The sequence below is a fragment of the Telopea speciosissima genome, chromosome 3 (assembly GCF_018873765.1).
Source record: "Telopea speciosissima isolate NSW1024214 ecotype Mountain lineage chromosome 3, Tspe_v1, whole genome shotgun sequence".
Taxonomy (NCBI): Eukaryota; Viridiplantae; Streptophyta; class Magnoliopsida; order Proteales; family Proteaceae; genus Telopea; species Telopea speciosissima.
The window spans coordinates 38,991,379-39,063,467 of record NC_057918.1 but is presented as its reverse complement, the minus strand read 5'-3'; the positions used below and the strand labels follow the sequence as shown (position 1 = coordinate 39,063,467).

Genomic DNA, 72,089 nt, shown 5'->3' with positions numbered 1-72,089 from the left:
TTGTTTTAATTTTAATTATACCCCTGGGGGAATTGGTGTACCAACCTCCTCCATTGATGCCCATTAATACCCCCTCATTGGTTAGGACCCACTCATAGAGATCTTAGCACTTTGGGACCTCTGAACTTCCATTTGGGACTGGCAGATCATGTGACAAAAAAACTGGCGGATCATGCATGAGCCGCCAGCACATGATCCGCCAGATATTAGATTTATCTCTATGAGGCTAAGGGCAACTTGGTTCGACCTTGCCTTGGCCCAGGGCTTACCCAATGTTTAATTTAGGTTATTTGGGACCCAAGGGACCCAATTAGGCTACAAGCCCTATGGACCATTTGGGCTATACCTTAAAGTAAACCCATTTTTGGACCTTAAGTCCATCTCCAAGCTAAACAAGACCTAGTCCACTTATAAAACCTAACCAAAACCCTATCCCTTCTCATTTCACTCATCTCACAACCCTTGAGAGAGATAAAAACGTGGGCAAGCCAAGGAGGAAGAAAAAGGACGAAGGGAGAAGAAGGAGTGAGAGAGGAAGGACTCCACCTCCATTTGAGCTAGCTTTGAGCTCACATCTCTTCCCCAACCAGCCCTTCACTCACCAATGGAGTAGGAGTCTATGGAAAGGGTGTCTTGGAGCATTAGCTCAGCTTAGGAACTCCTTCTCTTGCTACTCTTGGCTAGAACTCATTGTAAGCCATCACTTTCACCTAGTTCTTATGCTAATCTATGTAGATTTCATGTATTGATGTCCAATCCATGCTCCAACCAAGGGGCTTTTCATTTCTAAGGACCTAGCCCACTAATTAAGGTTTGATTGCACCAATTAATGCCCAAGAAGGGATCAATCCCTCAGTTCTTGGCTTTGGTAGCTTGGGAACCCCAATTGGAACACCATTTCTATGGGTGTTGGGTGTTTGGATCAAGTTCCAGCCCAATGTATACTAATTGGAGTCTTATCCACTGACCCAATGACTCTATTAAGAACCCTTGACACCCCCCATGCTGTCCATGATGAACCCTAGGCCATTGGCCTCAGTTTGGATGCCATTCGAGATGAATACAGCTCTCTCGGGATCTGGCGGATGATGCATGATCTGCCAGGTTATATAGGGCATCGTCCGTTAAGGCCAAATTGCTCTGTTTTGGTGGTTCCAGCCGTGGGACTTCATTTGAGCCACCTCTCACTTGTTGCACACTCAGATTATGACATGTTAGGCTGACGTATGCGTGTGGGAGGGACATACATTGCATGGGAGCCCTTATCACCTACCCGTGGATTTTTGTGAGTGGATCGAACACTTGAACTATTTTATGGCGTGTTTCTCATTAGGCATTAAGCTAGGTATGCATGATGATTGGCTATGTGTATGATACGCATGTTTGCTTTATCTTTAATATGTTTTACTTAATGGAATTAGACTATATATGAAAGGAGTCATGGTCAGCTTTGCATGTTGATAATATTGAGGAGATATGTATACTGTAGGATGTTTTATATATATAATTCTTCATATTGATTGGTTTATGGAATTGATTCGGGTGGTGACCGGCTAACCGTTATTTTGTTATCGCACCCACCGTATTGTTATTTGGGTGTGGGTGTAAGCTGGAGAGACAAGAGGGTAGTGACCTCCAGATTAGGCACTACAGACTCGGTCTCCAGATTATACTCGCATAGTGTGGGATTGTAAATATAAATATTGTATTCAATAGTTGTTTGCTGGCTAGGGGGTGATGTACCCAGTACTACGACCCTTCCGACATGGGTGTAGGTGTCAAGCAAGCCCATGGGTCCCGATCGTATTTCGGGGTAGCCCACCGCGAAGTCATCATTGTATTTTGGTGACGCTAGGACGGGGTTTGTATTGGGGCTCGCGAACAACTCGGTGAGTGAGTTCGGTCTCACGAATTTCCTTGGTAACATGGGATTGACATGGTCGGAATACTATCCGTTTCTATGGCAGCGTTATTTGTCATCCGTTTATGGCACCGTTAATTGTCATCCGTTTATGGTACTGTTTGCCAACAATGCTGCCTATGTTATTATAGTACTTTATCTGACTTAAAATCTTGTTGCTAGGTGGGAAATTGGGTAAAAGCATCCATGCATCATATGTGATGTGCATACTTTAGCATGCATTGATGGTATATCTACTGTGGTATATTGTGGATGGTATGATCGCTCGCTAGGCTTTGTAAGCTCATCCCTCGGGAACCTTATTTTTAGACGAGGATACAGGGGCAGCAAACATAGTTGAGGAAGATTCAACATTACCTTTAGGCGAGGACTTTGATGCTTGGGGCGCTCAGCCAGAGTCGAAGCCGGCGTCGGGTTATCTTTGCGATGAGTGCACCCATGAGGGTTATTAGTTTGAGTCTAGGACTTGGACTCTGGATATGATGTTTTGAACTTATAAATATTGAGAATGGTTGTAGTAATGTCGTACTACTTAAATTTGTTCCCTTTATTTTATATGGTGATTAGTACTGGTGCCACACTTGTGATTTGAGATATTTGAACTGAACTATTTAATTTACTCATATGATATCACATAGAACTCCTATTGGATGTGATCAATATGTATATGTATATTTTCGCCTTAACTCTGATTTCTTCTTATTCATTGAATGAGAAGCCGAGTAGTGTACATAGCACAGCAAATATGTCGATCCTGTCGTTCGATGTGGAATACCGGGGTATTCCCGTCACATTTCCTTGGTTTGAGGGATGGGGGTGTGACAACATTAGTATGAATTTTGTACTTGTGCTACCTCTTAGAAGAGAACGATATGATTCCATCATGGTTGTAGTCGATCGTTTCTCAAAGATATCTCACTTTTTGCCATGTTGTAAGACCTTAAATGCATTTCACATTGCAAAGTTGTTCTTCAAGGTGGTTGTACAACTACATGGGCTGCCGAATAGCATTGTCTCTAATCGTGGCTTCAAGTTCATGAGCTATTTCTGGAAGACATTGTGGATGAAAACTAACACAAAGCTACAACTTTCAACTGCATTCCATACACAAATTGATAGACAAACAGAGGTACTGAATAGAAGTTTGGGAATCTGTTGTGGTGAGTCAGAGATTATGAGAAGACATAGCCAGTCATTCTTGATATTGCTAAATTTGCCAATAGTTCAGTGAATAGGACCACAGGATGTACTCCTTTCGACATATTACTTGGAGTTCAGCCAAGACATCCTATTGACCTTGTTCCTTTACCACCCCAGGCTCAAATCAGCCTTGAAGCTGATGAATTCTTATGCCACATCACAGAGGTGCATGCAGACATTCGACGATGTATCACCCCAAGCAATGATGTCTACAAGGCTATATAGTTGATCGTCATCGTCGTTATGTGAAGTTTAAGGCGGGAGACATGGTGATGGTTCGTGTTAACCCTGAGCGATACCATCCAGGTGTCAATACCAAGCTCCATCCAAAGAAGATGGGTCCGTACAAGCGTATTAAACCTAACGCTTATGTGCTCGAGTTACCTATTGAAATGATCATAAGCAACGTCTTCAACATGGCTGATTTACATCTATATGTAGGACATCACTCAGACGATGATGACTCTAAACAAATGCTGAGGCTGCCCCAACTCAAGCCACCAACTGATGACGTTATTGACATAGATCAAGAACTCGTCTCAAGTACAGGTTTTGAACTGGCAAAAAACCGAGTTGAGTCGAGATCTCAACAAGTTGGGGTATTTTTTTCTTTTTTGAACTCGATGGCTGGTTTCGGTGGGTTTTAGACCTAGTTTGGTTATGAAAAATGGCATACAGCCTAATTTGGGCCATTTAAACACAATGGCACTATCAGATTTTGAAAACTCAAAGTCCAAATAGGAGTTTCACTTAGTGGGAACCCAGGACATACACTTACTTATGCCAGAAACCAGGACAAACACTTATTTATGCCTAATATCATTTAAGTAAATGAAATTGTATTTTATTTACTTAAGCTATAATTCATAAATAAGCAAACACCCCCTATTTGAATCCAATAATAATAGTTAAAAAATCAAAGTGCCTCTTTGGTATCACTTTTCATTTTCATTTTCTGACATATAAACATTTTTATAAGTGTTTAATACAATTTGCGGATACTACTTCTATTTACAAAACATCAAAATAATTGAAAACACCCCCAAAATGATAATTGACTCAAGAGTCCATTATGGACTATGGCAAAAACCATTTTCCTTCATTTTTTTGCTCATAAGGCAGAGTAAGTGAGGGTAAAATAGACATTTTATTTTGATTTTAGAAAAACTCTTCTTTCTCCTTCTTCTTCTTCACCTACTCCGGCTGTACGTCGGTTCTTCCCACATCACACACGTCGTCACTGTTCCATTTATACTCTCTTATTCCCCTCTAAAAGATCTCTCTCTCGCTCAGTGATTCCTATTTGATTTTGCAGGGTAACTCATACCCGATCAGATGCTGGTCTGGCTCTACAGCCCACCTTCTTACTGGGCGTGGTCGATGGGTAGGGGTAGCAACGGTTGAAATTTAGGAATTTATAGAGAAGGTTTTTGAGGTTTTGGAAACCCCACAATGATCATAAGAACATGGGAATTTACATAGAAAAGCTCAATGAAGCAGTGCTTCTACGAGGCAGATCTAAAGTTATGAGTACAGATCTGAAGTAGTGGGTGTAGATCTGAAGCTTAATCGGGGGTTTACAGTGCAAGGGCTTGCAGATGGGTTGGTTTTATTGGTCGATGGTCATTGGGCAGGGGTAGCAGCGTTTGAATAGAGTTGCAGCGATGGGGTTTGGGCGATGCTAGGCTCATTTACAATGATGGGCCGGGGGCTAGGCGACACTAGTGGTGTCACGCCCCCATCCCAATGAAGATATCTTACAATAAAGGGGGTGACTAGGACGACAGGTGTCATCCCAACACTACCAGGATCACAAATACAGTATCCCGAGCCACAGTCCACCCGGTTATCAATTTATGACAACACCAGAGGACGTATCCAATGGAATAAATCGTCCAATTACAGAGTTAGCGGAAGCAAAATTCATTTAAATCAAGTAAATATAGAGCATCGATTCTCTAGTGATAACACATAATACAATTATAATATCCCGTAACCATCCATTTATCTTTGTATTCTTACACATGAAGTTTATACATGAATGAAGATGAATACAGAAATAAATAATTAAATCACGCCACTAGGGCACCATTCTTGGGTGTACATCGACATCCAAGTCCCATCCACCGGTTCCACTTGATTCGCATCCATAAGTGCGCATCAAGAGATTACCTGCATATTAACTAAAAGGGTTTGCGCAACGGGGTTAGCTTCACAAGCTAGTGAGAGAGCAAAGGAGAATGCACATACACACCAACACGCAATTTCAAACAATTCATGATGCATGTAAATGTTAGATTTATTTTCCACCTAGCACACAAATTCTAAGTCAAGTGTATGCTACTGTGATAACTCAAAAGATACTATGGGTTACTTAACTTATCGCCACAATGAAACCTCAGTTATCACGAGGGAACCTACGCTGGTAGAAGCCATCAGACTACCCAGTTACAGACCCCGATAGCCATCACTACCCTATAAATTCACCTAGAGGGGGGGTGAATAGGTGAAGGTAGGGAATAAAAAACACTTATTGCAGAATTAAACATGTTATCAATAAAATTAAACAAATAACAAAAATAACACAAGAGATTTATAATGGTTCGGCCAATACTTGCCTACGTCCACTCCTCTCAACTTAGAGAGATTTCCACTAAAATAAATCTTGAGTATGAGCAAGATAACTCATACAAATCTTGATTGAGAACAAGAGAACTCAACTAATCTTGATTGAGAGTAAGAGGACTCAACTAATCTTGATTGAGAACAAGAGGACTCACATAACCAACTACTCTTGATTTCGAGCAAGAGGACTCAAACTATTCTTGATTCCGAGCAAGAGGACTCAAACAACCATTTAAAATAAAGGGTACTAAAGAAGGAGTTACCTCAACCTTAGTAGTGTATGCTACCTTTCAACTTGAAGGAGCTTGTGAGGGAATGTGCTTGAATGAATGATTGATGAAGAATGCACACTTCAATGCTTTGGATGATCAAGTAGTAATGCCTTTTGATGCCTTTGATTTGCTTTGATTAATTGTGTTTAGCTTAATTAAGTTTACCTATTTATAGGCAAAGGTGCTCAAGGCATCTAAGAATTAATGCTAAATTCGGACACTAATCTGTCCTAATCCGGTATGCCATTTTTTAATTCGGTATACCGGATCATGGAATATATCCGTTGACCAACGGCTAAATCCCAACAGTCAAATGTCAATTCGGTATGCTGGATCATGATTCGGCACATTCTATTTGGCCACTGTGAGCAAAACCCTGAGATTGTATTTTCCAGGAAAAATGGGATTCGACATGTCAGATCCAGATTCGGTAATGCCGGATCAGCAAATTCTACTGAACCATGTTAAAACCTTTGTTGGACTTACTCGGGTGATTCCAAATTAGTTTGGTCATATGGATTGGGTTAATTAAACCTCCTAAAGTCCATCTAAATGAATGCATACTTGTGTGTGTGCATTACATCCTTTGTGACATTAATTATGATCATACAACTTAGTACAATTCTAAGTCTTCAATCTTCTTCAGTTCTTGAACTTCACTTCTTTATATGAATGTCTTCAAAGTGAGTTCCTCTAACTTGTCTTGATCTTTGTCTTCAAAACTTTTTCTCCATTTTTCTTGATTCTTTGATGTCTTGAAAGATTGGACAAGTTCAATTTGCTTTGAGCATCAATCTCTTGAATTGAGTGCTCCCCCTCACTTGGTGTTATGCTCTTATTTAAACACCTTAAACAAGAGTTAGTACAATTCGTTTTATTTGTTATCATCAAAACATATATATCATCATGATAGATGATTGGAGTTTATGTATGAGGACTTTTCCTCAACATACCCCTAACCTGGCCTCTCTCCCCCATAGGTAACAGGTGCTTAGACTATCCAACATATAAACCCCTGTTGATAAGGGTCGTAGCATAAGGGAGTAAGAATCCTAACCACAGATATACTACTGCAAGTCCTATCGTCCCGAGAGGTATTCCGGGTACATCAACGTCCCATTCCATCCAGTACCCAGGTACCAGCACGACACGACACATACAGATCACGATGACAATTAACAAGTTTCATAATTAAATCTGGGGTTCCGGTACTAGTATACCCGGTTCCGTAACCCGATACAATAGTGAGAACATTATCACATCACATTCATAGTAGTTCACATTCGAGATAAATAATGTGATGCACAAGATGCTTATAATTCATATAATAGCATGATAATGATTGTTTAATATATATCCAAGCCCAAATAAATCACCCAAAACCCACTCACCGAACTCAGGTGTCACTCGGCGTGGTTGACATGAATCTCACCGATGCACCTTCCATCCATCGAGTTGGGTAGCCTAAGAATGCAAGGACAAACGTCAAAAGATGTATAGACGGGTCCTATGTTATCCCCCCAAAGTTAAAATTAAGTTTCAGCCAAGACAGCACGGACGAACTCACGAACGAAAGCAACAGGGTGAGTCCATCCCTGACTCCGTTCAGGCCAAAAGGTCAGAACATGAGGGATGGATCCACGGATGGAACTTCCACCTGGATCCGTTCCTACATCTGTTCAAGCCCTGAGACCTACCCGAGAGCGAACGAAACCACAGATGGAACCTCTTTATGAATCCGTCGCTGCATCCATTCGATCCCTGAGACATTCCCGAGAGGGAACGAAACCGCGGACGGAGGCAACAAAGTAAATCAGTTCCTACATCCGTTCGAATAAGTCACTGGGATACACCGGACGGACTGACGGACGGAACCACGATGGTGACTCCGTTCGTACGTCCATCAAAATTCTTTATGAGATTTCTTAAGGTTTTCTCTTCCATCTTAGAACCTAGAGCTCACATGGCACTCAGGGTCATAGAGGGGTATCCTAGGTCTCACCAGGGTCACTAGAACCTAGGCTTACCTCATGGATCCAAGATCACATAAGGGCTTCACTCCATTTGGTCCAAGGGTAGGGTTTGGTGGTTTAAAACCAAGGAATCAGCAACAATGGCTGCAAAGTGGTTGATGGGAGCCTACAATAGAGCTTAGTCTTCACTATTAGAACCCCATTTAAGGGCTAAGCCTTACCTTGAGTCCCAAATGGAACCCTAGGTTAGCTCTAACTCAATAAACTTACTCAACTCAAGAATAGAAATGGAGAAGAGGGAGGTACCATGAGATAGAACATACCTTGGTGAGTGGAGCTCCAATCCCAGCTCTAGCCAGCTTTGAAGATCCACCTTCTCCTCTCTCCTTCTCCCAATTTTCTTCTTTCTTAAATCCTTGTTCGGACAGCAAGAGGAGGGAAGGTGGGCAGCAAAACCCTTTTGGCTTGCCTTCCATCTTCCTTTCCCTTCCCATTCCTCTTCCTTACTTCTTCTTCTTCCTTTCCTCTTCTCCTCCACGGTTTAGCTTGGAGGGGGAGAGATGGGAGAATCTTGGGCTGAGCCCTATCTTTTAAAGATAAGAAGAGGCCTTAGGGCTTGTTTTCCTAGGTGCCTCTAAGACTAAGGATGGTCCTTTAGGTTTAAGTGGGCATTAGGGCCTGTTTGGCTAAGGTCACAAACCCTATTAAGTCTAATTGGTTAGGACACATTTGGCTTAGCCTAAGGTCCTATAAGGGCATATTAGTTTTAGGGCTTGTTTGGCTCAACTAAATAAACGAATCTATTATTCATTTAAGTTAAGCCTTGTGGGCCCACTTTCATGGCCCAACCAACTTAAAGAAGGTAAGGGTGGGAGGCCATCTTGTCCAAGGACCTAGTTATGGTGTTTGGGACACGAGGACATGGGTCCCACACAAAATACAAAACAAGGGCAAGAAACAGTAGGGACAGATCCACGAATGGAACCAGTCTTGTGAGTCCGCTCGTGACTCCATTGCTGCTGTCAGGGCCCAAACCTCAAGGAAAGTTGCAGGACTTTGACCCGTACTTTCAGGACTTCGAGGGGATACTTATAATAGAACTTAGGGTTCAAGGTCATAGGTGTTGACCATTGCCATCGTGGCATTACCCGTTTAGTGAAAGTCCAATTTGACCCGGGTATTAGGATGTATTTTGAGTGCGGATGTAACATTCCCCCAATCTTATAAAAATTTCATCCTCGAAATTTGACGCGTCTAAGGGTCTCAATGGGTGAGGACTATTAAATAATAACACCTCCTACTCAACCACTGTACGGACTAATTCATAGGTCCGGTCAAAGTGGGGCAGTGCCTACATAGTACGGTAGGTTAGGACTTACAATTTCTCTTCCTTACAGATTTGCATTGCCACGGGGGTGGGGTTCACAATAACCCGGGGCTCAATTGGGTTAAGAGTCGACGCTTAAAATATCCTTGGAAATATAGGGCCTCAAACACTAGGTTAAGCCACAAGGAATAGAAGGTTCCTTAGATCTCCCAGACCATCGGTATTACACTCTGGTCATCCTTGCGTTACAAGGTTAAACTTCATCTAGTCCTCAACACAGGGTTTATATTCTGAATGCTTTCACTTTGGATATTTTCATTACCTAACCCAACTTTAGAATGACTTGGAATATTGATGGAATCTCCTATTATTCACTCCCAGTACGGAGGAAACGCATTTGGTGACCCATTACCCCATTCATATCTGTTGTTGGAGAAGATCATGTTACATCCTTTAGTTTCGGCCTTCACAACCTCATAATTTATCACTCGTTCAACCCATCAGAAAGAAAGTCCACATTAGTCCTCTTTCGAGAACTAAACAATCCTTCACTAGTCTCGATCTGAGTCATCTCCCTTAGGCAGGCCCTGTCAATTAACTTACCTGTGATCTACCCAGGCCAATACCAAATTCACTGACCACAAACCCTCAATTAACCTGATTAAAGTTAGGATTCGATCTAGTTTTAACATAGTATGATCGAGGCAAGGTCATATTAGCAGTACATGAAAACCATCCTAGTTGAACCTTTAAAGATTTAGGAAGGTATTTATTCAGTTTTACATATATATATAAGTACAAAATAAATCCAATAATTATACTCACATCCCTAAGAATGTACCCGTCAACAAGGTCAAATCATAAGGGAAGGCAAATCTTAAGTACGACATACTAGGTCATTTGGAAATTCTAAATAGGATTTGGAACTCCATCTATGGATCTAATTTAAAAGCTTGGATGGACCAAGAAAAATTCCAATTAGGGTTGTCACTAGCCTGTGAGGTTTCATGAATGGCTTTCACTTGTACAAGGTCTCCATTAGTTGTTTAGACTGAGTTACCTAAAATAACAAGCTTGATATTAGGTCGTTACCCTTCTTGCTCTGTCTAGCCACAAGGTCTCAAAAAATTGGGCTCAAAATCCTAAAAAAAAATGGACGAAACCAATGTTGTGAGTCCGTTTGTGGCTCCATCGCAAAAATAGGCAGGATGGATTATGTAACATGAATCCACTCGTTCGTCCGTTCTCAGAAGGCTTGGTTTGGTAAAAATACCGAGATGAACAGAACTATGGGCGGACTCACGATAGTGGATCTGTTCGATGTTCCGTGCAGTTCAAGGAATGAAAATTTACAAATTTGTACTGGGCGGATTCACGGACGGAATCACTATAGTGGATCCGTTCATGCATCCGTTCGCAAAATTTTATAAAAATAGAGCCACGAATTTTTCAAACTCATTTTGGCTCCAAAAAGAGAAGAACACAACCGTAAGGCAAAAGCTCTCCAAGGGACTTTCGTTCGAGCATTCCTTGTCCCTCCTTAGTGATTTTGGTGAGCCAAGACCCTAAGATCGATCTCCTCCGACTCAAGGTAAGATTTTCTCACTGTTTCTCCCTTCCTTACTCTCTCTTCCCTTTTTTTTCTAGGGTTTTTGGTTGTATCTTTCCATTTTCTTTCTCTTCCCATTGATTAGGGATAATCATTTCAAGTTTGTGATTGTATTTTGATTTAAGTTGTATTTTCATAACCATGTAATCATCAAAACCATACCAAATCTCTATTGGGGCTAGGGTTTTTTATTGAATAAAGCCCTAATCGATCAATGACACTAGTTTAGTAGGTTTTTGTATGAATATTTTGTCTTTTATTGAATTTAAAATTCTTTTCAAGGCAATCTAGAGATTAATTGTCAATTTTGCCATTTTTTTATTGAACTACTTCAATTGTCTCTAGGTATTGGTTCGGATAAAATTCTCAAATCCTCACTACTTTGGAAAAAACCTCAAAGGCATGACTAATCCATTATATACCCTAAAATTTCATAGAAAATCATTCCATTGACACATCCTCAAGCATGTTTCCTTATTTGTGTGGTTGTCCATATTGAATTTAAAACTCATCCCTTACCCTTTCTCTCTCTCACATTCAATCTTTGCCTCTTGTTGGGTTCTCACTTAATCAAGTTACTCATTTGATATTTGATTGAGGGTATAGGGTAGCCAAGAGCATAGGTTGTTTCTACAAGTTACATCCCCTTATGCCCGTGCTCTATGGATTTATATATCTTATTTCTTTTTCCAAGTTAATCATATTTCCCAATGCTAATTATGCCTTGTCTAATTATTGTGTAACCTTTCTCATCCAAGAAATTTCCCACATGACACATGTATTTGCACCTATAATTGTACATGCCCATCATATCTTATTTATTCCACTTTGGCTCAATTATTGTTGTCTTCTTAGTGGTCTCTTGTGTGTAGGAAATACCCATGGCTCCTCGTAGGCGAAGTGATTTAGCCATAGTTTCAACTCCCCCTATCGCTTACAATGTGGGGAGGTTTATATCGGCGGAGATCGAGGGAATTTTCCGAGAGCACCTTCATGACAGAAAAATTTTGGTGGAGAGGGATATGATGGTGGAGGAATTGCTTGCCTTCAAGGTGGGCATTAGATTTGGCAGGCTGAAGTGGAGTAGCATGTTGACTCACCCCGACTTTTACTATCTCACATTGGTTAGGGAGTTTTATTCCAATTTGGTGCTAGTCAAAGAGGATGGAGAAGGTGTTAGGTTGACCTCTTTTGTGAAGTGGGTCACTATTGCCTTCAATGAGGTGGAGTTAGGGACACTTTTGGACATCTCTGCAGAAGGGGATAGGCTCTTTTATGCACCAGGCAGCGATCCTAACAGATGTTTGTCCCCTGCAGACAGTCAGAAGTTGTATAAGACCCTTACCAATGATAAGACAGATGAAAATGATGACCTTTCAAGGTTCGGCCCCTCTCAGCGAGTTCTCACTTTCATTGTCCAGACCAACTTGGCTCCCTCCAAAGGGCACAACACTCAACCTCCTTTAATGGCAACAACATTGGCGTACTCCCTTTACACTGGTCAGCAGACATGCCTTCCATATGTGATCATTCAGCACATGGGCCATGCGGTGGTAAATCCTCACTGCAAGAACACCTTACCATACGATAGACTACTCACCCGAATTTTCCTACACTTAAGGATAGACCTCGATCACGAACCCAAAGAAACAAGCTCTGAGGGGCCTTTTGGGTTTAATGCCATACAAAGATGGGGTTGCAATGTAACTACGATAGTTCTGGGGAGCTGGTCAGATATGGTGAGGGTGGAGGGCCCCGCAAAATTGATGAGGAGGATGATGACATAGAGTTCATGGGATCCGGACCACATGCCGCAGGGACTTCTAGTGCTCGAGAGGGAGGTGGAAGTGATGTTCTGTTGGCCATCAGGTGGATGAACCTGAGGATGATGGAGGGTTTTGAAGAGGTTAAGAAGCAGTTCTCTTCTCAAGGTCAGCGTCTCAAGAGAGTGGAGAAGGAATTAAACGGCATCAACACCTTTCTCTACTATGGTGGTAGCGAGAGGACTGATGATCGTGATGGCATGGAGGACTAGCCCGCTTCTCTCTCAAAATTGTAGTTGTCTTTTATTAGAATCTTTCTTTACTTGTCTTAAGTTGGAAGTTGTAGAAACTATTTTCTTTTAGCTTTTCTTTGTTTTCTTGCTTTTCTCTCTCTTTTTTTTTTATCAGCTAGTTCAGAATTGGTTGTGATGGAAGTATGTATTTTGATCTGGGAAGGATAAAATTACCTCTAAGGAGGGAATCGGAACAATTTGACAGTCAAATTTGGTTTCATATATCGATATATGTTTATATATTTACCTATTTCCCTCATTTGGATCATTTTTTGATTATTGTGGGTTGTTATGTTCGATTGACTATTTATCACTCACTTAGGACCTAACAAAACATTATCACGGTTATCGCTTAACAGCTAATGCTTTAATTCCTTAATTCCATACATGCCTATTATCTTCTAGGTTCTCAATTTCACCACAATCAGTCTTCTCCTATGTCTGCATACAATTACTCATACTCTTGAGGCTTTTAATTTAGAACCTAATTGTGGAGAGCAAATCAAGAGGTTACGCCAGACTGTGGTCGGTGCAGAGCATTATTGCTCTGATACCACTCTGTCACGCCCCCATCCCGATGAAAATATTTTACAATAAAGAGGGTGATTGGGACGACAAGTGTCATCCCAATACTACCAGGATCACAGATACAGTGTCCCGAGCCACAGTCCACCCAGTTATCAATTCATGATAACACCAGAGGACGTATCCAATGGAATAAATCGTCCAATTACAGAGTTAGTGGAAGCAAAATTCATTTAAATCATGTAAATATAGAGCATCAGTTCTTTAGTGATAAAACATAATACATTTACAATATTCCGTAACCATCCATTTATCTTCGTATTCTTACACATGAAGTTTATACATGAATGAAGATTAATACAGAAATAAATAATTAAATCATGCCACTAGGGCACCATTCTTGGGTGTACATCGACATCCAAGTCCCATCCACCTGCTCTACTTGATTCGCATCCATAAGTGTGCATCAAGAGATTATCTGCATATCAACTAAAAGGGTTTGCGCAATGGGGTTAGCTCCACAAGCTAGTGAGAGAGCAAAAGAGAATGCACATACACACCAACACGTAATTTCAAATAATTCATGATGCATGTAAATGTTAGATTCATTTTTCACCTAGCACACAAATTCTAAGTCAAGTGTATGCTATTATGATAACTCGGGAGACACTATGGGTCACTTAACTTAACGCTACAATCCAACCTCAGTTATCACGAGGGAGCCTACGCCGGTAGAAGCCATCAGACCACCCAATGGCAGACCTCGATAGCCATCACTACCCCTAACCTAGTCTCTCTCCCCCACAGGCAACAAATGTTCAGACTATCCAACACATAAACCCCTGTTGGTAAGGGTCGTAGCATAAGGGAGCAAGAATCCTAATCACAGATATACTACATGCAAGTCCTATCGTCCAGAGACATATTCCGGGTGTATCAACGTTCCATTCCATCTAGTACCCGGGTACCAGCACGGCACGACACATACAGATCAGGATGACAATTAATAAGTTTCAAAATTAAATCTGGGGTTCCAGTACCGGTACACCTGGCACCGTAATCCGATATAATAGTGAGAACATTATCACATCACATTCATAGCAGTTCACATTCGAGATAAATAGTGCGATGCACAAGATGCTTATAATTCATATAATAGCATGATAATGATTGTTTAATATATACCCAAGCCCAAACAAGTCACCAAAAACCCACGCACCGAACTTGAGTGTCACCCGGCGTGGTTGACATGAATCTCACTGGTGCACCTTCCATCCATCGAGTTGGGTAGCCTAAGAATGCAAGGGCAAACGTCAAAAGATATATAGAGGGGTCCTATGTTATGCCCCCAAAGTTAAAATTAAGTTTCAGCTAAGACAGCACGGATGGACTCATAGACAGAAGCAACAGGGTGAGTCCATACATGACTCCGTTCAAGCCAAAATGTCAGAATATAAGGGACAGATCCATGGACGAAACTTCCACCTGGATCCGTTCCTGCATCCGTTCGAACCCTGAGACCTACCTAAGAGCGAACGAAACCACGAACGGAACCTCTTTATAAATCTGTCCCTGCATCCGTTCGATCCCTGAGACATTCCCGAGAGGAAACGGAATCGTGGATGGAGGCAATAAAGTAAATCCGTTCCTGCATCCGTTCAAATAAGTCACTGGGATACACTGGATGGAACCACGATGGTGGCTCCGTTCGTGCGTCCGTCGGAATTCTTTTCGAGATTTCTTAAGGTTTTCTCCTCCATCTTAGAACCTGGAGCTCACATGGCACTCAGGGTCATGGAGGGGTGTCCTAGGTATCCTTAGGGTCATTAGAACCTAGGCTTACCTCATGGATCTAAGATCACATAAGGGTTTCACTCCATTTGGTCCAAGGGTAGAGTTTGGTGGTTTAAAACCAAGGAATCAACAACAATGGCTGCAAAGTGGTTGATGGGAGCCTACAATAGAGCTTGGTCTTCACTATCCAAGCCCCATTTAAGGCCTAAGTCTCACCTTGAGTCCCAAATGGAACCCTAGGTTAGCTCTAACTCAATAAACTTACTCAACTCAAGAATAGAAATGGAGAAGAGGGAGGTACCAAGAGATAGAACATACCTTAGTGAGTGGAGCTCCAATCCTAGCTCCAGCCAACCTTAAAGATCCACCTTCTCCTCTCTCTTTCTCCCCATTTTCTTCTTTTCTTCAATCCTTGTCTGGACAACAAGAGGAGGGAAGGTAGGGCAACAAAACCCTTTTGGCTTGCCTTCCATCTTCTTCCTTTCCCCTCCCATTCCTCTTCCATACTTCTTCTTCTTCCTTTCCTCTTCTCCTCCACGGTTTGGCTTGGAGGGGGAGAGATGGGAGAATCTTGGGCTGAGCCCTATCTTTTAAAGATAAGAAGAGGCCTTAGGGCTTGTTTGCTTAGGTGCCCCTAAGACTAAGGATGGTCCTTTAGGTTTAAGTGGGCATTAGGACCTGTTTGGCTAAGGTCACAAACCCTATTAAGTCTAATTGGTTAGGACACATTTGGCTTAGCCTAAGGTCCTATAAGGGCATATTAGTTTTAGGGCTTGTTTGGCTCAACTAAATAAAAGAACCCATTATTCATTCAAGTTAAGTCTTGTGGGCCCACTTTCATGGCCCAACCAACTCAAAGAAGGTAAGGGTGGCAGTCCATCTTGTCAAAGGACCTAGTTATGGTGTCCAGGGCACGAGGACATGGGTCCCATACAAAATACATTACAAAGGTAAGAAACAGTACTGAAAAATCCACGAACGGAACCAGTCTTATGAGTCCGTTCGTGACTCCGTTGCTGCTGTAAGGGCCCAAACCTCAAGGAAGTTACGGGGCTTTGACCCGTACTTTTAGGACTTCGAGGGGATACTTATAATAGAACTTAGGGTTCAAGGTCACAGGTGTTGACCATTGCCATCGTGGCAGTACCCATTTAGTGAAAGTCCAATTTGACCCGGGTATTAGGATGTATTTCGGATGCAGGTGTAACAAGTGGTGTAGTGCATGGGGCTGTGGTGAGGCTGATGCAGTTAGTGAGTGTGGGATTGAAAGCTTTCCTCTCAGGGGAATCATGATCGTTTCACCAAGCAAGAGATTGAAGTTTTCCTCACGGCAAAATTGTAATCGGCTCACCAAAGCTTGAATGGGAAAGAAGATGCGTAATGGGATAATGTCTTCACCTATCTATTGTGATAATTATTTACACATAGGTAGTTACCAAACTCATTTTTCATTCTACAATCTATTGTGTTTACTAGTTACCAAACAGTTTTTCATTTTTTATCAAAATCGATTTTACTAATGATTTTTTTTTAAATAGGCCAAAATGAAAATGAAAAGTAATACCAAAGAGGCCCAAAATCCAAAAAGAAAAAAAATTAAACCCCACCAGTTTAAGAACAAAAACTGGATTTTTGGCAGTAGGTGCAATTTTCAACTTTCTAATGCAGGGGTTTTTCTCAAATCTAAAACTTTTATAAATCTTAATATGGTAAAACATTGCTAAAAACAAAAAATGCGGTAAAATATTCATTTGTTTTTTATGCCCAAAAAAATATTTTCATTTTGAGCGATTTTGATAGCATTCGCGCACACCAAATTAAATTTGATCAATACATAACTCATTCAATATAAATCAGATTTAAGAAATCTTGGACTTGTTGGAAAGCTTGTTTTGTTAGCATATATAAGTGTCTGTATACAAATAAGTGTTTGTCCTGCTTTCTGGCATAAATAAGTGTCTGTATATTAAGGTTTGCATAGATAGGTATATCAATATTTCCCATCGAGATGACCAAAACCACCAAGATAGAGTCGAGATCAGGAACTTAAATACTTGACTTTGGGTCAAGATCTGGGTCGGGTCGAGATCTCGACCTGAGATCTCGCCGAGATGGGGTAGTTTTTTGTATCGCATGAGATCTCGTCTCGAGGTCTTGAAAAACTGAGAAACTCGTCGAGATCTCATGAGGTTTAGTTCTATGGTTATTGAGGAGGTTTTGGATGACACCTACAAAATCACATGTCATGGCACTGGATACCATGCTTTCCTTGTCATTTGGAAACATCGTCCACGACATGACAGTACTTGAATTCATGTTGATGAATTCAAGAAGCTCGATCCCAACTTGTATGAGCATTAGATGTCTTTCACTCATTCATCGGAGATGAATGTTTTCAAGCCGAGGAGAGCTGATGTAGATCGAAAGACATACTCTCAAAGAAAGAAACCCAAGGGGTTAGGCCAATCCGTGGCCTAACAATTGTTGTTTTGTTTCATTTATCTGCTTTCATATGCTTAGCTTATTTTAAGCCTTAGTTTGTTAATTGAAATGTGGTCCAATTCTGGTCCAGTTCTAGAAACAGCCTCTCTGCGAAGTGTGAAGCAGAAGTAAGGATGCATACATTATGACCGTACATTATGACCCTACCCAGATCCCAGAGTGATGGGAGCCTTGTGCACTGGGTATGCCCTTTTTTTTGTTCAATTCAAGTATTTTAATTTCAGTCTTTTAAATTAGAGTGAATCTAATAAGTGGACCTAGCATTTAAGTCCATATTGACTAAGTTGCTAGACCATTTATTAGAGTCATCTATATTGACTAAGTGGCTAGCACATTTAATGGAGTCGTCAATAGAGTTGGTTGGGGGTTTGTCCTACTCCAACTCCACTTTTGCTTTAGATTTATTATATAAAGGAAATTGCATGAGAAGGTTCATCACCTTACTTATGATTTTGAAATTGAAGTTCGTTGTTGCAACTCATCTTCTCCATAGAGAAGCCTTGTGTTTGGTCAAGGAAGAAGGGGTTGGGGTTTGATCCAACTAACGCTTTATGGTGTGAAGCCTGGGTGGATCCAACTAACGCCTTACGGTGTAACAGAAACACTGGCATTGTTTGTTAGTGTTTCTGTTATCTGATTTTGTTTTTAGCTGGTGATGCATTAGGTTCTGCCATTACACTTTCTTACTCTTTCTGGTAGACCTTTTCTTGTATTCTTGCATTCCCTTCTTACTTTTTTTTTCTATCTAACAACCTAATATATAGGCCATAAACTACCCCAACGTTAACCCCAACATTAACCTCCCAACAACTCCTAAATAATAGGCAAAACCCCATCCCATATATGGACTCTTAGCAATGACACAAGGACACATGGACTCCAATAACTAACAAACAATGACTTCTTCAATGTACTATGACTCTAAGACTCCAAGTCTATACACTTTATTGATAATAAAATAGGAAAATAGGAAAATCATTAGTCATGTAACATTCTTTCCCCCTTAAGACCGGCATTGTCCTCAATGCCTTAATCGTTCCTTCACCCGTGATCGATTATGACGTCTTCGTCATTAACATTTTAAGTTTGAAGAGCTCTGTTTGAACCTCATTGTTGTGTGTTCATATGAACTCCAGATTGATGAAGCCACAATTTTCTATCTACTGTGTCTAATTTCAATAAATTCGTGAACTTATATTCTATAATGAGTTTCCATCACACCATTAACATATGGATATGTTTGAATCTATTGTCCCATTCTTAAATGCTTGTTCGTATACAATTATATTGCTCATGAGAGATCCTTTATCTTTTTTTTTTTGGTGAGTAAATATCATTACTCAAAACCCCAGAAACATGGGAGGCCTCATCTTCTCTGCAAGCCTCAATTAAAAATAACTTTTTGCAACGGTGTCTAGGGAAGAACTTAGCATAGCAATTAAAACAAAGGCCCTGGGCACGTCTCTCTTGCAATTCCACTTGGGTCATCTTCTTAACTAGAGTCAGAGTCGTTGATTGGACCAGATCTTCATTATTTTTCATAGGCACTACTTGAGTTTCGTTGCGAGTTTCATACAACTGACCCAAGCTAATTGGTGCTAATAGGGATGTGGGTTTCAAAGCTTGCACATCCAATCTAATAGAATCTATTAAGCCACTAACAAAGCAGCCTACTTGTTGTTTGGCTGTCATCTTCTCTGACCGACTCAATAGCCTCTCTAACTGAGTTTGGTAATCTCTTACAGACCCATTTTGTTTCAGCTTTGTAAGTTCTCCGAAGAAGTCTTCGTAATTGGTAGGCCCATACTGTGAGTGCAGGTTATTCTTCAAAACTTCCCAGGTAACAGTCCCCTCTTCCTCCTTTAATAGTTGGAACCATGGTTGTGCATCTCCTTCAAGATGATCGGCGACTAGAGGTACCCTCTCATCTTCGGGTGTGCCCTGAAAATCAAAAAATTGTTCGATGCGGCAAATCCAACTAGTGGGATCTTTCCCACCATTGAAATAAGGAAAATCGAGCTTAGCCAACTTGGTAAACGCTGACATGGAGGACCCGGACTGAACATACCCATTGTGACCATTGCTACGCAAAACCCGGTTCTTATTGTTAGAGCTTTCACCCACGTCCTTGTTGCTGGCGGCCAAATGATCAAGGCGGGCGTTCATCGCCGTGAACATTTCCTACATTTCTTTGAGTATTTTCTCCTACACGGTGGCAGGGAACCCACCTCTGCCTCCAAATTTCTAAGTTGTTGCTCGTCTATCATCCCTAGCTCTGATGCCAATCTGATAGTATCCTCTAAGTAGTCCTGGGTTTGAATCCTATTCAACCACTTGGCCTTCTTGGATTTCCCTATATTGTTGAGTAACACTGGAAGAGACGAGCTGTAATTAGAGAAATGGAACGACAATGGTTATTTTTTAGGAATAACCAACCTCCAATTAAAGACAAAGTCTTTGAATATAATTAAACTTCATTTTCCTCCATTATTCCCATTGGACTCTTAAATACATAAGAAATGAGAATATCATGTTTCAATCCCCAAAACAGTAACAACCTAAAATGTAGGCCAGAAACTACCCCAACGTTAAAGGGCTTGATTTAACGCATTACATCAGCTTTGGAACTTTTGGCTTATCAATCAAGTACCTGACATTTGGTATCAGAGTTGGGCACCACAAGACGGGTTCGAGTAACGGAAAGGGCTACCTAAGAAAGGGCTACCTGGAGTACAGTGAAAGCCGTCAAGAAATGGCTACTTGCCGCCAGGCGAACCCTGGAGCAGAGTGGAACCACTTGGAAAGGGCTACCTACCGCCAAAGTGAAAGCTGTCTAGAATAAGAGCCACCGAGGATGATGACTGCGAAATCATGGTGGTTTGTTATGTGCCTAATGGGGCCCACTCTAGTGTATGGGCGCTAGATTGGCCAACCTAGTATGGGATAGGTTAAAGGGCTTGATTTAACACATTCCATCAGCTTCGGAGCTTTTGGCGTATCGATCAAGTACGTAACACACAAATTCTTATGGTCATGCAACAGCAGGAGCTGTATTTGGTGGATTTGATTTAGTTTTTTCATGATTTCTGTAATATGAATTCTTATGGTTATGCTACAGCATTGGCTGCATTTTGGCTTACCTCATTTGATTCTTTACAATCTTTACTACATGGATCCCTATTGTTACAAACTATTAGGGTCTATGCATGAATCCTATAGGTAAGCTACTGTCAGGGCTACATTGCTGCCATTACTACATTTGTTTGAGTAGTTTTATCTTAATTTTTCAAATTCTTTACTTGGATGTTCGTAGTTATGCCATTTTTATGATTGTGCTCGATTGATCTTATTAGATTTGTTTCAAACACTTTTTCTTTTTTTTTTTGGTACGATGTTTCAAACACTTTTTCACTGCTATGCCTCTGTTACGACTGAGTATACTTGATCTCATGAGATTTTCCTTCAAAATTATTCTACTTTAAGAGCCCAATTGTCATAATTATCATCTTGGCTGTGCAAGATTGACCTTATCATATTTTTTTAGGGCTAAAACTGTTGTGCTACTGTCATGTCATTGTTATGGCTATGCTCTATTGATTCGATTCTTTATTTCAAGATTTTCTTTTTTTTTTTTTATGGATGTTTGACTATGTTGCTATCATGGCTGCAATTGACATACTTTTACTTGATTTTAGCCTTTTGCATGAATGCTAATGACCGTTGTGATGGTATGGCTATATTTGAGAACTTTGCCTTCAACTTTTAACTACTCTTTCCTATAATCATTTATTGCTGCAATGTCGTGCCTGATCTAGATAGAGTTTCTTCAAAATTTTCAAGTATAAACTATGCGCAGTGTTACTTGCACTTCAGTAGGCATCTTCATGATCTAAACATTGATCTTCTGATTTTAAAACAAAAATGTCTTTATTTCTTTTTCGGATTTCACCTTTACTGTATAGCCCAATCTTATACATTTGTTTTGTTTTATTCATCTGGGCTTAAGTTGCTTAGTTAGGATTTCAACTTAGATTCCACTTAATTGGTGGATTTTGGGCTTTTATTCTAGTTTATCCATATAGCTTTGTGATTGATTTGAGTTCAGCCTTATTGATTTGATTTGGGTCTAAATAGATCTGTTTTAGGTTACTGGTTTTGTTCTTGTCTTTTGCTGTTTTGTTTTTAAATAATTTATAAAAAAAAATAAAAAGATTTTGTTTCTAAAATGTGCTTTTTATTTTGTCTAGCCATAAATCTCAAAGTTGGATCATCTATTGATTTTCAACAAAATGTCATATGGCTTACATTAAAGTGACCTTCTAGTCTATAAATCAAAATTGGGGATGGGCAAAAAGTTAGTCCATTGGCCTGGAGGTCATACCCTCAAAATATTATTTTTGATCAAGGGTTCGAACACCAACCCTTGGGGCTTACAAACAAAGCCCATTTTTCATCTTCACATGGGTTTGAACACAAATCCAGCTGGTTTCCTTCAAAATCTTGTCATTTTTCTTCAAAAAGCACAACACTCAACCACTGAGTTGGGCCAATAATGGACTAGGGTAATTCCTTAATAAAGGAACGAGTTCGGCACCAAGCCAAGGGTAGGTAGTCTAAGTCTAGGGTGCTTGGATATCAACTAGTTTGGTATTCCAACAAGACTAAGGGCCTACATTCAAAATTCTGTTTTATCTTTCAAGCGATGTCAAGTTAAAACAAATAAGAGAAAATTCAAAGTTTTATTCATGTGCATTTGTTTTGAGCATGAACGTCCTAATTATTAATTTTTGTGTGAATAGTTATATTTCACCTCGTCTATTGTGTTATTAACATAATTGTATATTTCAAAGTTTTATTCATGTGCATTTGTTTTGAGCATTAACATCCTAATTATTAATTTTTGTGTAAATAGTGATATTTCATCTCATTTGTTGTATTATCAATATATATGTACATTAGGTACACATTATATATATATATATATATTGCCTTAGGATAGAAAAGGGCATAGAAAATGGGTCTAGGACAACGTGACATTGTACCTTGATACTTAGTATAGGAAAGTTGACTTATTCATGAATAGGATACTAGGTCCAAAATAGAAAGAGACTGACCCTAGGGTCGGGCAAGTCGGGTGTGCCTAACACCCTCCCGACTTGTAAATTGACACTTACCCAGAGACTCAGATGTAGATCCGGTACCTTATCCATTATGAGAGTCATTAGCTTTTCTCTTCTGAAAAGAAGATAATCTTTTTTGGGCCCTAGGCCCCACACCTAGATTGAGACTCCCTTCATTTGACTAGGTCTGCCTTCTAAGACTCGAGTGTGGCATATCCGGTGTATCCCCAAGATGACACAATAGAGAATCTGTTCCTATGTATCTCTACAGTGGCGACTCAACTGGGGACGTCAGACTCTTGATTTTGGACCTTGTTGCATACATTTTGTTGCTTAGGCTTTGTATGTTAATTTCTTTTTATTGCATTCACACACACACACACACACACACACACACTTGGGGGGATGGATCACAGCATAGCAAACTTAAACTTCATGGCATAGTTATCTGGACCCTTGCGTATGCTTGGACAACCCACAACGAAACCACAGCCTTTTATCTTGTGTGTTGTGGAGTTACATCACTGACGTTGTCCTTTGGGTCCACCTGGAGGCATGTTACACTTGTTGAACCGCTTGGCTTTTACATATATAGCAAAGGGACTTTTCAACCGTCTTTGACTCACTATGCATATGCAAGTGATAGGTCACTATGCGCATGCAAGTAATAGGCAACCTGATAGTCCTTGTCAAAGGTGACCTTTTTCTGTCTTATGGCCTACCTATGCATGCATCATATCGAGCCTAGATCTATTACATTACCTAGGAACAACAACACTAATATCAGCACTTGTTTGAGATCTTTGTTCAAAAATTAGTGTAACTAGTCCTGTTCATTATGATCCTCACTTCATTCAGTATCTCACTTCATGTTCTGGCATGTTGCGTCAAGAAATCGTCAGGCGGTCCTTCGAGTGCCGTAACCTGCAAAAGGACCAGGGGGTGATAAAGGAGAACCGGTGTGGTTCCGGCCTAGGACTCTCTGATGCCAAAGTCAGATCTCCTGAGCAAACAGATGAATAATAGTATTCAAGATGAGTTTAGATGGGTAGAGTACCTTCCCTTTTATAGTGGGGTGTGGCGGTGTGAAGAGTCCCAGTTGATGGTGAGTAGTCCTCGTAGTTAATAGAGTCCCTGGGTAGCAGGGTTCATCCTTGATTGGTTCTCTTCCCGTGAGACGTAGTGTCATAATAGACTTGGTATCCTTGATGGATAGACCTATCTGCGTGTTAGATGAGGTTCCCAGTGTATGAGTCCATCCAGACTACGTGACTACTAGGCAGTGGCCTAGAGTCCTTTGTAATGGGACATGTCTTGTTGATGGTGGTGGTCGCCGTGTTCGAGGGAGACCGCGCCCAAAGGGGTTCATCGCCGGGGTAGACTACACCCAGGGATGACCGTGCCCGAGGGGATCCGCGCCCGGGGCCTGCGGTCCTCGCCCAGGGCCTGCGGTCTGCACCCGGGGTCTGCGGTCCGTGCCCGGGGTCCACGGTCCACGCCCGACGTCCATGTCCGATCTGGGTCAAGTCTCTCCTTGGTTCGCCTGTCTGGTTCTGGTCCTGAGCTAGCCCTCCTTCCTGGGTTAGGACACGTGGAAGTCCCTGGTTGGTTAGGGTGATTTTGGGTTTATCATTTGCCCCCCCACTCTCTTTGAACAGAGTGCTCAAGAGAGTATCCTCTGTATTTTTGTACTAATTAAGGGGTTCACGATAAATAATCTCTTCTCGGAGGGTGTGCCTATAAATTATTTGGTGAGGGAGAGGTTGTGGGTTCAAACCTCTCCTCTCCCATCTTTTTGTCTTTTATCTCTTCTCTTTCTTTTGTTTGTTGTAGATATATGCTCTTGTCTCCCTCTTCCCTTTTCACTTTTCCCCCTCTCATTTCTCTTCCTCTCTCTCTTGCTTTTTCACTTTTTACTTTTTGAGTCTTCTCCTTTGCCTTGCACTTGGTCTTCATCTTTTGTTGCCCCCAAGGTGTTTGCTTTTGGGTGGCAAAGAGTTGTGTGCCATCTCTTTGTTTCTTGATTGTTTCCTCTTGGCCTCGCCCAGCCATTGGGCTTTGGTTTGTTTTGTAGCTTGCATGGCTCTGTGCTTGGCCTTTGCCTTGTGCTCACTCTCGTGCTTGTTGATCTGTGCCTAGCTCGCCTCGGTCCACGCTCGCCCGTTGCTCGATCAATGCCCATTCATCCTTTGGTCCACTCCCGTTGCTTGATCGACGCCCATCCAGCGGTCCGCGCCTGTTGCTGACCGACGCCCGTCCTGTGCTTGATCGATGCCCGTCTGTGGTCCGCACCTGTTGCTCGATCGTTGCCCATCCAGCGGTCCGTGCATGTGCTCGATCAACTCTCATCCATGGTCAGCGCCTGTCGCTCGATCGACGCCCACTCTATAATCCGCGCCTATGCTCAATCAACGCCCGTCCACAGTCCCCGCCTGTTGCTCGATCGACGCCCATCCGACAGTCTGCACCTGTGTTCGATCGACGCTCATCCACAGTCCATGCCTGTTGCTCTATCGATGCCTGCTTGGTGGTCCACTCCCTTCCAGCTCCATTCCCGCCCGTGTCGCTCGATCAGCGTCTGTGCTGCCTTGATCTGTGTCTGGTATGTGTTGTTGTTTTTTTTTTTTTGCTACCCTTCCTGATTGGTTCGCATGTTGATGGTTGCAGGTTGGCATCCCTCTTATTGCGTTGGTTGCTTGACTTTGGGAGACCGTCATTCTGAGTAAGTAGCTAGCTTGCTTCATTGTCTATTCATGTCGTCGTCTAGTGACTCTGATCCGACTACTGTTGTGGTTAGGTCTTCTGGAGAGTCCTCTTCAGGGTCGTCTTCCCCTGCGGACACCTCTCCCTCGTTGTCTTCCCCTATTTCTAGTGATGGGGAGGAGGTTTCTAGAGACTCCGCCCCTAGTAGGGGTCGTAGGGTCTCCAGGGCTTCTACTTCTGTTGGGGATCGTAGGAGTAAGTTGGCTCACATCCCTAGCATCGTGACCACCTCGGACTTGGCATCACTTTGTCGAGAGTTTCATATACCTTCTAAGATCGTGCTTCGTGCCCCCAAACCCGACAATCGTGCTTTTTCCCATTGAGCGGATGAGGTCTGCCTCTACCGTATTTTCTTCACCCGTGGTCTTCGCTTCCCTGTCTCCCGTCTTTTGGAGTTAGTGTTGGAGCACTGGCGTCTTACCCCTGGGCAGGTGTTACCCAACTCTTGGTAGGTCATCCTGGGTTTCTATGTGTTCTTTGCCCGAATGGGGCATGCTGCTACCATTCCCCTATTCTCGTACTTCTACGTGTTGAAGAAGGGGGAAGGTGGGTGCTACCGCTTCTCCCGTCTTCTCCCTAAGGGGTCTCTCGCCGCGCTTGATCCTCTTATGGGGATCACTAGCTCGGCAAAGTACTAAAGGGACTGCTTCTTTTTTGCCATGGTCCCTCGATGTGCACTGCGGTCTACCTGGGAGGCCATTGATGTCAAGAGGGTGAACCGCTCTCTTGAGTTGAGAGACTTTGAGCGCGACTCTCTCCAGCGATGTCAGGGATGCGATCCGTTCAACGTCCATGAGTTGGATTCTGAGGCCTTCCTATGTCTTTAGAACTTGAGTCCCGGCAAGATCTTTGGTTTCTTAGTATTTGATGTTTGCATCTGTATTTTCCTTCTAATGTACCTATTGTCTGACTTGTCTTGTGTTCTTGATTGGATGTCATTGTGCAGTGGACATACGACCAGATCTTAGTGTCTACCGCTCTAACCTGCGAAAGAGAGGTACTTAGACTGCCCCCCTGTGGATGGTTCTTCTGTTGTTGTTCCTCCGGTTCCTACTTCTTCTCCTTCAGTGATCATTGGGACCAAGCGGAAGGGGGGTATGGATCCTCCCAATTCAATGAGAACCGGATTGTGTGTTATCCTTCCGCGGTCACCTCCTATTGCCGCTACTCCTGGGTCTTCCGCTCCACCCCCCTCCAAAGGGAAAGGGGTGGTTTCCTCTTCTACTGGCGTGACTGTTGATCCGCCGACCTCATCCCCTTTAGTGCTTCCTTGGGATCTTCAGGAGGAAGCAACGTTGACCAGCCGTGGTGTGTCCCGGGAGTGGCTGGACATGGGAAGGCTTCTCGTTAAGCGTTCAGTCATACAGGGGTTTAGCGACGCATTCCTGGCACAGACCCTCTGTCAGGACATGGCTTCTGTGAGTCGTGCCTCTCGATCCTTTGCTTTTTGTGTTGTTGCTTTTCTTGTACTTGGGATGTTTTTTAACGGCTGTCTTGGTTGCAGGTCTAGCATCGTGCCACGGAGGCGGTGCTTCGCCTTGAGAGCTCTACTTTTTGGGATATCCAGCTGAACCACAAGCTGTAGGGTCTGGAGAAGGAGCTTTAGGGGCATAGGGTTGCATGGGAGGAGGCCGTTGCTCGTGAGAGGACTATGGCTGAGGAGCTCAGGGTTGCGTCTGCTATGGTGGCCCAAAGCTCGATTAGGGTTCTTACCCTGGAGGAGGAGCTTCGCGCCTTGAGGCAGAGTCATGAGGTTGAGGTGTCTGAGGCTGGTGAGCGAGCGGTGGCAACGTAGCAGCAGTCTCCTGAGATCACTATGTACTTCTATAAGTACAACCAGGAGATATATGATGCGGGCATTCGGGACTTAGCAGTTCACATTCTGGAGAAGACCCTCGATTATGACTTCTTGGGGTTCTCGGAGGTCACTGCATTATGACCTGCGATCGCCGCGGTGACTCGTGTCTCTCCTGAGGATGGTGTCATGGTACTAGAGGAGAGTGCGGTCTTGCCAGAGGAGGGTGTTGCTCGCCCACCTGAGGCCGATATAATGTCCCCTGTAGGGTCGGATGTGACCCCTCCATCAGATGCTCCTTGATTCTATAGGTGTTCTGGACGTTGAACTTTTGGATTCCGAACTTTGAGTTGTAATATTTGTGACCTCTTTCCTTTATCGTTTGTAGTTGATTTCTCTTCTTTCTAGTATACTATCCTTTATGGCTTCTGCATATGGTAGTCCTTTGACCTTGGCGACCTCGAGCTTCGATGATCTTTCGACACTGGTGGGCTTACGCCCTGGTGGCCTATAGACCTCGATGGTGTCATATTCAGGAGGTCTACGGGCCTTTGGTGGTCATCGGACCTTGGTGGTCTACGGACCTTGATGGCCTTGCACCTTATTGGTCAACAAACCTTGGTGGTCTTACAGACCTTGGTGGCCTTACACCTTATTGGTCAGCGGACCTTGGTGGTCTACGGACCTTGGTGGTCATCGAACCTTGGTGGTCTATGGACCTTGGTGGCCTTGCGCCTTATTGGTCAGCAGACCTTGGTGGTCTACGGACCTTGGTGGTCTACGGACTTTGGTGGTCATCGGACCTTGGTGGTCTACGGATCTTGGTGGCCTTATGCCTTATTGGTCAGCAGACCTTGGTGGTCTACTAACCTTGGTGGTCATCGGACCTTGATGTTTTAGAGGTGAGTCGTGGATCATGGTGCTTTAGATCGGTCAAGTGTACCCCAATCATCAAATATTTTCTTCAAATCTCAACTAAAATTTTAAATTATCCTTGAAAATTGCACCCTACTGTGTACCATGGCTGACAGCCGACTCTACTACTACTACTGCTACTACTACTCTTACTGGTGGTGCTACTTCAGTGCTTCTACTGCTATTGCTAATTTTACTGATAGTACTTCTTCAGCTGTTCTGAGTTCTAAGTGCGATCTATCTTCTTGCCCCCCAGAGTTTTTAAGCGGTAGGTTCTTGGACGTATCTTCTTGGAAACTATATAGGGTCCTTCCCAGTTGGCTGACAGTTTCCCTTCCTTCCATGGTTGTGATGCGCTGGCCCTTCTTAGGACTAGGTCTCCCTGGTGGAATAGCCTCTCTCTCACTCTGGCATTGTAGTACATGGCAGTGCGTTGCTGGTATGCTACGTTCCTTAGGAGTGCCTTCTCTCGGACCTCATCTATGAAGTCTAGGTTCGCTCGTAGTCCATCGACATAGGTGCGCTCATTAAAGTGTAGTACTCTGTGGGAAATGGCGAGGACCTCTACTAGTGCCAGTGCCTCAGTACCGTATGCTATGGGCTTTCTCCTGTGGGTATCCTTATTGTGGTTTGGTACGCCGACAGAACGCTTGGTAGTTCCTCGACCCACTTTCCCTTGGCTCCTTTTAGCCTTTTCTTGATCCCTTCTAGCAATGTTCTGTTGGTCACCTCCACTTGACCATTGGCCTGTGGGTATGCTACCGAGATAAGCCGATAGTCAATGTTGTAGTTCTGATAGAATGCTCTAAATTTGGGGTTGTTGAATTGCTTGCCATTGTCTGAGACTAGGATCTTTGGTACCCCAAACCTGCAGGTGACATCATCACAGACAAACTTCTCCATTTCATTCTCTGTTATTTTGGCCAGTGGTTTAGCCTCGACCCAGTTGGTGAAGTAGTCTATAGCGACGACCAGGTACTTCCTGTTCCCTGATGTGGCAGTGAAATCGCCTAGGATGTCCATCCCCCACATGGCAAAGCGGATGGGGTTGAGGATTGATGTCAGTTTGGTGGCGGGTAGATGGGGTATTGGGGCGAACAACTGACATTGCTCGCACGTTTGGGCATACTGTATTGGTTCCTCTTGCATTTGTGGCCAGTAGAGCCCCTGGCGGAGGACTTTGTAGGCTAGGGCTCGTCCCCCCATGTGGCTTTCACAAATCCCCTCATGGACCTCTGCCAAGGCGCACTCGGCTCCCTTGAGTCCCAGGCACCAAAGTAGTGGTGTTGTGACCCCCCCCCCTCTTGTGTAGTGCTCCGTCCAAGACGGTGTACTTTGCAGCTCTCATCCTTATCTTCCTTGCCTCGACCTTGTCTTCTGGTAAGACGTCGTTCTGTAGGTAATTGAGTATAGGGTCCATCCAGCTAGGTCCTTCCTCAATCTCATTGACCTGTTTCTCCTGATACATTGGCTCATGTAAGATCTCAATGTAGACTGCACTGGCCAAGTTCCAGAGCTCGTCATTAGCTAACCTTGATAAGGCATCGGCGGTGGCATTCTCGATCCCGGGGACTCGAACCATCTCAAACTTCACGAACCCCTCGATCAGCGCTCGGGCACGTGCTAGGTATGATGTCATTCACTCATCCTTCGCCTCATACTCTCCATTTACCTGGTTCACTACAAGCTGGGAGTCACTTCAGATGGATAGGTGTGTTACTTGGATGGCCTTGGCTACCCGGAGTCCAACTAGTAGTGCTTCGTACTCTGCTTCATTATTGGATGCTTAGAAGGTGAATCGGAGAGCACACTGGATTCGAAATCCCTCGGGGCTGGTGAGTATGAAGCCAGCCCCACTTCCTGCTGCATTGCTCGAGCCATCCATAAACATCTCCCACGATCCTCAATCATGCTCCTCTAGTTCTTCTGCTTCTGGTTAGACCTCAGATAGGGTGCATTCGGCGATGAAGTCTGCCAAAGCTTGGCCTTTGATGGCCGTCCGTGGTTGGAATCTGATGTCATGCTCACTCAACTCTACTGCCCAGGCTATCAGTCGTCCGGAGACGTCTGGCTTATGGAGTACCTTCTTTAGTGGTAGGTTGGTGAGTACTGTGATAGTGTGGGCCTAAAAATATGGTCTTAGCTTCCTAGCTGCGATCCTCAGTGCATAGGCCACCTTCTCAATCCTTGTGTACCTAGTCTCTGCATCGATCAGAACATGGCTAACATAGTAGATGGGTCTTTGGACCTTACCCTCTTCCTTCAACAGTACGACGCTTATGGCAACTGGGGTGGTAGCCAAGTAGACTTATAGCTCTTCATTGGGCTCTGGTCGCCCAAGTAGTGGTGGGCTCTCCAGGTACTCCTTCAGTTCTTTGAAGGCCTTCTAGTACTCCTCTGTCCATGCAAAGTCCTTTGGACTTCGGAGGTTCTTCAACGTCTTGAAGAATGGTAGGCACTTGTCTCCTGATCGTGACACAAACCTTGAAAGGGCTGCGACCCTTCCATTCAGCCTTTGCACTTCTCTGACCGTCCGAGGAGGTGCCATCTCTTGGATGGCCTTAATCTTGGATGGGTTGGCTTCTATTCCACGTACTGAGACCATGAATCCTAAGAATTTCCCTAACGTTACACCGAAAGTGCACTTTGTGGGGTTCAGCCTCATCTGGTTCCTTCTCAGGAATGTGAATGCCTCCTTTAGGTCGGTCAGGTGTTGGTGGGCTTGGATGCTCTTTACGAGTATGTCATCCACGTACACACCTCCATGTTGCATCCAATCTATTCCTCGAACATCTTGTTGACCATCCTCTAGTAGGTGGCTCCTGCGTTCTTCAGTCCGCACGACATGACGCAATAGCAGTAGTTCTCCTTGTCCGTTCAGAATGCGGTGTAGGACTCATCATCCTGATGCATGAGGATCTGGTTATAACCAGAGTAGGCATCCATGAAGCTCAGCATCTCATGGCCAGCTGTAGCATCAATCAACAGGCCAATCCTAGGCAGTGGGTACTCATCCTTTGGGCATGCTTTGTTCAGGTCCGTGTAGTCGACGCACATCCTCCACTTCCCGTTGGGTTTGGATACCATAACTACGTTTATGAGCCATGTGGGGAACTTCTCTTCTCTGATGAACCCTGATTGGCCCAATTTCTTGACCTCTTCCTTGATAGCTGCTTGTCAGTCAAGGGTAAAGTTGTGCCGCTTCTGTTGGATGGGCTTTCTAGTTGGATCGACATGTAGCCGATGTTCTTCTATGGACCGTGGTATGCCTGGCATGTCAAAGGTCGACCATGCGAAGACATCCATGTTTGCTTGGAGTAGATGTCCAAGCTCATCCTTCTGCTCATTGCTCAACAGTGAGCCAACCTGTACGACCTTGGAGGGGTCATCTTTACTGAGTGGCCATAGGACGAGGTCCTCCACTGGCCTTCCTCTTCTTTCTGTCAGTTCATCTCTCTAGTCGCTGACCAAGTTCTCTATGCAGAGTGCCATCCCGCGGGTGTTACCATTATTTTTCTCGATGAAGGTCGCGTAACACTCCCTTGCTTTCTTCTGATCTCCTCGGACCTCGCCTACCCCATTCTCAGTGGGGAACTTCATCTTTAGGTGGAGTGGTGATACGACTCCTCTAAGGGCTATCAGAGATGGTCGCCCTAGGAGGCCATTGAATGACACCACGAACTTGACGACTATGAAGTTTACCATGATCGTCACTTGGTGAGGGTGTACTCCAAAGGTGACGGGTAGCTCTATGGTGCCTCTGATGGAGGCGGTAGCGCCCGAGAATCCATGGAGGTAGGTGAGCTCTAGCTTGAGTTGATTATCCCCGAACTCGAACTGTCAGTAGGCTTCCAGGGAGAGTACATCTACTGATACTCCTGTATCTATCAACACCCAATGTACAGGTCGGTTGGCTACCTCCACCTGTACTACCAGGGCATCCTCGTGTGGGAAGCTCAGCCCTTCCAAGTCTTCATCCGAGAAGGAGATTATCGTCTCAGTCTTGGCTACTTTGCTTGGCTTCTGTGCTACCCCCACGAACCTGGCATGGGCTTTGGCCTTCCTAGTAGACTCCTGCCCCGATCCTCCTAGTATGGTGAGGATAGGGGCTCCCTTGGTGCCACTAGGCTCTGTTGCATCTCTCCGCTCCTCTAGGCGGTCTCTCTCTCGATCTGTCCTTCTTTCTTTCCTTCAGGGTTCTTCTCTTTCTTGGTCGCGATCTCTGTCTCCTTGACCCGAACGGCCATCACATCTCCCCTTCACGTACTTGTTCAAGCTCCCTGCTCTTACAAATTGCTCTATCTCTCTCTTTAGTTGGTAGCAGTCTTCTGTATCATGTCCATTTTCCTTGTGGAAGAGACAGTACTTGTTGGGGTTACGCTTCTCAGGTTCTGCTAGCATGGGTCACGGCCAACGGAGTAGGTCATAGTCTTGAATCTGCATGAGGATCTGTGACCTGATAGTGTTCAGTGGTATGAACTCAGGACTGCTTGCTCTCTCAATCCTCTCTGGACGACTGTCAGTCCTTCCAGATGGGTGGTCGCCCTTCTCTTGTCGACGCTCGGTCCTCGACCTCTTACTTTCTTTACGGTCATCTGGCGCTAACCTCTTGTTGTCTTGTGACTTGGCCTCGATCACCTTCTTCCTAGCCTGCAGTACTTTAGCCATATTGGAGAACTCATTGCATCACTCCAAGAGCTCCTTCATAATCCTGGTCTCATGACGTGTCAGGTCCTTGATCAGGTCCAGGTCTCTGATGCCTCCTGCCAAGGCTACATGCTAGGTCTGGTCGTCCAAGTCTCGAACCTCTAAGGATTCCTTGGTGAATCTGCTAACATACTCCCTGAGGGACTCCCCAGGTTTTGTACCATGTTCAGTAGATTAACCGTGGTCTTCTTCTGCTTGACGCTGCTCTGGAAGCTGGTAACGAATTGCTGGCACAGCTCTGCGAACGAACCTATCGACCTCGATCGTAGTCTGGAGAACCAAGAAGTACCTGCACCCTTGAGGGATGTAGGGAATGCTCGACAGGAGACCACGTCCGATCCACCATACAGTATCATCATACCATTAAAATAGTTGATGTGGTCATTAGGGTTCGTGGTACCACTGTAGAGTTTGAAGGTGGGTAACCTAAACCTGGAGGGGAGTGTGGCTGACATGATCTCTATCGAGAATGGGTGTTGCCCGGGTATTGAGTGCGTCTCACCCTTGGTCTATTTCTTCAACCCTTCCAGCTTCTCATCCAGATCTCAGAGTCTTTTGTCGAGCTCTTCATCCCGTGTCTGTCCCTTACGCCTGATAGGACGTTCACTGCGACCTCGTTCATGTCCTCTCCTCGAAGTCCCCTCCCGCCTTAAGTATTGGAGGGATGGTGAATGGTCACATCATGATGAACCCTGGCGTGATCGTGAGGGGCTTTCTTCTCGGTCGGTCTGGCTCCACCTTGGTGTGTGACTTCCTCCTAGTCGACCTTGGAACACGGCCCTCCTGATGGATCTTTCTGGGCTAGGTACCCTCATTCTGGGTATTGGTGTCCTTCCACGATCTGACCGTACTGGGAGGTCCCTCGTCCTCCAGGGATGCTGAGAAGGATCCCCTATTGGGGAGTGGGGGTTGCTTGCCTCACAAGTCTCTCTGACCTTTCACCCCTGGGGGATGATCTCCTAGGGTTTGGCTCCTATCGAAGTACATACTCTGTCCTTGGTGCTGACGATGTCCTGTGACGATGGGACGTCGCACGCTGCCTCAGGTAGTCTCAAAAGAGTCATTGATCATTGTGGATCTGTCACTGTAGGTCATTGATCTGACCCACAGTTGCTGGTACATTGGGGTCAGGTACTACCTCCACCACTACTTCATTGTTGGGTTCGACTATCACAACTTGATCATCGTCTAGGATCTCCCTCTCCAAAGAGACATGGTCATGGTCATTGTCTCTATAACGAGAGCTCTCTGGAGGAGGTGATCCGTTCATTGGGACATTGTTGGTGGAGGGAGCAGTCTTCTTACCCCGTGGTGCCATTGGATGAGTGTGAAACTGAGCTAGTAGGTATGATGGCTAACATCGTTCCCACAGACGACACCAATCTGTTGTGTCAAGAAATCGTCAGGTGGTCCTTTGAGTGTCGTAACCTACAAAAGGACTAGGGGGTGACAAAGGAGAACCGGTGTGATTCCGGCCTAGGACTCTCCGATGCCAAAGTCAGATCTCCTGAGCAAACAGATGAATAATAGTATTCAATATGAGTTTAGATGGGTAGAGTACCTTCCCTTTTATAGTGGGGTGTGGCAGTGTGGAGAGTCCCAATTGATGGTGAGTAGTCCTCGTAGTTGATAGAGTCCCTGGGTAGCAGGGTTCATCCTTGATTGGTTGTCTTCCCGTGAGACGTAGTGTCATAATAGACTTGGTATCCTTGATGGATAGACCTATCTACGTGGTAGATGAGGTTCCCAGTGTATGAGTCCGTCCAGACTACGTGACTGGTAGGCGGTGGCCTAGAGTCCTTTGTGATGGGACATGTCTTGTTGATGGTGATGGTCGCCGTGTTCGAGGGAGACCGCACCCAAAGGGGTTCGTCCCCGGGGTAGACTGCGCCCAGGGATGACCGCACCTAAGGGGATCCTCGCCGCCACGTCTCTCCTTGGTTCGCCTGTTTGGTTTTGGTCCTGAGCTGGCCCTCCTTCTTGGGTTAGGACACGTGGCAGTCCCTGGTTGGTCAGGGTGATTTTGGGTTTATCACGGCAATTGGGATCATACCAGTAAGGACTCACAAGTTTAATTACATGATTGGGTACTATGGGGTGATTCCCGCCTACTCAGCCATGGATGTACGCTTTAGAGCCCAAATTGAATATTTTCCTATAACTTCCATCACGGTTTTAAGATTTGGTTGAATCTAGATGCCAGGTGGTTTGGTTGTTAATGATGAGGCAGGGTTGCTTACTCTTTTATTCTTACAAAAATCAAATTGTTTGTTTCATTGGATTGAAAATATCATGATTGCATCGCATCACTCTTTAAATAACGAGATAAGGTAATTAGACAACATTTTTTGGGTGAAGAAGAGGATGTCGTGATTGAGCAACCTCCACCCATGAAAACACCCTATAATGTGGAGAATAAGGTCCTAGAAAACAAAGTGGCTCATCTATCAATTGATAGTCCCTTTAACGCGGATAAGCCTTCTTTCAGTATGCTACCTAGTTGACGTAACTTTTATTTGAGCTAACTCTTGTTTGGTCAAGTCTTGTTGCTTGTGCTTGTCGTTTGTGTGGTCGTGTCTCATTGTGTGTGCTTGTCGTCTAAAGTTGTGTTTAGAAAAGAGATTGCCACCCCTTTCGTCCTTATTTTCCCCTTTTTTTTAATTCCCAGTTATCCGTCAACCGTGTGGGATCCCATATTATGATCTCCCCCACGTCGCACTATTTCTTGCTAGAAGGAGCATTGGGTTAGAGATCCTATTATAGATAGATTTGTCAGACTTCTCTCCATCGAGCATTGTACCAAAGAGTTAAGAAAATCCTGGCAGTTCAAGCAACATGAATAAATATGGTGAACCTCCACCTAGCCCTAGTGCAACAAAGGTTGATCCCACCTTATTAATCCAACCAGTGCCAATGGATACTGATGGTTCAAATGGAGGGTCAAGCAAAGCTGGAAGACAATTCAATGGAGATGATGCTTGGTCATTCCAAATACAAGTAGTGTCAAGAAGGAGGTACCCCTAAAATAAAAAAAAATGTGTCGACCACTATGAAAACAATGGACAAATGCGAGATCACGACATTTGCTCCACCTCACACAGATGAGATGAATCAAATAGAATCACCACCTAGATTAGGGTCTACGACTCACATAAAACGAAAAGTTAACTCCAAAACTACCCAATGGGAAATTGGTCGAACCATCGGTTTGAGTACCGGTCAATGTTATACTTCAAGGAAGGTGCTAGACGCCCTAGTCCGCCCAATTAAACCGGTCTTCCTATTACTTGCAATTAGATAAAACTACATATTTTATTAAATATACATGATAAACCATATTGAACATTAGATAATTTTATCCAAATTTTATATTTACATCATCCAAAAAATTGTTCCCCAACTAGCTTCTTTCCTTCTACCAAAAAAACTAACTTCTTTCCTTGACATTCGGCAACAACACGAGTCTGTTCAAGTAAAATGGAATAAACATTAGTATTATATACTAAAAATGTTGGAACTTAATTAGTAACAATAATTAAATAAAAATATAAGTTTGGACGTGTAGTACTTAACATCAACAAAGGGAACCAAACAAACTAACAATATTTTGGAGTCAAATAAACTAAATAGCACTCAAGCTTCTCAAAAAATAAAAAGATAAAAGGAGAATATAAGAAAAGAGAATAACTTCTGGAATAGTATTAAAAACAACAAAAGAACTATTTAGGATTGTCCTTCTCAATGCTTATGTAAGAAAATCAATGCTGAAATTCTTGACCATCAGTTCTAATGTAACATACTGGCTAGTATAGATCTTCTATCATAAATAAAATAAAAGACTAACATAACATTGCTTAAACTCTTAAACTACCTAAACTAAATCAATCTTAAGCTTGTTCATACAACTCAAATTCACAAGATGAAGATCTTCTTAAATAGATAAATACCTTACAAACAGCACCAAATCATGCAAAGTGGACAAGTTTTGACAACCAAAATTAATCCCAAATAAAAGTGAGGATGCTTTATTACTAGTACTTGAACTTCATTTTCTTGTCATCGATCTTTATTTCTTTTTGTACTTAATCTTCCTTCAATGTCACGCAAATCTTTCGTTGATTTTATTCTATTGATTACAATCCTAGATCTCTAAGATCTTGCCAATCTAACCTACATTATATTTTAATCAACTGCTCTTTCTTTCCATGAAACCACCCAAAAAAAAGGATGTGTTTTTTTTTATAGTAAGATTTGATTTGCATTAGTGAGAGAGAGAGAGAGAGAGAGAGGGTCTTTCCCAAGTTATGCTGTTATTTTCACCTTTCAGCAAAGATACAAAGATCAAAATCCTAAGATCAATATCGTAACAGCAGGAATTCAATCAAAAACATTTTGATCCGCAACTCAAACTAAATAGCATGTGAAAACAAAAACAATCAAGAAACAATCCTGCCCTACGTACAAAGTATGTCTATTCATCTCACTCTTGGCTCACAAAAAGAGTATATGCTAAGGAGTTTGCCGACCTTGGTTTCCATGAAAATGAGATATTCCACTGTTTACAATGATGCCTAGCCTTTCTTATCAGATAATCCAATCTCCAAGGAATTTGCCCCTTTTGTGAAATCATATAATAATCATTATTGAGTCCCCTTCAATTACAAGATGGGGATATATGATGACAACAAATGAAGCACTGTAAGAGCAACAGGGAGGTGGGGAAGTATGGAATTTCTAAAGGAAAACCATTAATGCAGGAAGAAGGGAAAAGATATGGGTAGAAACATTGCCAGCCACATCGTGTATACTGAAGATAATAAATGAATTTAGTTAGCCATTCATGCAATAGTCAAAAATTAATTGTTTTAAAAATAATATACTCCAATCAAATTTGAATCAATTGGATTACTAACTTAAGCAAAGCTACGTATATTATATCAACAAGAAAAAAGGAGGATTTGAGCTGGAAATCCTAGCCTAAGCCCAGGAAAATTTTGGGCACTGTTTTTTGGGCATAAACTTGCACTAGACCATTGTTCGTAATATGACTAAAGTAGACCTGATTCTTGTATATCCAAATAAACTTGAAAGTAGAAAGGTTTTTTAAGTCCTCAAATCATTTAGGTCATGTCCCCAATCCTTTATTATATTTGAGAAGGAAAGATTCAATACCAACGGTACAAGACTGCAAAATAGAAATTATTTAAGCAAACCAGAGCGAATCTAGAAAATCATCTAACAAGACATACATCATTCACTTACAAAGCAAGTGAGATGAGACTTTACAGCTCAGAAACATAGGATTAGGTTAGCTTCCTAGAACATTGGATCCTTAACGGGTAAGATCTTGGAGTTGGTTGATGTCTTGAGGAGACAAAGGATTAATATCGCTTGAATCCAAGAGACAAAATGGAAGGGTAACAAAGCTAAGATGTTGGATGACTTCAAACTTTGGTATTCGGAAGACCATAGTAACAAAAGCGGTGTGGGAATAATAGTGGATAAAGACCTAAAGAACGATGTAGTAGAGGTCAAAAGAATGGGAGACAGGATTATATCCCTCAAACTTTTATTGGAGAAAGAGGTCATTAACATTGTGTGCACTTATGCACCCCAAGTAGGATTGGATGATCATCGTAAGCATCTTTTTTGGGATCTTATGGGTGATTTAATGCAGGGTTTTGGCCAGGATAAATCGATTATTATTGGAGGCAACTTGAACAGACATGTTGGGAGGGACCATAGAGGTTATGAAGGGGTCCATGGCAGTTTTAGAGTTGGGAAGAGGAACGAGGAGGGCACCTCAATCCTAGACTTTGCAGTAGCCTATGATCATCCCATTGTGAACTTCTATGAAAAAAGAGAGAAGCACTTAGTTACCTATAAATGGGGGAACCATACCAGCCAAATTGACTTCTTCCTTACAAGAAGGGCAGACTGAACGGTGTGTAAGGACTGTAAGATTATCCCGGAGAGAGCTTAACCACCCAACGTAGACTGCTAGTCCTGGATATGTACCTAAGTGTACAGAAGTATAGGAGGAGGTAAATTTTGTACCCAAATAAGGTCATGGAGATTAAAAGGGGAGTCTTTAAGGACATTTACTAATATTATGGGCAAACAAGGAAAGTGGAACTCTGAGGGAGACACCAATGCAATATGGAACGAGACGAGTACCTGTATCAAGAGGGTTACCAAAGATGTGCTAGGGTAAGAGAAGGTTAAGCGTCAAGCCCATAGGGAGACTTGGTGGTGGAACAATGAGGTCCAAGCAGCCATTGAGACCAAGACAGATTGTTTTAAGACATGGCCAAGGACTAAAGATACGGAGGAGGATAAAAAAAGATAAATTGATGTCAAAAATGAAGCTAGGAAGATTGTGGGGTTGTTTAGGGCAAGGAAATATGAGGATCTTTATACCAACCTAAACACTAAAGAAGGGGAAAAGACTGTTAGAAGATAGCTAAGACGAGAGAAAGGAAGAGTAGATATTTCGACTAGGTGAGGAGCATCAAGAGTGCTGATGGAAGAGTGTTGGTGAGGGATGAGGACATTGTGAAGAGATGGGATGAGTATATTTGTGACCTACTAAATGGAGGTGGGTCGAGTAGAAATGACCTGGATGAGTACTTTTTTCAACAAGACACCACATGTCATAGATATGTAAAGAGGATTAGTGTGGCAGAAGTTAAAGAAGCCTTAAGAAAGATGAAAGTAGGTAAGAGTCCAAGCCCAGATGAGATTCCAATTGAAGTGTGGAAATCCCTTGGAGGTTATGAGGTTTATTGGTTACCCAATCTGTTTAATAGGATCATTAGTACAAGGAAGATGTCAGATGAATGGAGGAGAAGTATTGTAGTCCCGACCTACAAAAATAATGAGGACATCCAGAGCTGTAACAACTATAGAAGCATAAAGCTTATGAGTCACACTATGAAACTGTGGGAGAAGGTTATTGAAGCCCGTTTGAGAAGAGGTCATATCTCGGTGAATCAATTTGGCTTTATGGCTGGTAGATCCACGACAAAAGCTATCTACTTATTAAGGAGGCTTATTGAAAGATATAGAGATAGCAAAAAGGATCTCCATATGGTCTTTATTGGCCTAGAAAAAGCTTATGACCGAGTCCCTAGAGATTTAATCCGACAAGTTCTAGTGAGGAGAGGCATCCCGAGTAAATATGTGGATGTAGTCAAAAAAAATGTATGAGGGCATGGTGACTAGTGTGAGATCTATGGGCAGTCAGGGAAAGGAATTCCCAATTACGATTGGGCTACACCAGGGATCAACCTTAAGCCCTTACCTTTTTGCACTTAAAATGGATGATCTAACCAACAACATCCAATACGAGGTCTTGTGGTATATGCTCTTTGCTAATGATATTGTCTTGGTGGATAAGATAAGAGAAAGGATTAACTCTAAGTTAGAGCTTTGGAGCTCAACCTTAGAAATAAGAGGCTTTAAGATTAATAGGACGAAGACGGAGTATATACTGTGTAACTTTAGTCACACTATGAGGGATACTGATATGGTGTGAATTGAGGAAAGAAAGCTAACACAAAGTGACTATTTTAGATATCTGGGGTCAGTTATAAGTAAAGAAGGTGACATAGAGGATGATGTTTCACAAAGAATTAAAGTGGGTTGGATAAAGTGTGGAGAGGTGCATCTGGAATGTTGTCGACGTAGTCCCTTAAAGCTCAAAGCAAAGTTTTATAGGACCATTGTATGACCGGCTATGATGTACGGGGCAGAATGTTGGGTAGTTGAGAAATGTCATATTGGATAAACTTTTGTGTAGTAGGGATGAGGATGTTAAGGTGGATGTGTGGAAAAATAATGAAGGATAAAATATGAAATGACCATATTAGAGTGGACCTAGGAATCGCCCCGGTCAGTGACAAGCTCCAAGAGAGTCGACTAAGGTGGTATGGTCATATTTAACGGAGGCCTAGAGATGCCCCAGTAAGGAGGAGTGATATGATTCCGATTGAAGGAGCTAAAAGAACTAGGGGCAGGCCCAAAAGACCATACGAGAAGTGGTGAGAAAAGCCATGCATAATCTAGGTCTTGTACCAAGTATGACCTCAAATAGAGCCTATTGGAGGGCAAGGATACATGTACCAGATCCCATTTAGCTAATTCCCCTAACGTGTTGGGTTGCGTCTCTTCCCTCTTACTATCTATTTCATTTTTCATTTTGCGTTCTGTTTTCATTTCTCTTCTCTTCCCCCACCCCGTTGTTTCCATCTTTTCCTTCCCTTTTTGGTTTGAACTCAATTTTCCTTACTTTATTTTGTTTGGATCCATGTAGCCGACCCCATTAAGTTTGGATAAGGCTGACTTCTTGTTGTTATTGTTGCTACTATTGGTTTATTGAAAGGTCTTGTTTGGCTATTGTTTTGATCATTCAAATTCAATACTACATTATATGGGCCATCAGGCCAACTAGCCTTGCGGGTGGATGTTTCTGGCTCACTCAAAGCCAGATTGTGGGGAATAGATCTAGTTTCTATTTTGTTAGTAATTTGTTTCTAAGTTTGATTTTGGCAAGTACTAGTTAGGAGGAGATTTGTTTCCACTTTTATCTTTGGGGTTTTTTCAAATGCCCCCCCTTAAATTGTCCAAACGTACAAATGCACCCCTACTTTCCAAACTTTGTCCAGTCTATTAGTCTGGGACGTTAGACATTAGTTCAGGGAATCAAATGATCAAAATTCCCTTATGATAAAAACCCACCAAATTAAAGAGTAAAGTGACCAAATTGCCCTCATCTTCACCAAATCGTTTAGGGTTTAAAACTGAAACCCTAAACCTAAACAATTCTAGAGAAAAGTAGAAAAACCTAAACGATTTCAGAGAAAATTTTGAGGGGGGCAGATGAGTTGCAGGTATCCTTCCTTCCAATTCGGTTTAATACAGGAAGGATTAAAATTATTGAAAACACAAATGGGGCTTGGACAAGGAAGGAAAGACGCAGAAGCTCATCAAAACGCTCAAAAAGCAAAGCTGACCTACATGGATGGGTGTAGACACCTCATTTTGTCTTTCCCCTCGAAGGTTTCCCGTGATGATGATGGGTACCCTCTAAGGCCTAGAGCCGGTGTATCTGTGGATGTAGCGTCAGTGTGCACTGCCCGAATCCATTTATCGATCGTTTGTTCCCCTTACCAGAGCCCAAACCAAAGCCTCCAAGCCCTCCAAGAACCCCTGGAAAGGCTAGCCCTAAACCAGACCCCTTGGAACCAGCCTGGCCCAGCACAAATCCTAGCCTAAGCAGCCCGTTCCATCCCTGTCGATACTAGAACCTGCATCGACACTTACAGGCCCTGAGTCAACATCGAACCCACCTTCCATCGACATCGAGCCATGCCCTTTTACTGTCGGGCAGAACATCTCTACTGTCTAACTTGCTTCGACATTCAGAATTCAAATTTTGACAGTCAAACACTGACCCTCGATGTTGAGTACTATTCATCGACAACCACTCGATGTTGAACTTACCCCACTTTGATGTCGACCCAGGCAATTTCACTGTCAAATCTCTGCAAATCCGAGAAGCCAAAATTTGCCATGTTTAGCTCCGATCTCGAGTCCTTTCGTGACCAATCAGTTTTAGTTAAAGACTTGTAATAGCCAAAGATCCCCACGATTTTATCAATAAAGAATTTATTTGTCTTCTTCGAGGAAGCTATTGTGAGACTCAATCAAAGGTGGGAAATTCTTGGGATCAATGGGGTTTTGGTCCAAGTAATTGGTGGGAAGCCATTAGTCGTTTTATCTTCTACTCTGTTTTTCTTCAAGTAAGTATTGTGTCTTGTTGTTATTGTTAAAGCTTGATGGAGGAATATTTGATATTAAGATTTCTAGATTATATGCTACTGCTATTGTTGATTCATTACTGTTACTAGAAGCAGTTGAGTTCTAGCAAAAGGAACCACCAGAAAACCTAGCGGTGGCCCTATTTTGGGTTTGGTTTTGCTGGTATAATTTTGAACCTAGGGTTCATCCTACTGACCCCCACCATGGCCCCACCCATGTACTGCCCATGTGGTAGATAGTGATGTGAAACACATCACTGGGCATAGTGGAGTGTAGTTTTTCCCTTATTAATAAGCTAAACAATTTTAAAACCCAAATTACATGAAAGCCCTCTTAAACACTGTTAAATAGTTAACAGTAAAAGCATAAATGAATAAGCCTGAACTAATGAAATTATAGATGAATGAATAATTTAAGCAGTCTAATCAGAATATTCTAACTCTCGTCGATTCTAACCAGGATTGGTTTTTCGGTGAAAATGACCTTAGGGGAACACATATTATATACTTGTGTTATTCACTGTGCCAAATCCAATTCTCAAACATGTCAAAACTTTAAGTAGATACCACATCCATACATAAGTACACATACATTTTATGTGTATTTCTACATTAAAATGTACAACATGTTTGGGAAGGGGCTGTAGTGACTGGGTATGCAAGCCTAAGCTATAGTTCATAGAAGCCTTTTACAACACTGCCAACCATTTTCTTCCTTCTTTCCCTAATCATAAAATCGTTTCCCAAATCTAATCTCTTCAACAATGTAACTTTATTACTATAGTACTCAATGGCTCCATGGCCTTTACATCAGTGCATCACTACTTTGGTATCAAAGACAAGGAAGAGTTAGTCTTGAATTGTGCGATGAGTTATGCCTTAAAGCTTTGGCTTAGAATCTGACCATCTTTATATTGGGTTAGTTTTATATAGAAGGCAAAAATATGGCATGCCAATTGTTGCTATGATTAAAGAACAATGTTGACTATGTCGTTCAGGTCCTTCTCCTAGTATAAGTTGATATCTTGATAAAATTCTAAATTTGATGCACCATGATCATGACATTGGATGGTAATCCCATCCAGTTAAGCTTCTAGGGGTGAAGGTTTAACAGACTTTTCTAATATCTAAATAGAATATTGGAGCAGACCATGGTTTCTGGTGCTAGTAAGGCTATTGGCTGTGGGGTCTGGTTATGAAACAACAAAAACTTGATGTCAAATATTGAGGTTGAGAGATTGAGAGGGTGTTGAAAAGGTTGGTAAACCAGACAAACAGATTCAAGACATCATAGAGCACAAATGCACTAAACTACAGAAAGTAAACTATAGAAATATTAAAAAAAAAAAAAAAAAAAAAACTGAAGTTAATGGCCCCAACTAATTGGACATGTAGGAACAAAAACTGGGTTGAGGTTACAATGTAATAGGACATGGAAATAAATTAACGAAGGGATTAGATTGGGTTAAACTGGAGAAGTTAGTTGTACAGTTCAGCAAGCCCAGTTAGAAACAAGGGGGAGGGGGTTAAGAATGAAAGAGATAACAGATAGCATATAAAAAGAAACCCACCTTATAATTTAGTTAGAATTTGAAAGGCACCCACCCCCAACATCTTATGCATGCACACAAGAAACTTTTGATTGGGGTGCACAAGAACGTCATTGAACTATGAAAGTATGGGCTAGTTATTTGAGCATTCTAAAATGAGGAATCACATAATCTATACAGAAGGGTAAATCAATAGACACATGAATTAGTGTCTGAGCTTGGTTGGATCACAACAAAAGCAACCAAGATCGACTATACCCCTCAGCCCTTGGGCAGAATTCTCAATAGAGGCTTCAAATATTCTTGAGAGAGCAAGATTTTGTGTGCTCCATTGACTCAGCTTAGTTGTCATGTGAACTACGAAATTTTCACAATTATTGTTTCTGACATTATTCTGAAAAACTAACATCAGAGCCCATAATTCGATTCTCACGGAATCCTCAGTAAGGTTCACAAATAGAGGTCTAGCATGAAAGTGCAAGTACGTGAAAAACAACTTTGCATTTATAAATCTACTTATACAGATTCCCTATACCAGGTAAGGAGGGGGGAATGATTGAATGTGACATAGATCACAGACCTAGCTATAGTAGAGTTTGAGAACCATGCCGTTGTGGATCTTATAGTCTATCAATAATGATGTGATCCTTGTAGATGGTGTATCACTTCTGGAGTCAGATCTTAGGCTCTGGTACCTGTCTATACTGCGACGAGCTTCCTGAGATCACCGATTGTGTCGTTGCATTTCACCCTCACCTTCTTCCCTAGCTAATCACTAAAAACCACTTCCAACATCTTCTTCTCCAGCTTCATCCTGGATTTGATTCTACAATCGGCTACGAAAATTGAACCTAAATCCTTTCAGTGGCACCCACACACCACCAAAGCTCTTGAAGGAATTATCCTCCATTACTCCTGCATACGAGCTTCGTTACAAAATTGAGTCCTAATGGCCGAAAATATGAATGGCCACGATTGGGATCTATAATGTTCACAGCTGGTAATGAATCCTACACAATTCACCAGGCACCATGGCTAATTTATGGCCTAAGGATGTCAATTTTGGACCAGAATTGGAACGATCCATCCAATAATTTATTGATTGGTTCTAAATCTACCAATTAAGTTTTTTTTATGATAAATCTATCAATTAAGTTATTCTTCCTTTAATTCTTGTATATATTTTAAGGATTGGGGGTTGTTGCCAGGTTGTGTGGTCCCTATACCAACGCAAGGGCTAATGAGAGCATGCGCACGTGTATCAACAAGGGTGGGAATTTCACATTTCATAAGGGTGGAGCCATCATTTCACCCCATTGGTGCTTGGGCACAGGCACCACGCAGCCGAGCAGTGATCTTTTTCCATATTTTAATAAGGCTTATGTTAAATTGGAAACTTAGATATCAAACTTATATTTCTTGTATAAGTTAGAATATTTTTTTTCTTGAAAATTTCGCTAGAGAAATAAATAAGAGAATGGTTTAGAAAAAAAAGCAAGTATACAAATACATACTAGATGAAAGAATCTTAAAATACAAATCCTAAATTGTGATATAAAATGGGAGTGTTATAAATTGTTGTTACATAATCATGGCCCAAGTAAGGAAAATAATAACATGTTTAAATCCTCATATATAATTGTGACTAGCTAAATGACTCTTCAATAGGTGTATGTAGAACTTGACTCCTTATTTTGATTGCCCCTTGTCTTATTACTATAAGTTATTTGAGTTCAGGGTAAAAAAGGGTTTCCATAATAATTTGAAAGTGACTTGTTATTGTGTTGCACATTATTCTAGTACACATATGAAACGACATGAATTACCCTCATTGAAAAAATGTGTTATATTTAAAGGACAAAAAAAAAAAGTTTACATATTAATTTTACGTTAAAGGGTGTTGGTAAGAAAATCCCTTTAAAAAGGGATGAGAACTTTTTTTTGTGCAAACAAACCCCCCCCCCCCCCATATAAGAGTAAATTTATTGGATCCGGCTCCTCTACTTCCAAGGCTTGTACTTCCATCCGGCTTCCAAGGCCTCTCATTGCACCACCTAGCATTATAGCCATCCAACGGCTGGGAATTGAAAATATTCAAAAGTTTTTGAAAATCATGTGAGACCTTTTGAACCAAGCTAAACCCCAAAACAAATATGAACCGACCGGTTCAAACTCACTCAAACTGAATCTATCAACACTCAAACTATTAGCGGGATTAATGAAAGAATCCCTCCATCGGTGCTGGCCACCTTGCCTTCCATTTTTATCTTCTATCCATTTTTGTAAAGTCTATTCTTGTAAAGCTTTCCTTCCATATTGGTTCCCTCAATCAAGGGATTGTATTGCTTGTAACCTCTTGTATTTTCCTTTATATTTGCATCATTACACAATAAACTCACTGAAGATTTTATCCATTCTCTAAATTTGACATGGTATCAGTTTGAATATTTGCATCAATTTGAACATTTCTCTTCAAGCTTCCCAATGGCAACAGGTTCCACCACCGATTCCACCAGCGCTTCCACCCTTGTCCCTACAGCATCCTCTGTGACTACTTCTTCATTTGCCATTGATGCTTCCTCCCTTATTATCTGCATCCATCGGACAACCCTGGCACCATCTTGATCTCCACACCATTGATTGGTGATGACTACCCCACCTGGCGTAGGGCTGAGCGCATGGCTCTCTTCGCAAAGAACAAAATGATGTTTGTCGATGGCTCACTCCCAAGGCCATCCTCTCCTGCCTCTGAAATAAATCTTTGGGACTATTGTAATTTCATGGTCCTTTCATGGCTCCTCAATATCCTTTCTCGGACTATAGCTGACAGCATCATCTATGCGGAGACGGCGCACTCTATGTGGAAAGAATTGAAGAACAATTCTCTTGTAGCAATGCACCACGCATGTTCCACCTCAAACGGTCCATTGCTACCATCGAACAATGCACTGACTCTCTCGCTGCCTACTACACATGCTTGAAGGTCCTCTGGGATGAGCTCTCTTCCTATCTCCCTGTTCCTACATGCACCTGTGGTGCCCAATCGGCGCTCCACTCCTCCGTTCAGCAGGAACGAGTTTATCATTTCTTAATGGGTCTTTTCGATGGATATGCAGCCATCCGGTCACAGATCCTTACTATGGATCCATTACCCGATGTCAACTGTGCTTATTATCTTCTCTTACAAGAAGAGCAACAACGGGCTCTCACCCTTCCAGCCATCGTTCCTGAAGTCACGACCATGGCTATTGATGGCCATCATGCTCAGCCCAACCATGGTGATGCATCACGGTCTCACCAAAATTCTGGTCGACATGGTCGCAATCGTCCCTTTGCGACCATTGCAACATTTATGGCCATACTCGTGCCACTTGCTGGCCACTCCATGGGTACCCTCCTGGGCACCAGCCACGCCAAAGTAGATCTGACCGTGCCCGTGCTACTCCACCCCAAGCCAATGCTGCCTCTGCGGATAGCACACCTGTTCCTGGTTTAAGTTCCAGCCAGTTTCAGCAGCTTCTGACCCTCTTAGGGACCGATTCCTCTACACCTCCTGCCATCTTAACAGGTATGGAGACCTGTCTATCTGTCTTAGGTATGCACTCACCTCCTTGGTTATTCGACAGTGGGGCTTCTGACCACATGACTTGTGATCCTTCCACCCTGCACAATCCCATTTTCGTTCCCACATCCACTCCAGTTCAGTTACCAAATGGTACTCTCTTACCCGTCTCTCATAAAGGAGATGCATCCATTAATTCATCTATTATTCTGAAGGATGTGCTCTATGTCCCATCTTTTAAATTTAATTTAATTTCAATCAGCAAGCTCACCCAATCTTTGAATTGTGCTCTAATTTTTTTCCCACTTTCTATGTTGTCCAGGACCTATCAACAAAGATGCCAATTGGGGTGGGAACAGTGTGTGATGGATTGTATTATTTTTCAAGAGACGAGGTCCCCGTATCGAATAATGTTGCCTCCATGGTTAACCCCAATTTGCTATGGCATAAGCGATTAGGCCATCCTTCCCATGCCCGTCTTAAAAGTTTGTCTTCTTTTTTACCTATTGTTTCTCCTTTTCATGGACTATGTGATGTTTGTCATTTATCCAAACAAACTCATTTACCCTTCCCTATTAGCACTACACGTAGTTCTGCATCTTTTGAACTAATTCATTGTGATATATGGGGTGGGTATAGCACCGCTTCCACATCTGATGCCCATTATTTTTTAACTTTGGTAGATGATTATTCTCGTGCTGTTTGGGTATTTTTGATGCGTCACAAATCTGAAACGCAACACTTATTAATGTCATTTTATGCCATGGTTCGTACCCAGTTTAATGTGTCCATTAAACAAATTCGTACAAACAATGGAATGGAATTCCTCTCTTGACCCATGTAGGCTTTTTATTCACAAAATTGCATCTTACATTAGCGTTCTTGTGTTGATACCCCGCAGCAAAACGGTGTGGCTGAACACAAACACCGCAATCTCCTCGAGGTTGTGTGGGCCTTGCGCTTCCAAGCTCACCTACCTCTTCGTTTTTGGGAGGAGTGTGTTTTAACGGCTGTCTACCTCATAAACCGGCTCCCCACCCTAAATCTCAGTGGTAAGAGCCCCCACGAACTGCTTTTTGGCTCCCAACCCTCCCATTCTCATCTCCAAATTTTTGGTTGATTATGCTATGCACACAATCACCCACCTAGAAGCACAAAATTTGACCCACGTGCAATCCGTTGCATATTTCTTGGTTATCCGTATGCTCAAAAGGGGTACCGCGTTTATGATATCAAAAATGAAAAAATGTTTGTTTCTCGGGATGTTATCTTTCATGAGGACATTTTCCCATTTTCAACCAGCCCACCCGACACTTCAACATTGTCCGTTCTCCCTCTCCCATCACCGGACTATGATTGTCCCCCTCCCTCCTTGCCTCTTTCACATAGCCCTACCCCTCCACCCACGGATAATGTCCCTCCCTCTCCATCGCCATCCCCATCACCCTCATCACCACCCCCTCCACTACCACCACCACCCCCTTCACAAACACCTCTCCGTCGCTCTACTCACCCCCACACCCGTCCTACCCATCTCAATGATTTTGTATGCAATTCTTCATCATGTGTTCCCTCACCATCGTCGGCATTGATAGGTACTATGCCCTATCCCATTAATTCTTATTTATGTTATTCGCAATTTTCACCTTCCCATTTTGCATTTTTATCTGCCTTGAGTTCTGACCATGAACCTTCCACCTTTAAAGAAGCCATGCCACACCCCCACTGGCGTACTACCATGGAGGAAGAGATTAAAGCATTGGAACAGAATGACACTTGGTCTCTACAGCCTCTCCCTGCAGGTAAATCCCCAATTGGGTGCAAATGGGTCTATAAAGTCAAGCATAAGGCCGATTGCATTATCGAGCATTACAAAGCTCGACTTGTAGCCTAGGGTTACACCCAACAAGAAGGTCTCGACTACACTGAAACATTTGCGCCGGTTCCCAAACTTGTTACAGTTCGTAGTCTCCTCGCCGTTGCTGCTGCCCGTGGATGGCATTTGCGTCAACTAGATGTTAATAATGCTTTTCTTCATGGTGATCTCCACGAAGACGTCTATATGCGTTTACCACCCAGGTTTTCTCCTAAGGGGGAGATTAGAGTGTGCAAGCTAAAGAAATCCCTATATGGTCTCAAACAGGCATCAAGAAATTGGTTCGTCATCCTTACACATTCTCTCCTTGATGCCGGGTATCACCAATCCAAAGCAGATTATTCACTATTAGTCAAGGCGACCTCCACTAGCTACACTGCTGTACTGGTTTACGTCAACGATATCATTGTCACCGGTACCGACCATTTGGCCATTACAAGACTGATCTCATTCCTACAGCATCATTTTCGTCTCAAAGGCTTGGGGACGCTCAAATATTTTCTCGGCCTTAAAGTTGCAAGCAGCCCAACGGGTATTTTTCTCAATCAACGAAAATACACGCTCGACATCCTCTCTGAAACAGGGTTACTAGGCAGCAAACCAGTTCTTTTTCCCATGGAACAAAATATTCGGCTCGACACTGATTTCGGTCCCCTTCTCAAGGATCCCTCAGTCTATCGGTGATTAATTTGATGCCTGATCTATCTCACTATCACCAGGCCAGACATAGCATTCTATGTCAACACCCTTAGCTAGTACATGCAACAGCCCCGGCAACCCCATATGGATGCCGCTACAAGGGTCTTACGTTACCTCAAATCGGCTCCAGGTGCGGGGGTCTTTTTCTTCAGCACCAACAATCTCCAGCTCACAGCATTTTTAGATTCGGACTGGGCCACATGCCCCACTACCCGACGCTCCGTCACAGGCTATATAACATTTCTTGGCAATAGCCCTCTATCTTGGAAGTCTAAGAAGCAGAACACTGTATCACATTCTTCTATAGAAGCTGAGTATCGTTCTATGGCTACTACCACATGCGAATTGATTTGGCTACACTCTCTCCTTCAGGACCTAGGGGTTCATCAGTCCTCCGCCATGCGCCTCTACTGTGATAATCAAGCTGCTCTCCATATTGCCGCCAATCCCATGTTCCATGAGCAAACCAAACACATCGACATTAATTGTCATGTAATACGCAAACGCATACAGGATGGCTCGATTTCCACCTCTCATGTCCCATCTCACATGCAGCTTGCCGACATCTTCACCAAACCCCTGGGTCGCGACACTTTTCATACACTTATTTCCAAGTTGGGTGTTCGTAACCTACACGCTCCAACTTGAGGGGGAGTATTAGCGGGATTAATGGAAGAATCCCTCCATCGGTGCTGGCCACCTTGCCTTCCATTTTTATCTTCTATCCATTTTTGTAAAGTCTATTCTTGTAAAGCTTTCCTTCCATATTGGTTCCCTCAATCAAGGGATTGTATTGCTTGTAACCTCTTGTATTTTCCTTTATATTTGACACAATAAACTCACTGAAGATTTTATCCATTCTCTAAATTTGACACAAACCATTGAATATCCTAATTAGGTTTCAAATCGATTAGGAAACCAAAAATCCCCAAATCTGAGAGCTGAACCTCTCCATCGAATACTCCTTCTTTGCTTCATCCAAACTACCGACGGTACACCAGAAATCATAGGGAGAAGGCTCTTACATCGATCCTATAGAAAGCCGTAGATCTCGATGAAGGGGCTTCCAAACGGACCCTCTTGGGATCATATGTACATGATTTGGCAAGTGAAGATGTTCTATTTTTTCCTTTTTTTGTAATTTTTAATAGGAGACAAAGCTTGCCCTGGGTGATTCTCTGCTTTAGTGAAAGCAAAGCTCATGAGGCAAGAGCAAACTTTGACGTGTAAACTTTACTGATGTCTAGTTCTTTTGGGGAAGGTGGGGCTAGAAATGTTAAAAGATCTCATTTGTGGTTCAGGAAACCTTAAGTTGTATTACTAAAATGACCAAAAAATTATAAAGTGCGAATACCATTCATGGTAAGTGCTCAAGTATATGAAGGAATCCAAGATAAAAGTAAGCCTCATATAGTTCCCCTTCAATGAATCCCAACCAAAGCTACAGTTCCTTTGTAAAGTCACCAAAAAAAGAATAAGAAACTAATCTCCTAAACTAAGAACAAAATCCAAAAAAGATTTCTGGGTTTTCAAGATCTAAGGCAATCTCAAACTCTCATGTGATTTCCACGAAGTGGGTAGCACTCGAACTAGCGACAAAATTATCCAGAAAATTTTCCTTTCTTCAGTTCTTAATCTAAGGAAAACTGCTATCTCCTGGTGGAAAAATCAAGTCGTCACATTCCATAGAAGAATGGGAATTAAGAAGAAGGAAAATCTTCAATCAATAACTGATTAAGGGCCTTCTCCCTACGATTTTTGGTGTACCATCGGTTGTTTGGATGAAGCAGAGAAGGAGGATTATTCGATGGAGAGGTTCAGCTCTCAGATTTGGGGATTTTTGGTTTCCTAATTGATTTGAAAACTAGTTAGGGTATTCGCTGGTTTGAGTGTTGATGGGTTCAGTTTGAGTGAGTTTGAACCAGTCGGTTCTTATTTGTTTTGGGGTTTAGCTTGGTTCAAAAGGTCTCACATGATTTTCAAAAACTTTTGAATTTTTTTCAATTCTTAGACATTGGATAGCTGTAATGCCAGGTGGCACAGTGAGATGCCTTGCAAGTAGGAAGGAAGTACAAGCCTTGGAAGTAGAGGAACCGGATCCAAAGTTATTAGGTCTCATTGGGCAAAAACTAAATTATAATAATGAGGACTCCCAAAGATCCTAACGAGGATAAGAAAGTGCTTATTTAGAAGTATGGGCAACAACATTCACATACCCACTTACATGAATAAAAGAGCAGAACTCAAAGCAAGTCTGAAGAATCTATATATCCGATACAATGGTGAAAATCTCTGATGATGGTCAGATTGCAAGATCAGAGAGGTATCGGATCAGAACCTGGCAATCAGAGTTGAGAGTAGCACGACCCAAGCCAACTCTGACAGTAGACTGATGACTCAATTTGAGGGCAAGGGCCTCACCAACCAAGAATGAACTGGGGAATAAATGATCATTGGAAACCAAGACAAGCTTCCCATATGCATCTAGAACAAAACAATCAAGCCTCATGGCTATCAACCTATCAGACAAGGCGACATCTGAGTAGATGAGATAGGATATTACAGGAGTATGAGAAGATCTATGTTGCGAGGGAATAAGATTCTGAGAGTGTAAGGTATATAGGATGGATCCCTCGAGTGTATTTGGTTATACCTCTTGTACTCTCCTCTTTGCTGACTTTCTCCAGTTGAGAGAGAGAGAGAGAGAGAGAGAGATAATGTCCTTTTGATTTAAGGAGTTGCCACCTAGATGAGGGTATAGGACTTGTAAATATTCCTTCTTTTCAGGAAGAGAAATGACTCACATGGATAAGCACTGGTCAACCTAGAGGTTGGTAAGTTTTAAGTTACAGACGTGGGGAAGGGATTAGGCACCCAGTCCGCCCGGTCGAGGTTGGTCTTCTTAGAACTTATGCTTCTAAAATTCATAAAAATGCCCAAATATGTATAACAAAGTAAGTGATTGCTACAAAAATCCCTAAATTTCCTAATTAGGGTTTTGAAATCATCTTAAAAGAATAGTTATTTTAAAATTAATTTTAGAAAAATGCTTAGTATAGCGGCGCATTTTGAAAGGATCATACTTAATCAGGTAACATAATGATGCATTTTAATGAATAATAATATGTTTTGGAAAGGACCAGAGAGTGCCGATGATAATGTGCATAAATTCTATATGGAATGTCCAGATTGTCATTTTTAGAAAGAGAGTAATCGCCAACTCACACTGCAAGAATTTAGTCATCATCTTACTACACTAGAACATACCTCGATTGCAGTAGAGGTCAAGTTACATACATGAGCATGCCAAGGCTATGATGAAAAGAAAATAAAAAAGACACGACAGATCCATCACTGTAAAGGAATTAAATCACCACGCACACACTCTACAAGAATGTATCAATCTAGAAATGACCAAATCGAATTGTTAGTTCGTAAAAACCTAACTCATGCAATTTGCAAAAAAGTAACGATCGACAACAATATTGGATAGTACATTATCGACTCCTCAATACGTCTGATCAGATCATTAGTCCAAAATATATACATTTATAACTTATTTAACTTTTGACTCAACAAGTGTTAGATCAATAAAGGAGAAAATAAAGAGGGGGAGGGAGATGCAAAGTGTAAGCTATATAGTTAGCGACTTACTATACCTGGTTTTAGCCAAGATTATGATGAGATGCAAGGCATAATTTAAGGGATGCTAAAAATGTTAGTCATCGTTTTATCATTCGAATGTGCCAAGATTGCGATAAATACATCTTCCTACTATATTTGGACAACATCTTCGTAATAATGAAATGCTATACATGTGGGATTAAAGATATGTACATATACATATTACGTACAACATGTACAAATAAATCAAAAGAAAGTGAAAAAGAAACAAAAAATGTGCATACCCTTTTGCTTGTTGCAAGCTTGGAAAAGGAGATGACTCAAAAGTGTAGGGGCATTTTAGGCAATGCTTGAGCTACACAGGCGCCTATCAACACAGTTATAAAGTCAATAAGAATCTCAAATACTCTATTTTGGGGGGAAAGAAGATTTGAAGAAAAACCTCACTAAGTTTCTTACCAAACCTTTAGGGCTTATAGCTTTCACTCTTTTTATTGTAGATGAAAGAACTGAATAAGAACTGAGGAGACCCTCACTAAGTTTCTCCCCACTCTTTCTTGGCACTCTATATATGAATTTTTCTCTCGTTGTTGCAGAAGTTCTGGTAGCAATTCTGTAGGGATTCGATTATGCCAGAAGAGAAGATGAAAGAGGAGGTCTATAAGCACAGAGGCAAGGCCTGATTGTAGGGGCATGGGCCTCTTCACAATGAAGACAAAGGGGTTATTTATAGACCCCCCCCCCAAAAAAGTGATCTATGGTATCGCAGGGACCAACCTCATGTGGTACCGAATTTGCACTACCCATTGGTTGGGATTATGGGGTTTTAATTATTTTGTGTGTTGAACTTCCAATCGTGATATCTCATGATCCAGTGGTCCTATTTCGTGATTCATGTATCATTTGAAATGTATTAAGATTAAATAAATGGTGATGCAAGAAACGGGTTCATATTTAGCAGATTGCATATTCAAATATGAGCCCAAAGTTTGAGGTTTTTATAGGAGTAAATCAAGTTATACACTGGCTAAATCAAACCAATTTTGCACCAAACTTTAGTATATTGTCTAAAATGATAAAACACACTGGTATGCAAAACTTAGGATCATTCGGATCAGGTTTGAAGGTCAAAGTAGCACTTACGAAATTTTAATGGTTTTGTGGTTACAAAAAAATAATTCACATCAAATAATGGCCAAACGGTATCGTCTTCACATGAAACTTTGAATTTGAGTTTGGAATCATAAAATAAACCTACTCCAAGGGAATTTGGCCAAATTTGAGCAAGTTTGGTAACAAAGTCAATACAATAGTGTTTTGATAATTTTATCGATGAAACCCTAATTTTTTTAAAACTATTAGTGATAGAGATTTCCAATAAGATTCTGCATGACTCCTTCCATCATTGTCAGACCTTTTTCGATGTGACATTTGGTATTTACAGAGAGCTTGACAACACTAGGATAAACGACATGACCTCCTCTACTGAATGGTTTATCCATAAAAATCTAAGACCCAAAAGGAGGCAGGGTTACATAGAACACTCTCATATTTTGTTGCTTTTAAATCTCTCAAACAATGATTGCATGTGATGATAATCACCTTTATTGCTCTTTCTTTGATGATTTTAAGGTTTTTCCCAACTTAAAAATCCATGCACGAAATGATACATTTGAGTCAAAGGAGGATCTCATGGACACAGATGAGGCAACCAAGCCTATTGGACTAGGAGCACTCAAGAAGTGCATGTTCCATAGTCTCAAGGGCATATCCATAGCTAGGACAGATGTTAGACTGAACAATCTTTTAGTGTTTTAGATTAACCGTGACACCAATAGAACTAGGGCAAGCTTTCCAAAGAAACACTTATACCTTCAATGAGAATCTTAGAATTCCACAAAACCATCCAAATCACTTTAGGTATATTAGAATTTCTGGCCACTGAGTGGGATTGGGAGGAGGCAAACCAAGCCTATGTGTAGACTTCACTGAGAATCATCCTTTAGAGTGAGGACCCCCAATATATCCTATTCTGACATCCTTTACAGCTAAGAAGAATTCTCTCAATCTATACAAAAAGTTCTCTTAACTTGGAGACATTCCATTAAGCTAATAAGGTAGTAAGCTCTAAAATCCACTACTACATTACAATCACGAGACCTAGGGAATTTATCTTATAATAATCTAGAAGTGAACTCCAAGGGTTCACCCATATGTGAATAGATTTGCGATTACTAATTATTCATGGAAGACCCTATTGGTCTCTCCTTTTCAAAATACTCCTCCAAGCCCATGAAGGTTTAATCCCTGACTGTGCCTAAATAAAAAACCCATATGGAAAATAGATGCTACGAAAAAGCTTTACCCATAAAGAGTTTGGATTAGAATCAAATTCCACAGGAGCTTGGTAATCATGTTCACATTGTAAATAATAAGGTCTCTAGGTCCCATTACACCTTTAAGTTTGGGCTTATAGAAACAATCAAAAACAAGTCAATTGATTTTTTTTTTTCTTTCATCATGCTTCTGGCCCCACAAAAACCATCATCCTGCTTTGTTCAACTCCTCAAGAATTACATCTAGGATTTTAAAAGGTGTCTTAATGTACATGAGTATCGTAATTGTCACTACCTTTAACAATCCTTCTCTCCTAGCTAGAGATAATAGTATCGTAATTGTCACTACCTTCAATAATCCTTCTCTCCTAGGCAGATATAATAAATTATTTTTCCATTCTACAATCTTGTTAAGGGTTCTACCTTTGATGTCTTGGGAGGTTACTTTCTTATTCTTTCCTATCTCAAAAGGAAACCTCAAATAGGTCCTAGAACTAGAAAGATCCCACACTCTGACAACTTTTGGAAAGATATGACAAAGTCTAGATACGGTATTTGGGCTAAAAGAAGTAGAAGATATATAATAATAGTTAATTGCTTATCCAAATGTGTCCCAATATAAGATCACAGTGTATCTAAGGCATCTAGGAGGGATATGTTTGTCTTGGAGGAAGATATACAATCATCTGTAAAGGAGTGGGTACTACGTGGATTGTTTCTTCGCATCTTAATAACTTGAAGGCTTATAGAAGAGATAGCACCAACAAACAAGGATATAAGACACACAATGTAAAGTATGAATAAGAATGTGGATAGTAAATCACCTCGACAAAGACCACATGTAGGCTTAATTGTACCTTTATGAATTTCATTAATAAATTGAATAAAAGACTGTGGTAATACATTGCAGTAGAAGACAAAACCCACTTTTCACATAACCCCAATTTCACCATTATTGAGGACAATAAGCTCCATTCTACACGGTCATAGGTTTTTTCATACAAAGTTTAAAATCTGCAAGGTAGTCTTTACCTCTCTTTTTGTTCCTCATGTGATGGAAGACTTTATAGGATATTAAAACATTATCTAAAATCCTCCTCCCTTCCACAAAGGCACTTTGCTACTGCGCCATAATAAGGTCAAGAAAAATTTTAAGCCTTTTTGACAGGATCCTTGCAAAAGATCTATATAGAATATTACATACGATAATAGGTCTAAACTAGTCTACAAACACTACCTCTTTTACTTTAGGGATGAGAAGCAAGTGAGTGTAGTTAACGTCCCATAGAAGAAATTTTGACTCAAAATGATCTCATGGTTAGGCAAATATCAACTCCCACAGTATTCCAATAAGATTGGAAGAAGACCGGTAGCATGCCATCAGAACCCGCAACCTTTAGGAATTTCATGCTAAAGACCGCATACCTTAATACATCATTAGTTACTGGTAAGCACATATCTTTATTCATTTCCACCGTAAATTTGAGGAGATAAATTATAAGGCTTGTTCCATGTTGGATGGCTTTTCCAAAGTATAGATAGAAATGAAGATCTCCAAGTCAACATCATCTTCCTTTGCTAGCTACCTTCCATTTAGGGATTTGAGATGTATGATTTTATTTCTACTTCTTCTTTGTAAATGTTGCATCAAGAAATCGTCGGTCGGTCCTGCGAGTACCGTCACCTGCAAAAGGACCAAGGGGTCACCAGAGAGAACCGATGTGGTTCCAGCCTAGGGCTCTCCGATGCCAAAGTTAGATCTCCTGAGCAAACATATGAATAGTGATTATTCAATATGAGTTTAGATGTCCCCTCTGAGGGTGGTGTACCTTTCCTTTTATAGTGGAGTATGATGATATGGAGAGTCCCAGTTTGATGGCTAGTGTGCCGTTGAGTGGATAGAGGCCCTGGATAGTAGGGCTCTATCCTGATTGGCCATCCCCTCGTGGGAGGGAGTGTCTTGGTGGTATCAAGATCCTTGGCGGATAGATACTTACGTGTGGTGATAACGTCATTGGTGCTTGAATCCGTCTGGGTGACATGACTTCTAAGCGATGGCCCAGAGTCCCGGTGGTGGCATAAGTCTGTAGTGACACGATTGGGTCATAGACGAGTGGCCTCGGTGTCCGTGTACATCACATCTGTGTCCACGATGCCACGCCTAGGTGAGGCCCCGCCTGGGTGCAGGCCGCGCCTGGGTGTGAGACCACGCCTAGGTGAGGCCACGCCTGGGTGAGGCCGCGCCTGGGTGAGGCTACGCCTGGGTGCTGGCCGTGCCCGGGTGGGACCCCCAGTTGGTTCTCCTTGGTTCTAGAGCGGGTCGCTTTGTGACACGTGGAAGCCGCTGACTGGTTCAGTGAATCTTGGATGTATCATTTGCCCCCCACTCTCTTGAGATAGGATGTCCAAGAGAGTAGATGCCTTTATATAGTGAGGGGTCCGCTGCGAATGAACTTTCTTTGTGGGGCTTGCCTGTACATCTGTTAGTGAGGTAGGAGAGGTTGGAGGTTCAAACCTTTCCTCCTACACTTTTCCTTCTTCTTTTTTGCTTTATTTTTTGTAGATATATGTCCCTCTTCTTCACTTTCTCTTTTTTCACTTCTCATCATTTCTCTTTCTTATTTTTTGTCTCCCACTTTTTATTTTTTTTGAATTTCTCCTTTGCATTGCACTTTTATCTTTTACCCTCTTTTTGGTGCCCACCATGTGCTTGTCCTTGGGTCACCTAGACTAGTGTCAACTTTTTGGTTTTCTTTCCATTGGTTTTGGGTCCCTGTGCGTGCCTTGTGCTCACTTAGTGCCTTGCTTACTTGGAGGGCTTGAGTAGTGCTTAGCTTGAGTGCCTTGCATTTGGTGGTCTCTGTCACTTGATCGTGCCCGTGGTGTGGTCGCATCGCCGTGTGTCTGTTCCCCCGTGCGATCGCCCTCCCCCTAAGGTAAGTTCAACCCCCTTTTTTTTTTTTTTAATGCAAGGCCGTACATAGGTGAGGCCAGACCCGCGGGTGTGGCCGTGCCTATGGGTGTGAGGCCACGCCTGCGGGTGTGAGGCCATGCCTGCGGGTGTGAGGCCGCGCCTAGGCTGGCCGCACCCTGAGGTAGTGCCTGGGGTGGCCGTGCTTGCGGGCATGAGGCCGCGCCTGGGGTGGCCGCGCCTATGGGTGTGAGGCCACGCCTGCTGGGGTGAGGCCGCGCCTAGGGTGGCCGTGCCCTGAGGCTGCGCCTGGGGTGGCCGTGCTTGTAGGCGTGAGGCCGCGCCTGGGGAGGCTGCGCCCCTACAGGTGTGGCCACACCTATGGGTGTGAGGCCGTGCCTGCGGGTGTGGCCATGCCTATGGGTGTGAGGCCGCGCCCGTGGGTGCGATGGACCCTCATGCTTCTCCACTGTCCTTCTTCTTGTCTATGATGGATCTGTTGTTTATACTTTGCAGGTGGTTTTCATTTAATTTTTCTTGCTAGCTTCTTATCTTTGAGGGAGATCGCTTTCTCGAGTAAGTAGTCTAGTTTTCTCTTGTCGTTCATGTCGTCTCCTAATGTCCCTGGCCCTGCTGCTTTGGTCGGGGTTGGATCTTCAGAGGAGCGTTCCCTAGGATCGCCTTCTTCTGTGTGTACTCCATCCTCTGTACCTTCCCCCAGTGCTAGTGATGAGGGTGTGGGACCTTCTAGTGTCTCTGGTCCTGGTAGGGATCATAGGCCTTCTGGGGCGATGTCCTCAATCGCCGGTCCTGCTGATATGTTGGGTCATGTTGCTAGTATCTTGTTCCCTTCCAACTTGGTCTCCCTTCGTGAGGAGTTCTGCATTCCCGCTGAGGTCATGTTACATATTCCCAGACCTGGCGAGTATGCCTTCTCTCACTGTGTAGATGAGATCTGTCTCTACCATGCTTTTTTCCTCCAGGGCCTTCGCCTTCCTATCCCTCGCTTTGTAGAGTTGGTGCTAGAGAGTTGGCACCTCACCCCTGGGCAGGTGTTGCCCAATTCTTGGAGGGTGATCCTGGGTTTTTATGTATTTTTCACCCGCATGGGGCGTGCCGCCACTGTTCCCTTGTTCTCCCACTTTTATCTGCTGAGGAAGGGGAATCATGGATGTTATCACTTTGCTCGCCGCGTGCTCAAGGGGCCCTATGCCTCTTTGGAGCTTCTCACAGGGATCACTAGCAATGTGAAGTATTGGAGGGATTGCTTCTTTTTTGCCATGGTCTCCTGATGTCCACTACGGACTGTTAGGGAAGTCATTGACCTCAAGAGGGTCAACCGGGGGCTTGAGCTGAGTGATTTTTTAGGGTGACTCCCTCAAGCAGTGCTTGGGTCACGATCCATTCTACGTCCAGGAGTTGAACTCAGAGGCCTTCCTGTCCCTTTGAAAGCTGAGTCCTGGTAAGAGCATTGTCTTTTGTACTTGATTGGCATGTTTGTATTTTAATATGTATGTCATCTGACTGGTTGGGCGGTCTTGCGCCTTGGTGGTCGTCAGACCTTGGTGGCCTTGTGCCTGGGTGGTCATCGGACCTTGGTGGCATTGCACCTTGGTGGTCATCGGACCTTGGTGTAGTAGAGGTGACCCGATTGAGTAGGAGAAGTAGACATGTATAGCCAAAATCAGTTATTTACTTCAGATGAAAATCTTTCGAATTATCCTTGAAAATTACAAACCTACTGTATATCATGGTTGACAGCCGACTCTGTTACTACTACTGCTACTATCACTTTTACTGGTGGTGTTTCTTCAATGCTTCCACTGCTACTACTACCCTTACTGATAGTATTTCTTCAGGTGCTCTGAGTTCCAGGTGCGGTCTACCTTCTTGCCCCCCGGGGTCTTCAAGCGGTAGGTCCCTGGATGTATCTACTTGGAGACTATGTAAGGCCCTTCCCAGTTGGCTGACAGCTTCCCTGCCTTTTGTGGCAGTGATGCAGTTGCCCTTCTTAGGACTAGATCTCCCTAGTGGAATAGCTTTTCCCTAACCCTGACGTTATAGTACCTGGCAGTACGTTGTTGGTAGGTGACGTTCCTTAGGAGTGCTCTCTTATGGACCTCATCTATAAAGTCTAGGTTCGCCCGTAGTCCATCGATATAGGTATGTTCGTTGAAGTGCAGAACCCTATGGGACATGGCGCAAACCTCTACTGGTGCCAATGCTTCAGTACCATATGCTAGGAGGAATGGGCTCTCTCCTGTGGGTGTCCGTACTATAGTTTGGTACGCCCATAGAATGCTTGGTAGCTCTTCAACCCATTTTCCTTTGGCTCCCTCTAGCCTTTTCTTGACTCCTTCCAACAGTGTGCTGTTGGTGACCTCCACCTGACCATTGGCCTGTGGGTATGCTACCGATACAGGCCGATAGTCGATGTTGTAGCTTTGACAAAATGCTTGGAATTTGGGATTATTGAATTGTTTACCGTTGTCTGAGACTAGGATCTGTGGTACCCCAAACCTGTAGATGATGTCGTCGCGGACGAACTTCTCCATCTCTGGCTCTGTTATCTTGGCCAAGGGTTTAGCTTCGACCCACTTGGTGAAGTAATCAATCACGATGACCAAGTACTTTCTGTTTCCCGGTGCTGCGGTGAAGTTTCCTAAGATGTCCATCCCCCACAAGGCAAAGGGTATGGGGTTGAGGATTGATGTCAGCTTGGTGGTGGGTAGATGGGGTACTGGGGCGAACAACTAACATTGCTTGCATTTCTTGGCATATTGTATGGCCTCCTCTTGCATTCGTGGCCAGTATAGTCCCTGGCGGAGGATTTTGTGGGCTAGGGCTTGTCCCCCCATGTGGCTTCCACATATCCCCTCATGGACTTCTGCTAGGGCGTACTCTGCCCCCTTGGGTCCTAGGCACTAGAGTAGTGGTGTTGTTGCCCCCCGCTTATACAGTACCCCGTCTAGGATGGTGTACTTTGCAGCTTTCATACTGATCTTCCTTGCCTCAACCTTATCTTCTGGTAAGACGTCGTTCAGGAGGTAGTTGAGTATGGGGTCCATCCAGCTAGGTCCCTCCTCGATTTTGTTAACCTGCTTTTCCTTATATGTTGGTTCATGTAGGATCTCAACATAGACTACACTAGCTAAATTTCAGAGTTCATCATTGGCTAGCCTGGATAAGGCATCGACGGCGGCGTTCTCATCCTTGGAACTCGAACCATCTCAAACTTCCCAAACTCCTCGAACCTCGAACCTCGGCCATGGTTTGTCGCCTACAGTCCTTGGTTGTAGCATTTTATTTTTTTTTTGAATTGGTCTTCGGCCACAGACACGTCTTCGCTCGAACCTCGAACCTCATCCTCGGGCCTCAACCTCAAACCTTGAACCTCATCCTTGGATCTCGACCTCGAACCTCATCCATGCCCATGGCCTGTCAATCGTGGTCCTTGGCCATGGCCAAAGACCCCCTTTTTATTTTTCTTTCTTCTCTCTTTTCTTCTTTGCTTTTGGGCGGAGGCCCTTGACGGATGGCACCCATTCATGAATTTTTTTTTTTTTCAATCTCTTTCTTCTCTCTCTTGATAGGTGACGTCCATTGATGACGACCATGGCCCTTTGGCCGTGGCCTCTTGGTCGTGGTCTTTTGGCCATGGCCTCTTGGTCGTGGCCACTTGGCCTCTCTCTTTTTTTCACGCACTACGCTGACTACGACAGGGGTGGCGGCCTGGTAGAGCTATAATTCTTCGTTAGGTTCTGGTTGCCCAAGCAGTGGTGGGCTCTCTAGGTAAGAATTCTTCGAACGCCTTCTGGCACTCTTCTGTCCATATGAAGTCTTTAGGGCTTCAGAGGTTCTTCAATGTCTTGAAGAATGGTAGGCACTTGTCACCTGCCCATGACACGAACCTTGAAAGGGCGGCGACCCTTCCATTCAACCTCTGTACTTCCCTGACCTTTCGAGGAGGTGCCATCTCTTGGATGGCCTTGATCTTGGATGGGCTGGTTTCTATTCCACGTACTAAGACCATGAACCCCAGGATTTTCCTGACGTTACACCGAAGGCGCACTTTACAGGGTTTAGCTTCATCTGGTTCCTCCTCAGTACTGTGAATGCTTCCTCTAGGTCGGTCAAGTGTTGGTTGGCGTGGATGTTTTTTATGAGCATGTCATCCACATATACCTCCATGTTGCGCCCGATCTGTTCCTTGAACATCTTGTTGACCACCCTCTGATAGGTGGCCCCTGCATTCTTCAACCCGAATGGCATGACATGGTAGCAGTAGTTCTCCTTGTCTGTCCGGAATGCGGTGTAGGAATCATCACCCTCATGTATGAGGATCTGGTTGTACCTGGAGTAGGCATCCAAGAAACTCAGCATCTCATGGCTGGCGGTGGCGTCGATCAGTAGGTCGATCCTGGGCAGTGGGTACTGATCTTTTGGGCATGCCTTATTCAGGTCGGTGTAGTCGCCACACATCCTCCACTTCCCATTGGGCTTTGGTACCATGACCACGTTTGCGAGCCAGGTTGGGAACTTCTCCTTTCTGATGAACCCTGACTGGCTTAACTTCTCGACCTCTTCCTTGATTGTTGCTTGTCGATCGAGGGCGAAGTTACGCCGCTTCTATTAGATGGGCTTCCTGGTTGGGTCGACATGTAGTCGGTGCTCTGCTATGGAATGTGGTATTCCAGGCATGTTAGAGGTCGACCATGCAAAGACATCCATGTTCGCTTGGAGGAGGTGTCCAAGTCCTTCTTTATGTTCCTTGCTTAGTAGCGAGCCAACCTATACAACCTTGGAGGGGTCGTCCCTGCTGAGGGGCCATGGGATGTTGTCTTCCAGTGGTCTTCCTCTTCTCTCTGTCAGTTCATCTCTCTGGTCACTGACCATGTTCTCTAGGCAGAGTGCCATTCCGTAGGTGTTACCATTATTCTTCTTCATGAAGGTGGCATAGCACTCCCTTGCTTTCTTCTGATCTCCTCGGACTTCGCCTACCCCATTCTCGGTGGGGAACTTCATCTTCAGGTGGAGTGGCGATATGACTGCTCTAAGGGCTATCAGAGATGATTGCCCTAGGAGGCCGTTGAAGGACACCACGGACTTGACAACCATGAAGTTTACTATGATAGTCACTTGTCGAGGGTGTACCCCGAAGGTGACGGGTAGTTCTATGGTACCTCTGATGGAGCCAGTGGCACCTGAGAATCTATGGAGGTAAGTGGACTCTGGTTTCGAGCTGATCGTCCCCAAACCCGAACTGTCGATAGGCGTCCAAGGAGAGTACGTCTACAAATGCCCCTGTGTCTATCAGTACCCTATGTACAGGTTGGTTGGCTACCTCCACCTGTACTACCAGGGCATCCTCATGTGGGAAGCTTAGTCCTTCCAGGTTTTCCTCCGAGAAGGAGATCACTGTCTCGATCTTGGCTATCTTGCTTGGCTTCTCTGCCACTCCCACGAACCTGGCATGGGCTTTTAGCCTTTCTGGTAAACTCTTACCCCGGTCCTCTAAGTATGGTGAGGATGGGAGGTCCCTTGGCGCCACTAGGTTCTGTTACATCTCTCCGCTCTTTTGGGCGGTCTCTCTCTCGATCTATTCTTCTTTCTTCCCTTCTCGATTCTACTCTGTGTCCGTCACGACCTCTGTCTCCTTGGCCTGAGCAGTTGTCACGTCTCCCTTCACATACTTGTTCAAGCTTCCTGCTCTTACAAGTTGTTCTATCTCTTTCTTCAATTGATAGCATTCCTCTGTGTCATGCTCATTCTCTTTGTGGAAGAGACAGTACTTGTTAGGGTTTCGCTTCTCTGGTCCTGCTAGCATAGATCATGGCCAACGGAGTAGGTCACGGTCTTGGATCTGCGTGAGGATCTGGGACCTGGAGGTGTTCAATGGGGTGAACTCAGGGCTGCTTGCCTTCTCACTTCTCTCTAGGCAACAGTCAGTCCTCCCAGATGGGCGGTCGCCCTTCTCTTGTCGATGCTCTGTCCTCGACCTCTTACTTTCTTTGCGGTCATCAGGTGCTGACCTCTTGTTGTCCTGCGGCTTGGCCTTGATTATCTTTGTTCTAGCTTGTAGTACCTTGGCCATATTTGCAAACTCGTTGCACCACTCTAGGAGCTCTTTCATAGTCCTGGTCTCATGACGTGCCAGGTCCTTGATCAGCTCCAGGTCTCTGATACCTCCTGCCAAGGCTACATGCTGGGTCTGGTCATCCAAGTCTCGAACCTCCAGGGACTCCTTGGTGAATCTGCTAACATACTCCCTGAGAGATTCCCCAGGGTTCTGTACCACGTTCAATAGGTTGACAGTGGTCTTCTTCTGCTTGACACTGCTCTGGAAGCGGGTGACAAACTGTTCGTATAGCTCCGCGAACAAGCCTATAGATCTCGGTCGTAACCTGGAGAACCATGATGTGGCTGCTCCCTTTAGGGGTGCAGGGAATGCCCGACAGGAGACCACGTTCGACCCACCATACAATGTCATCATGCCATTAAAGTAGTTGATGTGGTCATTAGGGTCCGTGGTACCACTGTAGAGTTTGAAGGTAGGCAGTCGGAACCTGGAAGGGAGCGTGGCTGACATGATCTCTGTCAAGAATGGGTGTTGTCCAGGTATGGAATGTGTCTCGCCTTTGGTTTGTTTTTTCAACCCTTCCAGCTTCTCATCCAGGTCATGGAGTCTTTGATCGAGCTCCTCATCTCGTGTCTATCCCTCACGTCTGGCAGGACGTTCACTGCGACCTCATTCACGCTCTCTCCGGGATGTCCCCTCCCGCCTTGAGTGTTGGTGGGATGGTGAATGGTCACGCCGTGATGAACCCTATCGCGAAGGTGAGGGGGTTTCCTCTCTGTAGGTCTGGCTTCATCGTGGTATGTGACCTTCTTCAAGTCGTCCGTCGAACACAGACCTCTGGACCGATCTCTCCGGGCTAGGCACCCTCGCCCTGGGTGTTGGTGTCCTCCCACGCTCTGATCTTGGTGGGAGGTCTCTTGTTCTCCTGGGTCGCTGGGAAGGCTCTCCCCGCTGTGGAGTGGGGGTTGCCCATCGCGCAAGTCTTTCTGATCCCACGCCCCTGGGAGATGATTTCCTAGGGTTTGGCTCTTGTCGAGGTGCGGACTCTGCCCTTGCTGACAGCAACGTTCTTCGGCGGTGAGACGTTGCACGCTGTATCAAGTAGTCTCAAAAGAGTGGTTGTTCATCAAGGATCTGTCGCTGCAGGTTGTTGATCTAACCCACTGTTGCTGGTGCATTAGGGTCAGGTATCACCTCCACCACCACATCGTCTGCCTCGTCATTATTGGGCTCATCGACCACAAACTGGTCATTAAGGGGGATCTCTTCCTCTAGAGGGACATGGTCCTAGTCATTGGCTCTGTGGCGAGAGCACTCTGGGGGTGGGCTCGTCGACCACAAACTGGTCATTAAGGGGGTCTTGCTTCATGCCATTGAATGAATATGGAAGCGAGCTAGTAGATGTAATGGCTAGCGTCACTCCCACAGGCAGCGCTAATCTATTGCATCAAGAAATCGTCGGGAGGTCCTGCGAGTGCCGTCACCTGCCAAAGGACCAAGGGGTCACCAGAGAGAATCGGTGTGGTTCTGGCCTAGGGCTCTCCAATGCCAAAGTTAGATCTCCTAAGCAAATAGATGAATAGTGATTATTCAATATGAGTTCAGATGTCCCCTCTGAGGGTGGTGTACCTTTCCTTTTATAGTGGAGTATGATGATATGGAGAGTCCCAGTTTGATGGCAAGTGTGCCATTGAGTGGATAGAGGCCCTGGATAGCAGGGCTCTATCCTGATTGGCCATCTCCCCACGGGAGGGAGTATCCTGGTGGTATCAAGATCCTTGGCGGATAGATACTCACGTGTGGTGATAACGTCATTGGTGCTTGAATCCGTCTGGGTGACGTGACTTCTAAGCGATGGCCCAGAGTCCCGGTGGTGGCATAAGTCTGTAGTGACACGATTGGGTCATAGACGAGCGACCTTGGTGTCTGTGTACATCACGTCTACGTCCATGATGCCGCGCCTGGGTGTGAGATCACGCCTGGGTGAGGCCGCGCCTAGGTGAGGCCTCGCCTGAGTGTAGGCCGCGCCTGGGTGAGGCTGCGCCCGGGTGCTGGTCGCACCCGGGTGGGACCCCGGTTGGTTCTCCTTGGTTTTGGAGCGGGTTGCTTTGTGAAGCGTGGCAGCCGCTGACTGGTTCGGTGAATCTTGGATGTATCAGTAAAGCAGTAAGGTGGGAAAAAAAAACTCGTATTTTTATCAACACACTGAAGTCATTGGATCCTAGATTTTTGTTTCCAATGGAGCTCATGTTAAGAGAGGAGTCACTCTAGGTCTTTTGTGTTGAGACCTAAAAATCATCCAAATCTGAGTGCCAAGCCATGTTTTGGATGTATTCAGTTCATTTATTTTAACAGTCATTGCATCATCCATTTTGGGAACACAAGAGTTTTTCCACTTAGCAGGCATGATCGAGCCAAGGAGATTTTCTTTTGCACCTTAACCATAGTAGAGCCCCGAAAACTCTAAGTCCCAACTTCTTTTAACTATGTTTTCACAGCCTAGTAGTGATCCCCACCTAGCCTCAAAGCAGAACAACCTATTTCCTCTAGGTTATGGGCCTTTAAATGTTATAATCAAGGGGCAATGGTTGGATTTGTACGCCGGCTCAAAGGTCACCCCTGTACCTGTAAATTTGAACCTCCAATTAGTTAAACATAGAGACCTACCAAGACGTTTTTGAATCAAGCCATTTTTCCATCTTTGTAGAAGGAACCACTAGAACACATGTAAATAAGAGCACAATCATCACAAATTCACGAAAAGCGGAGAATTGTCACTTTGATTTTAAGGTCCCATCTTATTTTTTATACACCATTTAATAATTCATTAAAGTCTCCAACACTCAGCCATGACCTTTAAACTTAAATTCCCATCAAACCCAATTGTTGCAAAAGGGGGGGGGTTCAATCAGAGGCTCTTGGGGGGCCATGCAACGTGGATAATCTTCACAGCTCTTGAACACTATTAACCATGATATGGCAATCAATCGCTATTGCGAATGACTCCAGTTTCTTATACAACTCACACATGAAGGCCTTTTTTCCTACATGGATACTATTATCCGTCATATGGCACATCAATTGGGCCCATATGTTTTGGACAACTTGGGCTTAATTATAATCTCCTATTCACGTGTCAACTTAAACTCAAATTAAGTTAACCACGTTTACGGAAAAAAAAAAATGAGAGTGTGCGCCATCAAAACCATGTCTTATCTATCCAACATTCAAAGTTACCATATCACCATTCCATATATCATAATTAAGTGTACTTAAATCATTCAAGATGAATCATTTTGGTTTTTTTTTTTGGGGGGGGCGGGGGTTTGCTGTGGTGGTGGGTTTTGGGACTATGGTGAGTATTGTAGGATTTTTATTCCTAATTTGTCCCAATTGACCATTGATTGGGTTTCATTATGGAAACCAAATATTTGATTTGATTGCTAAAATATTTGATTTTATTAAGGTTCCCACCATAATTGTTTGGCTGCAAATAGGAAAGGTTTATCCTTTAATTGATTGGCCTACCTAAATGGAAGATAAACATTATATTATTAAAAGGAGACTAGGTCCCCCCTTGTATACACACGTATTAATCTGTCTCAATTGACCATGGTGAGTATTGTAGGATTTTTATTTCTAATTTGTCCCAATTGACCAATGATTGAGTTTCATTATGGAAACCAAACATTTAATTTGATTGGTAAAATCTTAGATTATATTAAGGGTTCCCACCATAATTGTTTGGTTGCAAATAGGGAATGTTTATCCTCTAATTGATTGGTCTACCTTAATGGGAGATAGACATTATATTATTAAACGGAGACTAAGTCCCCCCTTGTATACACATGTACTAATCTTAGCCCATTTGAGAAGTGCATAGAGAAGAAAAAAAATACTAAGGGGAGAAACTCTAGTCCTCCATCACTGATTCTTGTCATTGTTTATTGGTGTTCGCCGTCTTGCAAACGTGTGTGTAGATGGATGGACCAAGTTCTGTTGGAGGAACAATGTCAGCAATGAATGGTATGTTGTTGATCTCCTCTTTTATTAAGGTGATTGTTACATCCATGCTCCAACCTAACCTAACTATGGGCTTGTATGTAGGTACGGTCCCTACAGATGACAATTTTGGTGATTTGGGACAACAATTAATGACTCCAACAGACTGATGGTAAGCACATCTACCTTGGTGTTAGACACCCAACTTTATATGTTTAATATCATACAATCAATTGCCTAACCATTGGGCTCAGACCCTAGAAGATGGGTGAAGAAACTGGGGAAGAAACCCAACTGTTCTATGCTACATCAAGCAGCCGGCACATCAAGAGACCGACTGTGATGTGCCGCCTGGCTCTGACAGTAGGGTAGAAATGAGTTTTGGTTGTGGGGCCCAGTGTGTGTGGATTTGGTTGCCCATCTTTTGACCTCACATGCTAGGGGCTATAACCATTAAACCATGCCCAAAATGGAATTTAAATGGTGGACCCACAAGGACCTAATTTGGGTTTAATGTAAATCTAAGTTGGAGAAGTCCCTTGCCAAATAGACCTTAAATGGCTAGGTCTATAAATTGGAAGTGACCTCTTTTTTCAGCTATTTCTTGGCAAATTTGGGGAAAAAGAGCTCGAGGAATTGGAGATGGGAAGAAGGAGAGCTTAGAAGGTGGAAGATCTCCATTATTCAGAATTTTTTTGCAAGATTCAAAGTTTGAGTGAGCTCCTCACCTCTTCCCTCACTCTTCTACTTTAAATCCTTCTCTTTTGTTATAGGATGGTAGAAACATGCTAATCTCCCTATATAATCCTTCCATTAGGGTTTAGTTATGAGATTGCATGTACCTCCTAGCTAATGGTGTTGTGTATTGCTCAATCCCCCATTGATTTGTTGTTTTCCCCAATTTAGAACCCTATTTATGGCTTTTAATCAATGATATGGATTTGGTTTTATGTTGGATGATTTCTTGCGAGTGTGAATGGGTTTGTTGAGCCATTTGCATGTTAAATTACATGTCTCATCCAAGGAATCAACCTTGGGTTGAGCTGGAGCCATTAGAGGGTTGGAAACAGTACTTTGGGAGGAGGTGGCACATCAACGGCAGATCGCCTTGAGCCCAGGTGATGTGCTGCCTAGTAGTTTTGGCCAAAAACCCTAAGTCTACCTGATGTACCGGCTGATAGACCGGCTGACCTACCGGCCATACCAGTTTGGCCTAGTCTGGGGCAATACCAAGGGGCTACTGTGGGACCCTTAGAGGAACTTTTGAAGCGTATCTTTGAGTGGTATTTTGGAAATATTAATGCTGTATTTTCACACTTGGAATGGGTAGAAACAAGACATTAGTGAGATTGAATCGCGGGGTGTTGGGACATTCTATTGAGGATTTTCACCAAGTCGACGGACAAGGTGAGTGGGTTGGATTTTAAACTTATTTTACGGAGTGTTTCTAGATTAAATAACCTATTGTATGATGCATGCATGTGCACCTAATTACAATGCTTGGCATATTATGAAATGCTTATGTTGAAACCATTGTTATAATGTTAATTATGCTGTCAACTTAAATATCATGTTGTTGCCTATGTTGTCGAACATATTTGTATCCATTGTCTGAGTTGATTATGTATGATGAGACCTAGTGAGGCCGAAGGAGGATTCTGGTACCGAGGTTGCCTTGCTATGATGAGATTGTTCATATCATTTGCGTTAGAAATACTTGTTGCATTAGGACTTGAAAACGGGTTGCGGTGTGGCTGATGGAGGATTTCAGTACCGTATTCATTGTATTTTTGGTATGTGTGTGTATGTCAGAGGAGACAGGAGGATAGTGTGGCCGATGGGGATTCTGGTACTATGATCTTGGCCTCTGGTATATGCATATGCATGCACCACTGTCATGATGCATTGTCATGTGGATTGAATGGTGATTAAGATAATTAACCTCATGCTATGTCCCATGTTAACAAGGGGTAAGGTGTTGGATAACCGATGGTAGTGACTGATGTGTTATTCTGGGATGTCATTCCTGAACCCGGATGACCGATGGATGATTCTGGGACTGGGTGAGGGCTAGGGTTATCATGGGGGTTTACTGGGTGACCGATGGATGATTCCGGGACTGACAGGATTCCTTCGCAACCAGAGCTATCATTGGGAGACGAGGCACTTTCTGAGCCCAAGGGTACCGCCTGTGTTGTAGTAGCATGAATACCAATGACTTAGGCATCTGTTGATAGGTGGATATTAATAAAATAAATTCATGCACCGCATCATGGACTATGTGTGTACGCTTGCATGTTCTGACTCCGTATTAGGCTTAGTGAAGCTAATTCCACGTGGATACCCCCTTTTAGATTGTTATGCAGGTCTTAGCGTGCCGATGGGCATAGATGATACTTCCACTATTGTCTACTATGGTGATGATTGGTGGACTCCAGGGCCTGAGGGACATAGAGCTGATTGTAGCTGTGATGAGTGTGTCCATGGGGCACGACGATCGAGGACATGGTTTTCATTAATCTTCT

At 43.2% G+C, this 72,089-nt stretch overlaps 1 pseudogene; it reads right to left on the bottom strand.

Moving 5' to 3' along the window:
- Positions 1-45,055: 45,055 nt before the first annotated feature.
- On the bottom strand, positions 45,056-45,270 carry LOC122656932 (annotated as a pseudogene).
- Positions 45,271-72,089: the final 26,819 nt, after the last annotated feature.